Source organism: Vicugna pacos, unplaced genomic scaffold (genome assembly GCF_048564905.1).
Source record: "Vicugna pacos unplaced genomic scaffold, VicPac4 scaffold_20, whole genome shotgun sequence".
In the NCBI taxonomy this organism is placed as follows: Eukaryota; Metazoa; Chordata; class Mammalia; order Artiodactyla; family Camelidae; genus Vicugna; species Vicugna pacos.
Window position 1 is genome coordinate 101,665 of NW_027328741.1, and position 72,089 is coordinate 173,753.

Consider the following 72,089-nt stretch of genomic DNA (forward strand, 5'->3'; position numbering starts at 1 on the left):
GGTCTGCTTCTCGCTTGTATTGCAAACACGACAGGCCATGCATCTCTCCTTAAGCATGAAACAGAGAGTCAAATAAGCTGATTCACTTAACAGAGTGCTTCCAATCACCTATGATTTCCTGCTTCCCTCTCCCATCTTTAGGGTTTTGATGTCCTCCTTGCCTTCTTCTTGTTTCTTCTTTGCCACTCCTGCTCTTCTTGCATTTCCAATAATGGTTTCTTCTTTCCATTTCATCTTGCTGCTTTTCTATTCAGGGTAGATTTCTCAACCATTCTTGTAGGATAAGTTTTGAACTGCTGAATTCTTTTAAGATTGGCCGGTTTGTGGAATTTTCTAGCTCTGCCGTTATTAGGACTGGCGGTCATGTGGCATAGGCTCCCCTAGGTGGCAGCATTTGGCCATTCAGGATATGGTCTGTGTCCTGGCACTCCTCCCTCTCCTGCAATATTGCTGCCGAGATATCAGCTGAATCCCCTCTTGAGGTTCCCTTGTGACTATGTTGTTTCCTCCAGGTGCATTTTAAATCACTGTGATATTCGTGAGCTTTGTTGATTTGAATCATACAGCTGCTGGTAGGTCTATTGGGATTCCACCTCCTTTGGATGCTGTGTAATTCCTGAATTCGCATACATGATTCTTTCTTGGCTTTCAGGAAGTTTCAGTCTGATTTTTCTACAGATAAATTTTCAGACATTTTTTGTTTCCTTATCTCTTGCTTTTCCATCTGGGACCCTTATGAATTCTAGTCTTTCATGCCCTGTCTTAACCCAGGGTTCAACAGCAATGTTTACATTGCTTTGCACTTGCTTTCCTATGTCTGCTTCTGACCGAGGTTTTTCTGATCCCATGTCTTCACAGTCATTCACGCGTCCCTCTGCATTATCTAGTCTGCTTACGACTAAATTTTAGCCCTGATATTATCACATCCATTGAGTTTCCTGATATTTTTTGGCTCGTCTTTAGACTTTCTCTTCCCCTTTTCCGGTATTCTGCCTTATGTGATTCTGAGACACTGTTGTTTTTCAGTGATTTCCTGACCTCCATTTTCAACACATGGTCTGGATAGCGTTTTGCAGTCTAGTTGTTTGAAAGCTTATCTTTTGGGCCTTCAATATCTTTGGAACTGAAAATGGTACTTCCTGTTTCTTTTACTGTACTTCTTCACCTCTACTGCTCAGGTAATATCAGGTATGTAATGTGGACTTCTAGGGCTTTGTTAAGTGAAAATTTTAGACTTTTGGCTCTACGCAATTCCATGGGATTTCTGTGCGGACAATTTCTCCTAGACATTGATGCCATATCGTATTCCTGTGTGTGTAGTCTGGTATATCTCCAATTGCTGTTGTTGCATTAGTTTTGATGAAAAACCAATACTATTTCGATTTGCATAACTTCATTTTGATAATGCTTATCTCACAATTCTGAAAGTGCGCAGGACACTTCCTCTTGTGGAAATGAAGCTTTTAAAGGTTCTCAGCTCTGCATTCTGCTCTATGTCATTTTGGAGTGTTTCCAAAACAGCAAACTGAGAGTGCGCTTGTGCTTTGTAGTTTCACGGGAATGTCCCAATGAAAGCAGTTCTTCTCAGATCTTCTCTGTCTACAGAAACACCAGTGGAAGCATATCTATGGATGTCACATATCAGGGCCTGCTGGAATGATCCCGCAGACCTACCTTGGTGTCCTCGGTGCCGTACCGTGCTGGTGCCATCCAAAATGTAGCATCCGCTTTAGGGAGATAAGGCTGTAGGTAATGCTTCCTCTTCTAACGCTGTGGACTTGGACCACTCTTCCTTGTCCTCTCATCCTTGTGGCACGGGTGCACGAAGGCAACCACACAGCTGTTGCGCATCCTGTGCCTCAAACCAAACCATAATCCCAGCCCAGGTTATGAATGTAGCAGATCCTAAGGCTTTTCATTCTGATTTCAAAACCAAGGCCCCCTGGATCCCTCAGACCAGATGAACGATATCTCTGATTCAGCCCCACACGTGCTCTATTGGCAAAATGCCCAATTGGTCCCTGGTCCTGCAGATGCACTGGGTGTGGCCATGGGACATATTGGTAATCTCAACCACGTGACCAGTTTTGATGCTTTATCATTGGTACACATTTTGGTTTGCTCTCTTGATTCGACCCACCACATCCCACAATGCACTCCAGATCCCTGAGACTCAGCGTGTGCCATCATTCGTAGCCCTATCCCTCACAGAACGTTGCCTCTGCTACCTCAAATGTGGCAGCTGGGATCTTGGACTCCGAATCAACTGTGGGGATATTTTGCGCTGGTTTCTTTGAGTTCTGTCAGCCAAGCATCTGCTGTGCACTCTTGTAAATCTCAGCACATCACCTTCTATCCCATGTCTCCTGTCCGCTTGAGAGTGTGCGTCCAAGTTAAACAGAGTTTCACCCTTGTTGCTCCATCACCAGGGGTCAGACCCTCACTGGATTCCATTTCCTGCTTTGCCTTCTCCTGCTTCCAGGTGTCCTGAGGCCTCATCCTGTCTTTGGAAGTAACTGACCTCTCTTCGGCAAGTGTCCTGTGCCAAGGGCTGGGTGAGTGGATGTTTCCATTGCTCTGTTCATGGGAGCGAGTGAGTGCAGGTTGCACTTCTTCTCTGCCAACTGGGCATCGATGAATCAACACTATCCAGATACATTTCACAGAAATGTGATATTTGCTTAGCTCTTTGTTTCTATACAGCCGTGGTGGGAGGGATGGTCCGAATACACCTCTTTTGACATTGTGTTGATATCTCATTTGCAGTCTTTAAGAAGTTTAAAAGAATTCATTTACATGTTTTGGGAGTTATACGAAAATGAAGTTATTTTTTGAAACACACTCAATCGACCTAGAAGCCAGACTTGTCAATTTTGGTAACATTTTGTCAGCTCGACGGAAAACCTAGACAGATAGAATGCAAATTGGCAGTCCAAACTGTTAAAGGGTTCATGTCGGCTCTTTACGGTTGAAGCCTCCGAAACCAACAGGAACCATGAAATAACTATTGGAAACTTGAAATAACCCCCAAACTTGGATACACTTGTGCATTGGTGCCCTTTACTCCCAATGACACCTACTGGCCAATATTGGCATTTCAAGGGGTAACATCCCTCTCTAGGAAAATACAAGAGGAAAGAAACCAAATATATACATGTAGGTTTGAATCCAAAAGCACCTAGAGGCATTCTAGCTAGGAGAACCCTGCTGCAATTATGCTAGTCTATGGAGAACCAGGTGTTCTTCTATCAGTGATGAGAACGCTTAATCATCCGATCATGTTGGGTAAAGCCATTTAACGCAACCAAGTCTGCACCCGCATGATATAGTGCCCACGGGGGCTTGACTCAAGTGAAAGACGATCCACATAAGCTGTGTCTTTTATATCATTGGCGACTTTTACAGTACAGTTCTCTTTCTGACTTGTACTATTTACCTATACTGTCTTGAAAAATTGAGGCCTAATACAGATTCAAGTTCAGTCAGATTCCCCTCTCTTACCACACTCCCTTCACCCCAGGGAAGACATAAACACAACATTTGCTGAATCTAGCGGAAGGCCATCGTTTCTAGGTGTGAGCTAAGTATTCAATTCCTATCTATTTCAGCCAAGTTTATTGGACCTTTAAGGAGTTCACTGTTGTTCACAGAGTGTGAAGCTGGAGGAACTCTGATTCTAGGAGGGGCTTGTTTTACTCGTAATGGCTTCATTGCAGCTCAGCTACTGATCCTTCAAAATGGATGCCTGTGTGGAGGGGAGGGAAGGCAAGTGCTTGCTAGCTAGGCCCAAACCTGGGAAAAGGCTTACCTGGGCTTGGTGAATTCTGGTCTGAATGGCTTGGGAAGGCCCCTTGGGAAGTGTGGATTCCCATGACCTCTTCCAAGAACAGGAGCGTTTTGATCATCTCTGCCATCTCTTCTCTTGCAGACGTCAGGGACCTTGGACCCGTTCTTGGAGAAGAGAATTGAGGAACTTCCTCAAGTCCACGTTGGCACTCCGTATGTTTCTGCCAGTATCAGCGAGGTTCAATATGTCTCATGAATGTCTTTTGAGCCTGGTATCCTCTACAGCTGTCTCCACGCCAGTATTCTCCATTGTAGCAGAACATCTCTCATCCATGTGTTCGCATCTCTCCTCAATCCGTTCAGCCAGCTTTTCGGCCAGCTTCTCTTCGTGTCTCCCCTAAAGTTGACTTCACCAGGACTGGGCAAGTCTGAAAGTACCTCGGAGCCTCACCAGTAAGCTGATGACAGGCAGATCTTCCACTGTCTGCCCTTTCAGGTTCTGGAAACTGACCTGTGACCTCAGGTCTTTGGGCAGCAGCAGTATCTCGAACTTACACAGCTTCCCGGACCAAACACCTAAGCCAAGCTCCACAGAGGGCGGCAGCCCCTCCATCACACTGATCCACCCACAGAACTCTGCCCGGTTACCTAGGATCCAACAGCCACAACAAGCCTCGCGGTACACACCAACATTCCACCTGGAATCCAACCGCTAACTGCCATCCCCAATGGCTGCTGCATCTTGTCAGTGTTGGGGGAGGGGCTGCATCCGACGAGAAGTTCCTAAGGTAAATGTGATTCTACCCACTAGCGTCCCATGGGCCTTTCTTCTTCCCTCTTTCCTTTTGTTCAGATCTCTATGCACAGTACCAATGGAGGGAAGTGTGTCCCTTTTCAGTTGATGGTTTCACACGTCTTTAAACTTTCTAACAGTTCACAGTACACAGAGACCCACTAAAGGAGACTTATGTTCCTATAATATCCGTACACCCGGAACACATATGCGTCGCCTGATTTCTGCTGAAACACCCGCACTCTCAGGACATGGATCCATTGGTTTCATGGGGGCTGAAATTCCAAGAAATGAAACCAACCCCAATGTGCACTTTGCTGTCAGTCTCTTTTGCTCTTAGTACACTTTGGCAGAGCTACTTGCCTTTGTTATAGGCTTCTTACAATTCTTCTCTACGTAGCCTAGAATATGGCATTCCTTCATCCTGTTGGAAGACATACAAGTCTACATCACGGACTAGGAATCCATTTGATTCCAAATCGGCATTAGGGTTAGGTCACGATATGTTCTTATGAATCAAAATTTACGAATATGAATGCACGCCTCCGAATACAAGTGTGCTGAGTACATGCAAGCCGCGATAATGGGTCGATGCATGCTGAATGATCCTTGACATCACCTTAAGTATTTTCTTTTGAATAATCATGGTTCCCTTGGTAAATATCAGCCAACCGTACCATTTTGGTGTTTGCTTGTTGGTTTGATTCTTTGTTGGTCTGCTTCTCGCTTGTATTGCAAACACGACAGGCCATGCATCTCTCCTTAAGCATGAAACAGAGAGTCAAATAAGCTGATTCACTTAACAGAGTGCTTCCAATCACCTATGTTTTCCTGCTTCCCTCTCCCATCTTTAGGGTTTTGATGTCCTCCTTGCCTTCTTCTTGTTTCTTCTTTGCCACTCCTGCTCTTCTTGCATTTCCAATAATGGTTTCTTCTTTCCATTTCATCTTGCTGCTTTTCTATTCAGGGTAGATTTCTCAACCATTCTTGTAGGATAAGTTTTGAACTGCTGAATTCTTTTAAGATTTGCCCGTTTGTGGAATTTTCTAGCTCTGCCGTTATTAGGACTGGCGGTCATGTGGCATAGGCTCCCCTAGGTGGCAGCATTTGGCCATTCAGGATATGGTCTGTGTCCTGGCACTCCTCCCTCTCCTGCAATATTGCTGCCGAGATATCAGCTGAATCCCCTCTTGAGGTTCCCTTGTGACTATGTTGTTTCCTCCAGGTGCATTTTAAATCACTGTGATATTCGTGAGCTTTGTTGATTTGAATCATACAGCTGCTGGTAGGTCTATAGGGATTCCACCTCCTTTGGATGCTGTGTAATTCCTGAATTCGCATACATGATTCTTTCTTGGCTTTCAGGAAGTTTCAGTCTGATTTTTCTACAGATAAATTTTCAGACATTTTTTGTTTCCTTATCTCTTGCTTTTCCATCTGGGACCCTTATGAATTCTAGTCTTTCATGCCCTGTCTTAACCCAGGGTTCAACAGCAATGTTTACATTGCTTTGCACTTGCTTTCCTATGTCTGCTTCTGACCGAGGTTTTTCTGATCCCATGTCTTCACAGTCATTCACGCGTCCCTCTGCATTATCTAGTCTGCTTACGACTAAATTTTAGCCCTGATATTATCACATCCATTGAGTTTCCTGATATTTTTTGGCTCGTCTTTAGACTTTCTCTTCCCCTTTTCCGGTATTCTGCCTTATGTGATTCTGAGACACTGTTGTTTTTCAGTGATTTCCTGACCTCCATTTTCAACACATGGTCTGGATAGCGTTTTGCAGTCTAGTTGTTTGAAAGCTTATCTTTTGGGCCTTCAATATCTTTGGAACTGAAAATGGTACTTCCTGTTTCTTTTACTGTACTTCTTCACCTCTACTGCTCAGGTAATATCAGGTATGTAATGTGGACTTCTAGGGCTTTGTTAAGTGAAAATTTTAGACTTTTGGCTCTACGCAATTCCATGGGATTTCTGTGCGGACAATTTCTCCTAGACATTGATGCCATATCGTGTTCCTGTGTGTGTTGTCTGGTATATCTCCAATTGCTGTTGTTGCATTAGTTTTGATGAAAAACCAATACTATTTCGATTTGCATAACTTCATTTTGATAATGCTTATCTCACAAATCTGAAAGTGCGCAGGACACTTCCTCTTGTGGAAATGAAGCTTTTAAAGTTCTCAGCTCTGCATTCTGCTCTATGTCATTTTGGAGTGTTTCCAAAACAGCAAACTGAGAGTGCGCTTGTGCTTTGTAGTTCCACGGGAATGTGCCAATGAAAGCAGTTCTTCTCAGAGCTTCTCTGTCTACAGAAACACCAGTGGAAGCATATCTATGGATGTCACATATCAGGGCCTGCTGGAATGATCCCGCAGACCTACCTTGGTGTCCTCGGTGCCGTACACAGCTGGTGCCATCCAAAATGTAGCATCCGCTTTAGGGAGATAAGGCTGTAGGTAATGCTTCCTCTTCTAACACTGTGGACTAGGACCACTCTTCCTTGTCCTCTCATCCTTGTGGCACGGGTGCACGAAGGCAACCACACAGCTGTTGCGCATCCTGTGCCTCAAACCAAACCATAATCCCAGCCCAGGTTATGAATGTAGCAGATCCTAAGGCTTTTCATTCTGATTTCAAAACCAAGGCCCCCTGGATCCCTCAGACCAGATGAACGATATCTCTGATTCAGCCCCACACGTGCTCTATTGGCAAAATGCCCAATTGGTCCCTGGTCCTGCAGATGCACTGGGTGTGGCCATGGGACATATTGGTAATCTCAACCACGTGACCAGTTTTGATGCTTTATCATTGGTACACATTTTGGTTTGCTCTCTTGATTCGACCCACCACATCCCACAATGCACTCCAGATCCCTGAGACTCAGCGTGTGCCATCATTCGTAGCCCTATCCCTCACAGAACGTTGCCTCTGCTACCTCAAATGTGGCAGCTGGGATCTTGGACTCCGAATCAACTGTGGGGATATTTTGCGCTGGTTTCTTTGAGTTCTGTCAGCCAAGCATCTGCTGTGCACTCTTGTAAATCTCAGCACATCACCTTCTATCCCATGTCTCCTGTCCGCTTGAGAGTGTGCGTCCAAGTTAAACAGAGTTTCACCCTTGTTGCTCCATCACCAGGGGTCAGACCCTCACTGGATTCCATTTCCTGCTTTGCCTTCTCCTGCTTCCAGGTGTCCTGAGGCCTCATCCTGTCTTTGGAAGTAACAGACCTCTCTTCGGCAAGTGTCCTGTGCCAAGGGCTGGGTGAGTGGATGTTTCCATTGCTCTGTTCATGGGAGCGAGTGAGTGCAGGTTGCACTTCTTCTCTGCCAACTGGGCATCGATGAATCAACACTATCCAGATACATTTCACAGAAATGTGATATTTGCTTAGCTCTTTGTTTCTATACAGCCGTGGTGGGAGGGATGGTCCGAATACACCTCTTTTGACATTGTGTTGATATCTCATTTGCAGTCTTTAAGAAGTTTAAAAGAATTCATTTACATGTTTTGGGAGTTATACGAAAATGAAGTTATTTTTTGAAACACACTCAATCGACCTAGAAGCCAGACTTGTCAATTTTGGTAACATTTTGTCAGCTCGACGGAAAACCTAGACAGATAGAATGCAAATTGGCAGTCCAAACTGTTAAAGGGTTCATGTCGGCTCTTTACGGTTGAAGCCTCCGAAACCAACAGGAACCATGAAATAACTATTGGAAACTTGAAATAACCCCCAAACTTGGATACACTTGTGCATTGGTGCCCTTTACTCCCAATGACACCTACTGGCCAATATTGGCATTTCAAGGGGTAACATCCCTCTCTAGGAAAATACAAGAGGAAAGAAACCAAATATATACATGTAGGTTTGAATCCAAAAGCACCTAGAGGCATTCTAGCTAGGAGAACCCTGCTGCAATTATGCTAGTCTATGGAGAACCAGGTGTTCTTCTATCAGTGATGAGAACGCTTAATCATCCGATCATGTTGGGTAAAGCCATTTAACGCAACCAAGTCTGCACCCGCATGATATAGTGCCCACGGGGGCTTGACTCAAGTGAAAGACGATCCACATAAGCTGTGTCTTTTATATCATTGGCGACTTTTACAGTACAGTTCTCTTTCTGACTTGTACTATTTACCTATACTGTCTTGAAAAATTGAGGCCTAATACAGATTCAAGTTCAGTCAGATTCCCCTCTCTTACCACACTCCCTTCACCCCAGGGAAGACATAAACACAACATTTGCTGAATCTAGCGGAAGGCCATCGTTTCTAGGTGTGAGCTAAGTATTCAATTCCTATCTATTTCAGCCAAGTTTATTGGACCTTTAAGGAGTTCACTGTTGTTCACAGAGTGTGAAGCTGGAGGAACTCTGATTCTAGGAGGGGCTTGTTTTACTCGTAATGGCTTCATTGCAGCTCAGCTACTGATCCTTCAAAATGGATGCCTGTGTGGAGGGGAGGGAAGGCAAGTGCTTGCTAGCTAGGCCCAAACCTGGGAAAAGGCTTACCTGGGCTTGGTGAATTCTGGTCTGAATGGCTTGGGAAGGCCCCTTGGGAAGTGTGGATTCCCATGACCTCTTCCAAGAACAGGAGCGTTTTGATCATCTCTGCCATCTCTTCTCTTGCAGACGTCAGGGACCTTGGACCCGTTCTTGGAGAAGAGAATTGAGGAACTTCCTCAAGTCCACGTTGGCACTCCGTATGTTTCTGCCAGTATCAGCGAGGTTCAATATGTCTCATGAATGTCTTTTGAGCCTGGTATCCTCTACAGCTGTCTCCACGCCAGTATTCTCCATTGTAGCAGAACATCTCTCATCCATGTGTTCGCATCTCTCCTCAATCCGTTCAGCCAGCTTTTCGGCCAGCTTCTCTTCGTGTCTCCCCTAAAGTTGACTTCACCAGGACTGGGCAAGTCTGAAAGTACCTCGGAGCCTCACCAGTAAGCTGATGACAGGCAGATCTTCCACTGTCTGCCCTTTCAGGTTCTGGAAACTGACCTGTGACCTCAGGTCTTTGGGCAGCAGCAGTATCTCGAACTTACACAGCTTCCCGGACCAAACACCTAAGCCAAGCTCCACAGAGGGCGGCAGCCCCTCCATCACACTGATCCACCCACAGAACTCTGCCCGGTTACCTAGGATCCAACAGCCACAACAAGCCTCGCGGTACACACCAACATTCCACCTGGAATCCAACCGCTAACTGCCATCCCCAATGGCTGCTGCATCTTGTCAGTGTTGGGGGAGGGGCTGCATCCGACGAGAAGTTCCTAAGGTAAATGTGATTCTACCCACTAGCGTCCCATGGGCCTTTCTTCTTCCCTCTTTCCTTTTGTTCAGATCTCTATGCACAGTACCAATGGAGGGAAGTGTGTCCCTTTTCAGTTGATGGTTTCACACGTCTTTAAACTTTCTAACAGTTCACAGTACACAGAGACCCACTAAAGGAGACTTATGTTCCTATAATATCCGTACACCCGGAACACATATGCGTCGCCTGATTTCTGCTGAAACACCCGCACTCTCAGGACATGGATCCATTGGTTTCATGGGGGCTGAAATTCCAAGAAATGAAACCAACCCCAATGTGCACTTTGCTGTCAGTCTCTTTTGCTCTTAGTACACTTTGGCAGAGCTACTTGCCTTTGTTATAGGCTTCTTACAATTCTTCTCTACGTAGCCTAGAATATGGCATTCCTTCATCCTGTTGGAAGACATACAAGTCTACATCACGGACTAGGAATCCATTTGATTCCAAATCGGCATTAGGGTTAGGTCACGATATGTTCTTATGAATCAAAATTTACGAATATGAATGCACGCCTCCGAATACAAGTGTGCTGAGTACATGCAAGCCGCGATAATGGGTCGATGCATGCTGAATGATCCTTGACATCACCTTAAGTATTTTCTTTTGAATAATCATGGTTCCCTTGGTAAATATCAGCCAACCGTACCATTTTGGTGTTTGCTTGTTGGTTTGATTTTTGTTGGTCTGCTTCTCGCTTGTATTGCAAACACGACAGGCCATGCATCTCTCCTTAAGCATGAAACAGAGAGTCAAATAAGCTGATTCACTTAACAGAGTGCTTCCAATCACCTATGATTTCCTGCTTCCCTCTCCCATCTTCAGGGTTTTGATGTCCTCCTTGCCTTCTTCTTGTTTCTTCTTTGCCACTCCTGCTCTTCTTGCATTTCCAATAATGGTTTCTTCTTTCCATTTCATCTTGCTGCTTTTCTATTCAGGGTAGATTTCTCAACCATTCTTGTAGGATAAGTTTTGAACTGCTGAATTCTTTTAAGATTGGCCGGTTTGTGGAAATTTCTAGCTCTGCCGTTATTAGGAATGGCGGTCATGTGGCATAGGCTCCCCTAGGTGGCAGCATTTGGCCATTCAGGATATGGTCTGTGTCCTGGCACTCCTCCCTCTCCTGCAATATTGCTGCCGAGATATCAGCTGAATCCCCTCTTGAGGTTCCCTTGTGACTATGTTGTTTCCTCCAGGTGCATTTTAAATCACTGTGATATTCGTGAGCTTTGTTGATTTGAATCATACAGCTGCTGGTAGGTCTATTGGGATTCCACCTCCTTTGGATGCTGTGTAATTCCTGAATTCGCATACATGATTCTTTCTTGGCTTTCAGCAAGTTTCAGTCTGATTTTTCTACAGATAAATTTTCAGACATTTTTTGTTTCCTTATCTCTTGCTTTTCCATCTGGGACCCTTATGAATTCTAGTCTTTCATGCCCTGTCTTAACCCAGGGTTCAACAGCAATGTTTACATTGCTTTGCATTTGCTTTCCTATGTCTGCTTCTGACCGAGGTTTTTCTGATCCCATGTCTTCACAGTCATTCACGCGTCCCTCTGCATTATCTAGTCTGCTTACGACTAAATTTTAGCCCTGATATTATCACATCCATTGAGTTTCCTGATATTTTTTGGCTCGTCTTTAGACTTTCTCTTCCCCTATTCCGGTATTCTGCCTTATGTGATTCTGAGACACTGTTGTTTTTCAGTGATTTCCTGACCTCCATTTTCAACACATGGTCTGGATAGCGTTTTGCAGTCTAGTTGTTTGAAAGCTTATCTTTTGGGCCTTCAATATCTTTGGAACTGAAAATGGTACTTCCTGTTTCTTTTACTGTACTTCTTCACCTCTACTGCTCAGGTAATATCAGGTATGTAATGTGGACTTCTAGGGCTTTGTTAAGTGAAAATTTTAGACTTTTGGCTCTACGCAATTCCATGGGATTTCTGTGCGGACAATTTCTCCTAGACATTGATGCCATATCGTATTCCTGTGTGTGTAGTCTGGTATATCTCCAATTGCTGTTGTTGCATTAGTTTTGATGAAAAAACAATACTATTTCGATTTGCATAACTTCATTTTGATAATGCTTATCTCACAATTCTGAAAGTGCGCAGGACACTTCCTCTTGTGGAAATGAAGCTTTTAAAGGTTCTCAGCTCTGCATTCTGCTCTATGTCATTTTGGAGTGTTTCCAAAACAGCAAACTGAGAGTGCGCTTGTGCTTTGTAGTTCCACGGGAATGTGCCAATGAAAGCAGTTCTTCTCAGATCTTCTCTGTCTACAGAAACACCAGTGGAAGCATATCTATGGATGTCACATATCAGGGCCTGCTGGAATGATCCCGCAGACCTACCTTGGTGTCCTCGGTGCCGTACCGTGCTGGTGCCATCCAAAATGTAGCATCCGCTTTAGGGAGATAAGGCTGTAGGTAATGCTTCCTCTTCTAACGCTGTGGACTTGGACCACTCTTCCTTGTCCTCTCATCCTTGTGGCACGGGTGCACGAAGGCAACCACACAGCTGTTGCGCATCCTGTGCCTCAAACCAAACCATAATCCCAGCCCAGGTTATGAATGTAGCAGATCCTAAGGCTTTTCATTCTGATTTCAAAACCAAGGCCCCCTGGATCCCTCAGACCAGATGAACGATATCTCTGATTCAGCCCCACACGTGCTCTATTGGCAAAATGCCCAATTGGTCCCTGGTCCTGCAGATGCACTGGGTGTGGCCATGGGACATATTGGTAATCTCAACCACGTGACCAGTTTTGATGCTTTATCATTGGTACACATTTTGGTTTGCTCTCTTGATTCGACCCACCACATCCCACAATGCACTCCAGATCCCTGAGACTCAGCGTGTGCCATCATTCGTAGCCCTATCCCTCACAGAACGTTGCCTCTGCTACCTCAAATGTGGCAGCTGGGATCTTGGACTCCGAATCAACTGTGGGGATATTTTGCGCTGGTTTCTTTGAGTTCTGTCAGCCAAGCATCTGCTGTGCACTCTTGTAAATCTCAGCACATCACCTTCTATCCCATGTCTCCTGTCCGCTTGAGAGTGTGCGTCCAAGTTAAACAGAGTTTCACCCTTGTTGCTCCATCACCAGGGGTCAGACCCTCACTGGATTCCATTTCCTGCTTTGCCTTCTCCTGCTTCCAGGTGTCCTGAGGCCTCATCCTGTCTTTGGAAGTAACAGACCTCTCTTCGGCAAGTGTCCTGTGCCAAGGGCTGGGTGAGTGGATGTTTCCATTGCTCTGTTCATGGGAGCGAGTGAGTGCAGGTTGCACTTCTTCTCTGCCAACTGGGCATCGATGAATCAACACTATCCAGATACATTTCACAGAAATGTGATATTTGCTTAGCTCTTTGTTTCTATACAGCCGTGGTGGGAGGGATGGTCCGAATACACCTCTTTTGACATTGTGTTGATATCTCATTTGCAGTCTTTAAGAAGTTTAAAAGAATTCATTTACATGTTTTGGGAGTTATACGAAAATGAAGTTATTTTTTGAAACACACTCAATCGACCTAGAAGCCAGACTTGTCAATTTTGGTAACATTTTGTCAGCTCGACGGAAAACCTAGACAGATAGAATGCAAATTGGCAGTCCAAACTGTTAAAGGGTTCATGTCGGCTCTTTACGGTTGAAGCCTCCGAAACCAACAGGAACCATGAAATAACTATTGGAAACTTGAAATAACCCCCAAACTTGGATAAACTTGTGCATTGGTGCCCTTTACTCCCAATGACACCTACTGGCCAATATTGGCATTTCAAGGGGTAACATCCCTCTCTAGGAAAATACAAGAGGAAAGAAACCAAATATATACATGTAGGTTTGAATCCAAAAGCACCTAGAGGCATTCTAGCTAGGAGAACCCTGCTGCAATTATGCTAGTCTATGGAGAACCAGGTGTTCTTCTATCAGTGATGAGAACGCTTAATCATCCGATCATGTTGGGTAAAGCCATTTAACGCAACCAAGTCTGCACCCGCATGATATAGTGCCCACGGGGGCTTGACTCAAGTGAAAGACGATCCACATAAGCTGTGTCTTTTATATCATTGGCGACTTTTACAGTACAGTTCTCTTTCTGACTTGTACTATTTACCTATACTGTCTTGAAAAATTGAGGCCTAATACAGATTCAAGTTCAGTCAGATTCCCCTCTCTTACCACACTCCCTTCACCCCAGGGAAGACATAAACACAACATTTGCTGAATCTAGCGGAAGGCCATCGTTTCTAGGTGTGAGCTAAGTATTCAATTCCTATCTATTTCAGCCAAGTTTATTGGACCTTTAAGGAGTTCACTGTTGTTCACAGAGTGTGAAGCTGGAGGAACTCTGATTCTAGGAGGGGCTTGTTTTACTCGTAATGGCTTCATTGCAGCTCAGCTACTGATCCTTCAAAATGGATGCCTGTGTGGAGGGGAGGGAAGGCAAGTGCTTGCTAGCTAGGCCCAAACCTGGGAAAAGGCTTACCTGGGCTTGGTGAATTCTGGTCTGAATGGCTTGGGAAGGCCCCTTGGGAAGTGTGGATTCCCATGACCTCTTCCAAGAACAGGAGCGTTTTGATCATCTCTGCCATCTCTTCTCTTGCAGACGTCAGGGACCTTGGACCCGTTCTTGGAGAAGAGAATTGAGGAACTTCCTCAAGTCCACGTTGGCACTCCGTATGTTTCTGCCAGTATCAGCGAGGTTCAATATGTCTCATGAATGTCTTTTGAGCCTGGTATCCTCTACAGCTGTCTCCACGCCAGTATTCTCCATTGTAGCAGAACATCTCTCATCCATGTGTTCGCATCTCTCCTCAATCCGTTCAGCCAGCTTTTCGGCCAGCTTCTCTTCGTGTCTCCCCTAAAGTTGACTTCACCAGGACTGGGCAAGTCTGAAAGTACCTCGGAGCCTCACCAGTAAGCTGATGACAGGCAGATCTTCCACTGTCTGCCCTTTCAGGTTCTGGAAACTGACCTGTGACCTCAGGTCTTTGGGCAGCAGCAGTATCTCGAACTTACACAGCTTCCCGGACCAAACACCTAAGCCAAGCTCCACAGAGGGCGGCAGCCCCTCCATCACACTGATCCACCCACAGAACTCTGCCCGGTTACCTAGGATCCAACAGCCACAACAAGCCTCGCGGTACACACCAACATTCCACCTGGAATCCAACCGCTAACTGCCATCCCCAATGGCTGCTGCATCTTGTCAGTGTTGGGGGAGGGGCTGCATCCGACGAGAAGTTCCTAAGGTAAATGTGATTCTACCCACTAGCGTCCCATGGGCCTTTCTTCTTCCCTCTTTCCTTTTGTTCAGATCTCTATGCACAGTACCAATGGAGGGAAGTGTGTCCCTTTTCAGTTGATGGTTTCACACGTCTTTAAACTTTCTAACAGTTCACAGTACACAGAGACCCACTAAAGGAGACTTATGTTCCTATAATATCCGTACACCCGGAACACATATGCGTCGCCTGATTTCTGCTGAAACACCCGCACTCTCAGGACATGGATCCATTGGTTTCATGGGGGCTGAAATTCCAAGAAATGAAACCAACCCCAATGTGCACTTTGCTGTCAGTCTCTTTTGCTCTTAGTACACTTTGGCAGAGCTACTTGCCTTTGTTATAGGCTTCTTACAATTCTTCTCTACGTAGCCTAGAATATGGCATTCCTTCATCCTGTTGGAAGACATACAAGTCTACATCACGGACTAGGAATCCATTTGATTCCAAATCGGCATTAGGGTTAGGTCACGATATGTTCTTATGAATCAAAATTTACGAATATGAATGCACGCCTCCGAATACAAGTGTGCTGAGTACATGCAAGCCGCGATAATGGGTCGATGCATGCTGAATGATCCTTGACATCACCTTAAGTATTTTCTTTTGAATAATCATGGTTCCCTTGGTAAATATCAGCCAACCGTACCATTTTGGTGTTTGCTTGTTGGTTTGATTCTTTGTTGGTCTGCTTCTCGCTTGTATTGCAAACACGACAGGCCATGCATCTCTCCTTAAGCATGAAACAGAGAGTCAAATAAGCTGATTCACTTAACAGAGTGCTTCCAATCACCTATGTTTTCCTGCTTCCCTCTCCCATCTTTAGGGTTTTGATGTCCTCCTTGCCTTCTTCTTGTTTCTTCTTTGCCACTCCTGCTCTTCTTGCATTTCCAATAATGGTTTCTTCTTTCCATTTCATCTTGCTGCTTTTCTATTCAGGGTAGATTTCTCAACCATTCTTGTAGGATAAGTTTTGAACTGCTGAATTCTTTTAAGATTTGCCCGTTTGTGGAATTTTCTAGCTCTGCCGTTATTAGGACTGGCGGTCATGTGGCATAGGCTCCCCTAGGTGGCAGCATTTGGCCATTCAGGATATGGTCTGTGTCCTGGCACTCCTCCCTCTCCTGCAATATTGCTGCCGAGATATCAGCTGAATCCCCTCTTGAGGTTCCCTTGTGACTATGTTGTTTCCTCCAGGTGCATTTTAAATCACTGTGATATTCGTGAGCTTTGTTGATTTGAATCATACAGCTGCTGGTAGGTCTATAGGGATTCCACCTCCTTTGGATGCTGTGTAATTCCTGAATTCGCATACATGATTCTTTCTTGGCTTTCAGGAAGTTTCAGTCTGATTTTTCTACAGATAAATTTTCAGACATTTTTTGTTTCCTTATCTCTTGCTTTTCCATCTGGGACCCTTATGAATTCTAGTCTTTCATGCCCTGTCTTAACCCAGGGTTCAACAGCAATGTTTACATTGCTTTGCACTTGCTTTCCTATGTCTGCTTCTGACCGAGGTTTTTCTGATCCCATGTCTTCACAGTCATTCACGCGTCCCTCTGCATTATCTAGTCTGCTTACGACTAAATTTTAGCCCTGATATTATCACATCCATTGAGTTTCCTGATATTTTTTGGCTCGTCTTTAGACTTTCTCTTCCCCTTTTCCGGTATTCTGCCTTATGTGATTCTGAGACACTGTTGTTTTTCAGTGATTTCCTGACCTCCATTTTCAACACATGGTCTGGATAGCGTTTTGCAGTCTAGTTGTTTGAAAGCTTATCTTTTGGGCCTTCAATATCTTTGGAACTGAAAATGGTACTTCCTGTTTCTTTTACTGTACTTCTTCACCTCTACTGCTCAGGTAATATCAGGTATGTAATGTGGACTTCTAGGGCTTTGTTAAGTGAAAATTTTAGACTTTTGGCTCTACGCAATTCCATGGGATTTCTGTGCGGACAATTTCTCCTAGACATTGATGCCATATCGTGTTCCTGTGTGTGTTGTCTGGTATATCTCCAATTGCTGTTGTTGCATTAGTTTTGATGAAAAACCAATACTATTTCGATTTGCATAACTTCATTTTGATAATGCTTATCTCACAATTCTGAAAGTGCGCAGGACACTTCCTCTTGTGGAAATGAAGCTTTTAAAGGTTCTCAGCTCTGCATTCTGCTCTATGTCATTTTGGAGTGTTTCCAAAACAGCAAACTGAGAGTGCGCTTGTGCTTTGTAGTTCCACGGGAATGTGCCAATGAAAGCAGTTCTTCTCAGAGCTTCTCTGTCTACAGAAACACCAGTGGAAGCATATCTATGGATGTCACATATCAGGGCCTGCTGGAATGATCCCGCAGACCTACCTTGGTGTCCTCGGTGCCGTACACTGCTGGTGCCATCCAAAATGTAGCATCCGCTTTAGGGAGATAAGGCTGTAGGTAATGCTTCCTCTTCTAACACTGTGGACTAGGACCACTCTTCCTTGTCCTCTCATCCTTGTGGCACGGGTGCACGAAGGCAACCACACAGCTGTTGCGCATCCTGTGCCTCAAACCAAACCATAATCCCAGCCCAGGTTATGAATGTAGCAGATCCTAAGGCTTTTCATTCTGATTTCAAAACCAAGGCCCCCTGGATCCCTCAGACCAGATGAACGATATCTCTGATTCAGCCCCACACGTGCTCTATTGGCAAAATGCCCAATTGGTCCCTGGTCCTGCAGATGCACTGGGTGTGGCCATGGGACATATTGGTAATCTCAACCACGTGACCAGTTTTGATGCTTTATCATTGGTACACATTTTGGTTTGCTCTCTTGATTCGACCCACCACATCCCACAATGCACTCCAGATCCCTGAGACTCAGCGTGTGCCATCATTCGTAGCCCTATCCCTCACAGAACTTTGCCTCTGCTACCTCAAATGTGGCAGCTGGGATCTTGGACTCCGAATCAACTGTGGGGATATTTTGCGCTGGTTTCTTTGAGTTCTGTCAGCCAAGCATCTGCTGTGCACTCTTGTAAATCTCAGCACATCACCTTCTATCCCATGTCTCCTGTCCGCTTGAGAGTGTGCGTCCAAGTTAAACAGAGTTTCACCCTTGTTGCTCCATCACCAGGGGTCAGACCCTCACTGGATTCCATTTCCTGCTTTGCCTTCTCCTGCTTCCAGGTGTCCTGAGGCCTCATCCTGTCTTTGGAAGTAACTGACCTCTCTTCGGCAAGTGTCCTGTGCCAAGGGCTGGGTGAGTGGATGTTTCCATTGCTCTGTTCATGGGAGCGAGTGAGTGCAGGTTGCACTTCTTCTCTGCCAACTGGGCATCGATGAATCAACACTATCCAGATACATTTCACAGAAATGTGATATTTGCTTAGCTCTTTGTTTCTATACAGCCGTGGTGGGAGGGATGGTCCGAATACACCTGTTTTGACATTGTGTTGATATCTCATTTGCAGTCTTTAAGAAGTTTAAAAGAATTCATTTACATGTTTTGGGAGTTATACGGAAATGAAGTTATTTTTTGAAACACACTCAATCGACCTAGAAGCCAGACTTGTCAATTTTGGTAACATTTTGTCAGCTCGACGGAAAACCTAGACAGATAGAATGCAAATTGGCAGTCCAAACTGTTAAAGGGTTCATGTCGGCTCTTTACGGTTGAAGCCTCCGAAACCAACAGGAACCATGAAATAACTATTGGAAACTTGAAATAACCCCCAAACTTGGATACACTTGTGCATTGGTGCCCTTTACTCCCAATGACACCTACTGGCCAATATTGGCATTTCAAGGGGTAACATCCCTCTCTAGGAAAATACAAGAGGAAAGAAACCAAATATATACATGTAGGTTTGAATCCAAAAGCACCTAGAGGCATTCTAGCTAGGAGAACCCTGCTGCAATTATGCTAGTCTATGGAGAACCAGGTGTTCTTCTATCAGTGATGAGAACGCTTAATCATCCGATCATGTTGGGTAAAGCCATTTAACGCAACCAAGTCTGCACCCGCATGATATAGTGCCCACGGGGGCTTGACTCAAGTGAAAGACGATCCACATAAGCTGTGTCTTTTATATCATTGGCGACTTTTACAGTACAGTTCTCTTTCTGACTTGTACTATTTACCTATACTGTCTTGAAAAATTGAGGCCTAATACAGATTCAAGTTCAGTCAGATTCCCCTCTCTTACCACACTCCCTTCACCCCAGGGAAGACATAAACACAACATTTGCTGAATCTAGCGGAAGGCCATCGTTTCTAGGTGTGAGCTAAGTATTCAATTCCTATCTATTTCAGCCAAGTTTATTGGACCTTTAAGGAGTTCACTGTTGTTCACAGAGTGTGAAGCTGGAGGAACTCTGATTCTAGGAGGGGCTTGTTTTACTCGTAATGGCTTCATTGCAGCTCAGCTACTGATCCTTCAAAATGGATGCCTGTGTGGAGGGGAGGGAAGGCAAGTGCTTGCTAGCTAGGCCCAAACCTGGGAAAAGGCTTACCTGGGCTTGGTGAATTCTGGTCTGAATGGCTTGGGAAGGCCCCTTGGGAAGTGTGGATTCCCATGACCTCTTCCAAGAACAGGAGCGTTTTGATCATCTCTGCCATCTCTTCTCTTGCAGACGTCAGGGACCTTGGACCCGTTCTTGGAGAAGAGAATTGAGGAACTTCCTCAAGTCCACGTTGGCACTCCGTATGTTTCTGCCAGTATCAGCGAGGTTCAATATGTCTCATGAATGTCTTTTGAGCCTGGTATCCTCTACAGCTGTCTCCACGCCAGTATTCTCCATTGTAGCAGAACATCTCTCATCCATGTGTTCGCATCTCTCCTCAATCCGTTCAGCCAGCTTTTCGGCCAGCTTCTCTTCGTGTCTCCCCTAAAGTTGACTTCACCAGGACTGGGCAAGTCTGAAAGTACCTCGGAGCCTCACCAGTAAGCTGATGACAGGCAGATCTTCCACTGTCTGCCCTTTCAGGTTCTGGAAACTGACCTGTGACCTCAGGTCTTTGGGCAGCAGCAGTATCTCGAACTTACACAGCTTCCCGGACCAAACACCTAAGCCAAGCTCCACAGAGGGCGGCAGCCCCTCCATCACACTGATCCACCCACAGAACTCTGCCCGGTTACCTAGGATCCAACAGCCACAACAAGCCTCGCGGTACACACCAACATTCCACCTGGAATCCAACCGCTAACTGCCATCCCCAATGGCTGCTGCATCTTGTCAGTGTTGGGGGAGGGGCTGCATCCGACGAGAAGTTCCTAAGGTAAATGTGATTCTACCCACTAGCGTCCCATGGGCCTTTCTTCTTCCCTCTTTCCTTTTGTTCAGATCTCTATGCACAGTACCAATGGAGGGAAGTGTGTCCCTTTTCAGTTGATGGTTTCACACGTCTTTAAACTTTCTAACAGTTCACAGTACACAGAGACCCACTAAAGGAGACTTATGTTCCTATAATATCCGTACACCCGGAACACATATGCGTCGCCTGATTTCTGCTGAAACACCCGCACTCTCAGGACATGGATCCATTGGTTTCATGGGGGCTGAAATTCCAAGAAATGAAACCAACCCCAATGTGCACTTTGCTGTCAGTCTCTTTTGCTCTTAGTACACTTTGGCAGAGCTACTTGCCTTTGTTATAGGCTTCTTACAATTCTTCTCTACGTAGCCTAGAATATGGCATTCCTTCATCCTGTTGGAAGACATACAAGTCTACATCACGGACTAGGAATCCATTTGATTCCAAATCGGCATTAGGGTTAGGTCACGATATGTTCTTATGAATCAAAATTTACGAATATGAATGCACGCCTCCGAATACAAGTGTGCTGAGTACATGCAAGCCGCGATAATGGGTCGATGCATGCTGAATGATCCTTGACATCACCTTAAGTATTTTCTTTTGAATAATCATGGTTCCCTTGGTAAATATCAGCCAACCGTACCATTTTGGTGTTTGCTTGTTGGTTTGATTCTTTGTTGGTCTGCTTCTCGCTTGTATTGCAAACACGACAGGCCATGCATCTCTCCTTAAGCATGAAACAGAGAGTCAAATAAGCTGATTCACTTAACAGAGTGCTTCCAATCACCTATGATTTCCTGCTTCCCTCTCCCATCTTTAGGGTTTTGATGTCCTCCTTGCCTTCTTCTTGTTTCTTCTTTGACACTCCTGCTCTTCTTGCATTTCCAATAATGGTTTCTTCTTTCCATTTCATCTTGCTGCTTTTCTATTCAGGGTAGATTTCTCAACCATTCTTGTAGGATAAGTTTGAACTGCTGAATTCTTTTAAGATTTGCCGGTTTGTGGAATTTTCTAGCTCTGCCGTTATTAGGAATGGCGGTCATGTGGCATAGGCTCCCCTAGGTGGCAGCATTTGGCCATTCAGGATATGGTCTGTGTCCTGGCACTCCTCCCTCTCCTGCAATATTGCTGCCGAGATATCAGCTGAATCCCCTCTTGAGGTTCCCTTGTGACTATGTTGTTTCCTCCAGGTGCATTTTAAATCACTGTGATATTCGTGAGCTTTGTTGATTTGAATCATACAGCTGCTGGTAGGTCTATAGGGATTCCACCTCCTTTGGATGCTGTGTAATTCCTGAATTCGCATACATGATTCTTTCTTGGCTTTCAGGAAGTTTCAGTCTGATTTTTCTACAGATAAATTTTCAGACATTTTTTGTTTCCTTATCTCTTGCTTTTCCATCTGGGACCCTTATGAATTCTAGTCTTTCATGCCCTGTCTTAACCCAGGGTTCAACAGCAATGTTTACATTGCTTTGCACTTGCTTTCCTATGTCTGCTTCTGACCGAGGTTTTTCTGATCCCATGTCTTCACAGTCATTCACCCGTCCCTCTGCATTATCTAGTCTGCTTACGACTAAATTTTAGCCCTGATATTATCACATCCATTGAGTTTCCTGATATTTTTTGGCTCGTCTTTAGACTTTCTCTTCCCCTTTTCCGGTATTCTGCCTTATGTGATTCTGAGACACTGTTGTTTTTCAGTGATTTCCTGACCTCCATTTTCAACACATGGTCTGGATAGCGTTTTGCAGTCTAGTTGTTTGAAAGCTTATCTTTTGGGCCTTCAATATCTTTGGAACTGAAAATGGTACTTCCTGTTTCTTTTACTGTACTTCTTCACCTCTACTGCTCAGGTAATATCAGGTATGTAATGTGGACTTCTAGGGCTTTGTTAAGTGAAAATTTTAGACTTTTGGCTCTACGCAATTCCATGGGATTTCTGTGCGGACAATTTCTCCTAGACATTGATGCCATATCGTGTTCCTGTGTGTGTTGTCTGGTATATCTCCAATTGCTGTTGTTGCATTAGTTTTGATGAAAAACCAATACTATTTCGATTTGCATAACTTCATTTTGATAATGCTTATCTCACAATTCTGAAAGTGCGCAGGACACTTCCTCTTGTGGAAATGAAGCTTTTAAAGGTTCTCAGCTCTGCATTCTGCTCTATGTCATTTTGGAGTGTTTCCAAAACAGCAAACTGAGAGTGCGCTTGTGCTTTGTAGTTCCACGGGAATGTGCCAATGAAAGCAGTTCTTCTCAGAGCTTCTCTGTCTACAGAAACACCAGTGGAAGCATATCTATGGATGTCACATATCAGGGCCTGCTGGAATGATCCCGCAGACCTACCTTGGTGTCCTCGGTGCCGTACACTGCTGGTGCCATCCAAAATGTAGCATCCGCTTTAGGGAGATAAGGCTGTAGGTAATGCTTCCTCTTCTAACACTGTGGACTAGGACCACTCTTCCTTGACCTCTCATCCTTGTGGCACGGGTGCACGAAGTCAACCACACAGCTGTTGCGCATCCTGTGCCTCAAACCAAACCATAATCCCAGCCCAGGTTATGAATGTAGCAGATCCTAAGGCTTTTCATTCTGATTTCAAAACCAAGGCCCCCTGGATCCCTCAGACCAGATGAACGATATCTCTGATTCAGCCCCACACGTGCTCTATTGGCAAAATGCCCAATTGGTCCCTGGTCCTGCAGATGCACTGGGTGTGGCCATGGGACATATTGGTAATCTCAACCACGTGACCAGTTTTGATGCTTTATCATTGGTACACATTTTGGTTTGCTCTCTTGATTCGACCCACCACATCCCACAATGCACTCCAGATCCCTGAGACTCAGCGTGTGCCATCATTCGTAGCCCTATCCCTCACAGAACTTTGCCTCTGCTACCTCAAATGTGGCAGCTGGGATCTTGGACTCCGAATCAACTGTGGGGATATTTTGCGCTGGTTTCTTTGAGTTCTGTCAGCCAAGCATCTGCTGTGCACTCTTGTAAATCTCAGCACATCACCTTCTATCCCATGTCTCCTGTCCGCTTGAGAGTGTGCGTCCAAGTTAAACAGAGTTTCACCCTTGTTGCTCCATCACCAGGGGTCAGACCCTCACTGGATTCCATTTCCTGCTTTGCCTTCTCCTGCTTCCAGGTGTCCTGAGGCCTCATCCTGTCTTTGGAAGTAACTGACCTCTCTTCGGCAAGTGTCCTGTGCCAAGGGCTGGGTGAGTGGATGTTTCCATTGCTCTGTTCATGGGAGCGAGTGAGTGCAGGTTGCACTTCTTCTCTGCCAACTGGGCATCGATGAATCAACACTATCCAGATACATTTCACAGAAATGTGATATTTGCTTAGCTCTTTGTTTCTATACAGCCGTGGTGGGAGGGATGGTCCGAATACACCTGTTTTGACATTGTGTTGATATCTCATTTGCAGTCTTTAAGAAGTTTAAAAGAATTCATTTACATGTTTTGGGAGTTATACGGAAATGAAGTTATTTTTTGAAACACACTCAATCGACCTAGAAGCCAGACTTGTCAATTTTGGTAACATTTTGTCAGCTCGACGGAAAACCTAGACAGATAGAATGCAAATTGGCAGTCCAAACTGTTAAAGGGTTCATGTCGGCTCTTTACGGTTGAAGCCTCCGAAACCAACAGGAACCATGAAATAACTATTGGAAACTTGAAATAACCCCCAAACTTGGATACACTTGTGCATTGGTGCCCTTTACTCCCAATGACACCTACTGGCCAATATTGGCATTTCAAGGGGTAACATCCCTCTCTAGGAAAATACAAGAGGAAAGAAACCAAATATATACATGTAGGTTTGAATCCAAAAGCACCTAGAGGCATTCTAGCTAGGAGAACCCTGCTGCAATTATGCTAGTCTATGGAGAACCAGGTGTTCTTCTATCAGTGATGAGAACGCTTAATCATCCGATCATGTTGGGTAAAGCCATTTAACGCAACCAAGTCTGCACCCGCATGATATAGTGCCCACGGGGGCTTGACTCAAGTGAAAGACGATCCACATAAGCTGTGTCTTTTATATCATTGGCGACTTTTACAGTACAGTTCTCTTTCTGACTTGTACTATTTACCTATACTGTCTTGAAAAATTGAGGCCTAATACAGATTCAAGTTCAGTCAGATTCCCCTCTCTTACCACACTCCCTTCACCCCAGGGAAGACATAAACACAACATTTGCTGAATCTAGCGGAAGGCCATCGTTTCTAGGTGTGAGCTAAGTATTCAATTCCTATCTATTTCAGCCAAGTTTATTGGACCTTTAAGGAGTTCACTGTTGTTCACAGAGTGTGAAGCTGGAGGAACTCTGATTCTAGGAGGGGCTTGTTTTACTCGTAATGGCTTCATTGCAGCTCAGCTACTGATCCTTCAAAATGGATGCCTGTGTGGAGGGGAGGGAAGGCAAGTGCTTGCTAGCTAGGCCCAAACCTGGGAAAAGGCTTACCTGGGCTTGGTGAATTCTGGTCTGAATGGCTTGGGAAGGCCCCTTGGGAAGTGTGGATTCCCATGACCTCTTCCAAGAACAGGAGCGTTTTGATCATCTCTGCCATCTCTTCTCTTGCAGACGTCAGGGACCTTGGACCCGTTCTTGGAGAAGAGAATTGAGGAACTTCCTCAAGTCCACGTTGGCACTCCGTATGTTTCTGCCAGTATCAGCGAGGTTCAATATGTCTCATGAATGTCTTTTGAGCCTGGTATCCTCTACAGCTGTCTCCACGCCAGTATTCTCCATTGTAGCAGAACATCTCTCATCCATGTGTTCGCATCTCTCCTCAATCCGTTCAGCCAGCTTTTCGGCCAGCTTCTCTTCGTGTCTCCCCTAAAGTTGACTTCACCAGGACTGGGCAAGTCTGAAAGTACCTCGGAGCCTCACCAGTAAGCTGATGACAGGCAGATCTTCCACTGTCTGCCCTTTCAGGTTCTGGAAACTGACCTGTGACCTCAGGTCTTTGGGCAGCAGCAGTATCTCGAACTTACACAGCTTCCCGGACCAAACACCTAAGCCAAGCTCCACAGAGGGCGGCAGCCCCTCCATCACACTGATCCACCCACAGAACTCTGCCCGGTTACCTAGGATCCAACAGCCACAACAAGCCTCGCGGTACACACCAACATTCCACCTGGAATCCAACCGCTAACTGCCATCCCCAATGGCTGCTGCATCTTGTCAGTGTTGGGGGAGGGGCTGCATCCGACGAGAAGTTCCTAAGGTAAATGTGATTCTACCCACTAGCGTCCCATGGGCCTTTCTTCTTCCCTCTTTCCTTTTGTTCAGATCTCTATGCACAGTACCAATGGAGGGAAGTGTGTCCCTTTTCAGTTGATGGTTTCACACGTCTTTAAACTTTCTAACAGTTCACAGTACACAGAGACCCACTAAAGGAGACTTATGTTCCTATAATATCCGTACACCCGGAACACATATGCGTCGCCTGATTTCTGCTGAAACACCCGCACTCTCAGGACATGGATCCATTGGTTTCATGGGGGCTGAAATTCCAAGAAATGAAACCAACCCCAATGTGCACTTTGCTGTCAGTCTCTTTTGCTCTTAGTACACTTTGGCAGAGCTACTTGCCTTTGTTATAGGCTTCTTACAATTCTTCTCTACGTAGCCTAGAATATGGCATTCCTTCATCCTGTTGGAAGACATACAAGTCTACATCACGGACTAGGAATCCATTTGATTCCAAATCGGCATTAGGGTTAGGTCACGATATGTTCTTATGAATCAAAATTTACGAATATGAATGCACGCCTCCGAATACAAGTGTGCTGAGTACATGCAAGCCGCGATAATGGGTCGATGCATGCTGAATGATCCTTGACATCACCTTAAGTATTTTCTTTTGAATAATCATGGTTCCCTTGGTAAATATCAGCCAACCGTACCATTTTGGTGTTTGCTTGTTGGTTTGATTCTTTGTTGGTCTGCTTCTCGCTTGTATTGCAAACACGACAGGCCATGCATCTCTCCTTAAGCATGAAACAGAGAGTCAAATAAGCTGATTCACTTAACAGAGTGCTTCCAATCACCTATGATTTCCTGCTTCCCTCTCCCATCTTTAGGGTTTTGATGTCCTCCTTGCCTTCTTCTTGTTTCTTCTTTGACACTCCTGCTCTTCTTGCATTTCCAATAATGGTTTCTTCTTTCCATTTCATCTTGCTGCTTTTCTATTCAGGGTAGATTTCTCAACCATTCTTGTAGGATAAGTTTGAACTGCTGAATTCTTTTAAGATTTGCCGGTTTGTGGAATTTTCTAGCTCTGCCGTTATTAGGAATGGCGGTCATGTGGCATAGGCTCCCCTAGGTGGCAGCATTTGGCCATTCAGGATATGGTCTGTGTCCTGGCACTCCTCCCTCTCCTGCAATATTGCTGCCGAGATATCAGCTGAATCCCCTCTTGAGGTTCCCTTGTGACTATGTTGTTTCCTCCAGGTGCATTTTAAATCACTGTGATATTCGTGAGCTTTGTTGATTTGAATCATACAGCTGCTGGTAGGTCTATAGGGATTCCACCTCCTTTGGATGCTGTGTAATTCCTGAATTCGCATACATGATTCTTTCTTGGCTTTCAGGAAGTTTCAGTCTGATTTTTCTACAGATAAATTTTCAGACATTTTTTGTTTCCTTATCTCTTACTTTTCCATCTGGGACCCTTATGAATTCTAGTCTTTCATGCCCTGTCTTAACCCAGGGTTCAACAGCAATGTTTACATTGCTTTGCACTTGCTTTCCTATGTCTGCTTCTGACCGAGGTTTTTCTGATCCCATGTCTTCACAGTCATTCACGCGTCCCTCTGCATTATCTAGTCTGCTTACGACTAAATTTTAGCCCTGATATTATCACATCCATTGAGTTTCCTGATATTTTTTGGCTCGTCTTTAGACTTTCTCTTCCCCTTTTCCGGTATTCTGCCTTATGTGATTCTGAGACACTGTTGTTTTTCAGTGATTTCCTGACCTCCATTTTCAACACATGGTCTGGATAGCGTTTTGCAGTCTAGTTGTTTGAAAGCTTATCTTTTGGGCCTTCAATATCTTTGGAACTGAAAATGGTACTTCCTGTTTCTTTTACTGTACTTCTTCACCTCTACTGCTCAGGTAATATCAGGTATGTAATGTGGACTTCTAGGGCTTTGTTAAGTGAAAATTTTAGACTTTTGGCTCTACGCAATTCCATGGGATTTCTGTGCGGACAATTTCTCCTAGACATTGATGCCATATCGTGTTCCTGTGTGTGTTGTCTGGTATATCTCCAATTGCTGTTGTTGCATTAGTTTTGATGAAAAACCAATACTATTTCGATTTGCATAACTTCATTTTGATAATGCTTATCTCACAATTCTGAAAGTGCGCAGGACACTTCCTCTTGTGGAAATGAAGCTTTTAAAGGTTCTCAGCTCTGCATTCTGCTCTATGTCATTTTGGAGTGTTTCCAAAACAGCAAACTGAGAGTGCGCTTGTGCTTTGTAGTTCCACGGGAATGTGCCAATGAAAGCAGTTCTTCTCAGAGCTTCTCTGTCTACAGAAACACCAGTGGAAGCATATCTATGGATGTCACATATCAGGGCCTGCTGGAATGATCCCGCAGACCTACCTTGGTGTCCTCGGTGCCGTACAGTGCTGGTGCCATCCAAAATGTAGCATCCGCTTTAGGGAGATAAGGCTGTAGGTAATGCTTCCTCTTCTAACACTGTGGACTAGGACCACTCTTCCTTGTCCTCTCATCCTTGTGGCACGGGTGCACGAAGGCAACCACACAGCTGTTGCGCATCCTGTGCCTCAAACCAAGCCATAATCCCAGCCCAGGTTATGAATGTAGCAGATCCTAAGGCTTTTCATTCTGATTTCAAAACCAAGGCCCCCTGGATCCCTCAGACCAGATGAACGATATCTCTGATTCAGCCCCACACGTGCTCTATTGGCAAAATGCCCAATTGGTCCCTGGTCCTGCAGATGCACTGGGTGTGGCCATGGGACATATTGGTAATCTCAACCACGTGACCAGTTTTGATGCTTTATCATTGGTACACATTTTGGTTTGCTCTCTTGCTTCGACCCACCACATCCCACAATGCACTCCAGATCCCTGAGACTCAGCGTGTGCCATCATTCGTAGCCCTATCCCTCACAGAACGTTGCCTCTGCTACCTCAAATGTGGCAGCTGGGATCTTGGACTCCGAATCAACTGTGGGGATATTTTGCGCTGGTTTCTTTGAGTTCTGTCAGCCAAGCATCTGCTGTGCACTCTTGTAAATCTCAGCACATCACCTTCTATCCCATGTCTCCTGTCCGCTTGAGAGTGTGCGTCCAAGTTAAACAGAGTTTCACCCTTGTTGCTCCATCACCAGGGGTCAGACCCTCACTGGATTCCATTTCCTGCTTTGCCTTCTCCTGCTTCCAGGTGTCCTGAGGCCTCATCCTGTCTTTGGAAGTAACTGACCTCTCTTCGGCAAGTGTCCTGTGCCAAGGGCTGGGTGAGTGGATGTTTCCATTGCTCTGTTCATGGGAGCGAGTGAGTGCAGGTTGCACTTCTTCTCTGCCAACTGGGCATCGATGAATCAACACTATCCAGATACATTTCACAGAAATGTGATATTTGCTTAGCTCTTTGTTTCTATACAGCCATGGTGGGAGGGATGGTCCGAATACACCTGTTTTGACATTGTGTTGATATCTCATTTGCAGTCTTTAAGAAGTTTAAAAGAATTCATTTACATGTTTTGGGAGTTATACGAAAATGAAGTTATTTTTTGAAACACACTCAATCGACCTAGAAGCCAGACTTGTCAATTTTGGTAACATTTTGTCAGCTCGACGGAAAACCTAGACAGATAGAATGCAAATTGGCAGTCCAAACTGTTAAAGGGTTCATGTCGGCTCTTTACGGTTGAAGCCTCCGAAACCAACAGGAACCATGAAATAACTATTGGAAACTTGAAATAACCCCCAAACTTGGATACACTTGTGCATTGGTGCCCTTTACTCCCAATGACACCTACTGGCCAATATTGGCATTTCAAGGGGTAACATCCCTCTCTAGGAAAATACAAGAGGAAAGAAACCAAATATATACATGTAGGTTTGAATCCAAAAGCACCTAGAGGCATTCTAGCTAGGAGAACCCTGCTGCAATTATGCTAGTCTATGGAGAACCAGGTGTTCTTCTATCAGTGATGAGAACGCTTAATCATCCGATCATGTTGGGTAAAGCCATTTAACGCAACCAAGTCTGCACCCGCATGATATAGTGCCCACGGGGGCTTGACTCAAGTGAAAGACGATCCACATAAGCTGTGTCTTTTATATCATTGGCGACTTTTACAGTACAGTTCTCTTTCTGACTTGTACTATTTACCTATACTGTCTTGAAAAATTGAGGCCTAATACAGATTCAAGTTCAGTCAGATTCCCCTCTCTTACCACACTCCCTTCACCCCAGGGAAGACATAAACACAACATTTGCTGAATCTAGCGGAAGGCCATCGTTTCTAGGTGTGAGCTAAGTATTCAATTCCTATCTATTTCAGCCAAGTTTATTGGACCTTTAAGGAGTTCACTGTTGTTCACAGAGTGTGAAGCTGGAGGAACTCTGATTCTAGGAGGGGCTTGTTTTACTCGTAATGGCTTCATTGCAGCTCAGCTACTGATCCTTCAAAATGGATGCCTGTGTGGAGGGGAGGGAAGGCAAGTGCTTGCTAGCTAGGCCCAAACCTGGGAAAAGGCTTACCTGGGCTTGGTGAATTCTGGTCTGAATGGCTTGGGAAGGCCCCTTGGGAAGTGTGGATTCCCATGACCTCTTCCAAGAACAGGAGCGTTTTGATCATCTCTGCCATCTCTTCTCTTGCAGACGTCAGGGACCTTGGACCCGTTCTTGGAGAAGAGAATTGAGGAACTTCCTCAAGTCCACGTTGGCACTCCGTATGTTTCTGCCAGTATCAGCGAGGTTCAATATGTCTCATGAATGTCTTTTGAGCCTGGTATCCTCTACAGCTGTCTCCACGCCAGTATTCTCCATTGTAGCAGAACATCTCTCATCCATGTGTTCGCATCTCTCCTCAATCCGTTCAGCCAGCTTTTCGGCCAGCTTCTCTTCGTGTCTCCCCTAAAGTTGACTTCACCAGGACTGGGCAAGTCTGAAAGTACCTCGGAGCCTCACCAGTAAGCTGATGACAGGCAGATCTTCCACTGTCTGCCCTTTCAGGTTCTGGAAACTGACCTGTGACCTCAGGTCTTTGGGCAGCAGCAGTATCTCGAACTTACACAGCTTCCCGGACCAAACACCTAAGCCAAGCTCCACAGAGGGCGGCAGCCCCTCCATCACACTGATCCACCCACAGAACTCTGCCCGGTTACCTAGGATCCAACAGCCACAACAAGCCTCGCGGTACACACCAACATTCCACCTGGAATCCAACCGCTAACTGCCATCCCCAATGGCTGCTGCATCTTGTCAGTGTTGGGGGAGGGGCTGCATCCGACGAGAAGTTCCTAAGGTAAATGTGATTCTACCCACTAGCGTCCCATGGGCCTTTCTTCTTCCCTCTTTCCTTTTGTTCAGATCTCTATGCACAGTACCAATGGAGGGAAGTGTGTCCCTTTTCAGTTGATGGTTTCACACGTCTTTAAACTTTCTAACAGTTCACAGTACACAGAGACCCACTAAAGGAGACTTATGTTCCTATAATATCCGTACACCCGGAACACATATGCGTCGCCTGATTTCTGCTGAAACACCCGCACTCTCAGGACATGGATCCATTGGTTTCATGGGGGCTGAAATTCCAAGAAATGAAACCAACCCCAATGTGCACTTTGCTGTCAGTCTCTTTTGCTCTTAGTACACTTTGGCAGAGCTACTTGCCTTTGTTATAGGCTTCTTACAATTCTTCTCTACGTAGCCTAGAATATGGCATTCCTTCATCCTGTTGGAAGACATACAAGTCTACATCACGGACTAGGAATCCATTTGATTCCAAATCGGCATTAGGGTTAGGTCACGATATGTTCTTATGAATCAAAATTTACGAATATGAATGCACGCCTCCGAATACAAGTGTGCTGAGTACATGCAAGCCGCGATAATGGGTCGATGCATGCTGAATGATCCTTGACATCACCTTAAGTATTTTCTTTTGAATAATCATGGTTCCCTTGGTAAATATCAGCCAACCGTACCATTTTGGTGTTTGTTTGTTGGTTTGATTCTTTGTTGGTCTGCTTCTCGCTTGTATTGCAAACAGGACAGGCCATGCATCTCTCCTTAAGCTTGAAACAGAGAGTCAAATAAGCTGATTCACTTAAGAGAGTGCTTCCAATCACCTATGATTTCCTGCTTCCCTCTCCCATCTTTAGGGTTTTGATGTCCTCCTTGCCTTCTTCTTGTTTCTTCTTTGCCACTCCTGCTCTTCTTGCATTTCCAATAATGGTTTCTTCTTTCCATTTCATCTTGCTGCTTTTCTATTCAGGGTAGATTTCTCAACCATTCTTGTAGGATAAGTTTTGAACTGCTGAATTCTTTTAAGATTGGCCGGTTTGTGGAATTTTCTAGCTCTGCCGTTATTAGGACTGGCGGTCATGTGGCATAGGCTCCCCTAGGTGGCAGCATTTGGCCATTCAGGATATGGTCTGTGTCCTGGCACTCCTCCCTCTCCTGCAATATTGCTGCCGAGATATCAGCTGAATCCCCTCTTGAGGTTCCCTTGTGACTATGTTGTTTCCTCCAGGTGCATTTTAAATCACTGTGATATTCGTGAGCTTTGTTGATTTGAATCATACAGCTGCTGGTAGGTCTATTGGGATTCCACCTCCTTTGGATGCTGTGTAATTCCTGAATTCGCATACATGATTCTTTCTTGGCTTTCAGCAAGTTTCAGTCTGATTTTTCTACAGATAAATTTTCAGACATTTTTTGTTTCCTTATCTCTTGCTTTTCCATCTGGGACCCTTATGAATTCTAGTCTTTCATGCCCTGTCTTAACCCAGGGTTCAACAGCAATGTTTACATTGCTTTGCACTTGCTTTCCTATGTCTGCTTCTGACCGAGGTTTTTCTGATCCCATGTCTTCACAGTCATTCACGCGTCCCTCTGCATTATCTAGTCTGCTTACGACTAAATTTTAGAACTGATATTATCACATCCATTGAGTTTCCTGATATTTTTTGGCTCGTCTTTAGACTTTCTCTTCCCCTATTCCGGTATTCTGCCTTATGTGATTCTGAGACACTGTTGTTTTTCAGTGATTTCCTGACCTCCATTTTCAACACATGGTCTGGATAGCGTTTTGCAGTCTAGTTGTTTGAAAGCTTATCTTTTGGGCCTTCAATATCTTTGGAACTGAAAATGGTACTTCCTGTTTCTTTTACTGTACTTCTTCACCTCTACTGCTCAGGTAATATCAGGTATGTAATGTGGACTTCTAGGGCTTTGTTAAGTGAAAATTTTAGACTTTTGGCTCTACGCAATTCCATGGGATTTCTGTGCGGACAATTTCTCCTAGACATTGATGCCATATCGTGTTCCTGTGTGTGTTGTCTGGTATATCTCCAATTGCTGTTGTTGCATTAGTTTTGATGAAAAACCAATACTATTTCGATTTGCATAACTTCATTTTGATAATGCTTATCTCACAATTCTGAAAGTGCGCAGGACACTTCCTCTTGTGGAAATGAAGCTTTTAAAGGTTCTCAGCTCTGCATTCTGCTCTATGTCATTTTGGAGTGTTTCCAAAACAGCAAACTGAGAGTGCGCTTGTGCTTTGTAGTTCCACGGGAATGTGCCAATGAAAGCAGTTCTTCTCAGAGCTTCTCTGTCTACAGAAACACCAGTGGAAGCATATCTATGGATGTCACATATCAGGGCCTGCTGGAATGATCCCGCAGACCTACCTTGGTGTCCTCGGTGCCGTACCGTGCTGGTGCCATCCAAAATGTAGCATCCGCTTTAGGGAGATAAGGCTGTAGGTAATGCTTCCTCTTCTAACGCTGTGGACTTGGACCACTCTTCCTTGTCCTCTCATCCTTGTGGCACGGGTGCACGAAGGCAACCACACAGCTGTTGCGCATCCTGTGCCTCAAACCAAACCATAATCCCAGCCCAGGTTATGAATGTAGCAGATCCTAAGGCTTTTCATTCTGATTTCAAAACCAAGGCCCCCTGGATCCCTCAGACCAGATGAACGATATCTCTGATTCAGCCCCACACGTGCTCTATTGGCAAAATGCCCAATTGGTCCCTGGTCCTGCAGATGCACTGGGTGTGGCCATGGGACATATTGGTAATCTCAACCACGTGACCAGTTTTGATGCTTTATCATTGGTACACATTTTGGTTTGCTCTCTTGATTCGACCCACCACATCCCACAATGCACTCCAGATCCCTGAGACTCAGCGTGTGCCATCATTCGTAGCCCTATCCCTCACAGAACGTTGCCTCTGCTACCTCAAATGTGGCAGCTGGGATCTTGGACTCCGAATCAACTGTGGGGATATTTTGCGCTGGTTTCTTTGAGTTCTGTCAGCCAAGCATCTGCTGTGCACTCTTGTAAATCTCAGCACATCACCTTCTATCCCATGTCTCCTGTCCGCTTGAGAGTGTGCGTCCAAGTTAAACAGAGTTTCACCCTTGTTGCTCCATCACCAGGGGTCAGACCCTCACTGGATTCCATTTCCTGCTTTGCCTTCTCCTGCTTCCAGGTGTCCTGAGGCCTCATCCTGTCTTTGGAAGTAACAGACCTCTCTTCGGCAAGTGTCCTGTGCCAAGGGCTGGGTGAGTGGATGTTTCCATTGCTCTGTTCATGGGAGCGAGTGAGTGCAGGTTGCACTTCTTCTCTGCCAACTGGGCATCGATGAATCAACACTATCCAGATACATTTCACAGAAATGTGATATTTGCTTAGCTCTTTGTTTCTATACAGCCGTGGTGGGAGGGATGGTCCGAATACACCTGTTTTGACATTGTGTTGATATCTCATTTGCAGTCTTTAAGAAGTTTAAAAGAATTCATTTACATGTTTTGGGAGTTATACGAAAATGAAGTTATTTTTTGAAACACACTCAATCGACCTAGAAGCCAGACTTGTCAATTTTGGTAACATTTTGTCAGCTCGACGGAAAACCTAGACAGATAGAATGCAAATTGGCAGTCCAAACTGTTAAAGGGTTCATGTCGGCTCTTTACGGTTGAAGCCTCCGAAACCAACAGGAACCATGAAATAACTATTGGAAACTTGAAATAACCCCCAAACTTGGATACACTTGTGCATTGGTGCCCTTTACTCCCAATGACACCTACTGGCCAATATTGGCATTTCAAGGGGTAACATCCCTCTCTAGGAAAATACAAGAGGAAAGAAACCAAATATATACATGTAGGTTTGAATCCAAAAGCACCTAGAGGCATTCTAGCTAGGAGAACCCTGCTGCAATTATGCTAGTCTATGGAGAACCAGGTGTTCTTCTATCAGTGATGAGAACGCTTAATCATCCGATCATGTTGGGTAAAGCCATTTAACGCAACCAAGTCTGCACCCGCATGATATAGTGCCCACGGGGGCTTGACTCAAGTGAAAGACGATCCACATAAGCTGTGTCTTTTATATCATTGGCGACTTTTACAGTACAGTTCTCTTTCTGACTTGTACTATTTACCTATACTGTCTTGAAAAATTGAGGCCTAATACAGATTCAAGTTCAGTCAGATTCCCCTCTCTTACCACACTCCCTTCACCCCAGGGAAGACATAAACACAACATTTGCTGAATCTAGCGGAAGGCCATCGTTTCTAGGTGTGAGCTAAGTATTCAATTCCTATCTATTTCAGCCAAGTTTATTGGACCTTTAAGGAGTTCACTGTTGTTCACAGAGTGTGAAGCTGGAGGAACTCTGATTCTAGGAGGGGCTTGTTTTACTCGTAATGGCTTCATTGCAGCTCAGCTACTGATCCTTCAAAATGGATGCCTGTGTGGAGGGGAGGGAAGGCAAGTGCTTGCTAGCTAGGCCCAAACCTGGGAAAAGGCTTACCTGGGCTTGGTGAATTCTGGTCTGAATGGCTTGGGAAGGCCCCTTGGGAAGTGTGGATTCCCATGACCTCTTCCAAGAACAGGAGCGTTTTGATCATCTCTGCCATCTCTTCTCTTGCAGACGTCAGGGACCTTGGACCCGTTCTTGGAGAAGAGAATTGAGGAACTTCCTCAAGTCCACGTTGGCACTCCGTATGTTTCTGCCAGTATCAGCGAGGTTCAATATGTCTCATGAATGTCTTTTGAGCCTGGTATCCTCTACAGCTGTCTCCACGCCAGTATTCTCCATTGTAGCAGAACATCTCTCATCCATGTGTTCGCATCTCTCCTCAATCCGTTCAGCCAGCTTTTCGGCCAGCTTCTCTTCGTGTCTCCCCTAAAGTTGACTTCACCAGGACTGGGCAAGTCTGAAAGTACCTCGGAGCCTCACCAGTAAGCTGATGACAGGCAGATCTTCCACTGTCTGCCCTTTCAGGTTCTGGAAACTGACCTGTGACCTCAGGTCTTTGGGCAGCAGCAGTATCTCGAACTTACACAGCTTCCCGGACCAAACACCTAAGCCAAGCTCCACAGAGGGCGGCAGCCCCTCCATCACACTGATCCACCCACAGAACTCTGCCCGGTTACCTAGGATCCAACAGCCACAACAAGCCTCGCGGTACACACCAACATTCCACCTGGAATCCAACCGCTAACTGCCATCCCCAATGGCTGCTGCATCTTGTCAGTGTTGGGGGAGGGGCTGCATCCGACGAGAAGTTCCTAAGGTAAATGTGATTCTACCCACTAGCGTCCCATGGGCCTTTCTTCTTCCCTCTTTCCTTTTGTTCAGATCTCTATGCACAGTACCAATGGAGGGAAGTGTGTCCCTTTTCAGTTGATGGTTTCACACGTCTTTAAACTTTCTAACAGTTCACAGTACACAGAGACCCACTAAAGGAGACTTATGTTCCTATAATATCCGTACACCCGGAACACATATGCGTCGCCTGATTTCTGCTGAAACACCCGCACTCTCAGGACATGGATCCATTGGTTTCATGGGGGCTGAAATTCCAAGAAATGAAACCAACCCCAATGTGCACTTTGCTGTCAGTCTCTTTTGCTCTTAGTACACTTTGGCAGAGCTACTTGCCTTTGTTATAGGCTTCTTACAATTCTTCTCTACGTAGCCTAGAATATGGCATTCCTTCATCCTGTTGGAAGACATACAAGTCTACATCACGGACTAGGAATCCATTTGATTCCAAATCGGCATTAGGGTTAGGTCACGATATGTTCTTATGAATCAAAATTTACGAATATGAATGCACGCCTCCGAATACAAGTGTGCTGAGTACATGCAAGCCGCGATAATGGGTCGATGCATGCTGAATGATCCTTGACATCACCTTAAGTATTTTCTTTTGAATAATCATGGTTCCCTTGGTAAATATCAGCCAACCGTACCATTTTGGTGTTTGTTTGTTGGTTTGATTCTTTGTTGGTCTGCTTCTCGCTTGTATTGCAAACACGACAGGCCATGCATCTCTCCTTAAGCTTGAAACAGAGAGTCAAATAAGCTGATTCACTTAAGAGAGTGCTTCCAATCACCTATGATTTCCTGCTTCCCTCTCCCATCTTTAGGGTTTTGATGTCCTCCTTGCCTTCTTCTTGTTTCTTCTTTGCCACTCCTGCTCTTCTTGCATTTCCAATAATGGTTTCTTCTTTCCATTTCATCTTGCTGCTTTTCTATTCAGGGTAGATTTCTCAACCATTCTTGTAGGATAAGTTTTGAACTGCTGAATTCTTTTAAGATTTGCCGGTTTGTGGAAATTTCTAGCTCTGCCGTTATTAGGACTGGCGGTCATGTGGCATAGGCTCCCCTAGGTGGCAGCATTTGGCCATTCAGGATATGGTCTGTGTCCTGGCACTCCTCCCTCTCCTGCAATATTGCTGCCGAGATATCAGCTGAATCCCCTCTTGAGGTTCCCTTGTGACTATGTTGTTTCCTCCAGGTGCATTTTAAATCACTGTGATATTCGTGAGCTTTGTTGATTTGAATCATACAGCTGCTGGTAGGTCTATTGGGATTCCACCTCCTTTGGATGCTGTGTAATTCCTGAATTCGCATACATGATTCTTTCTTGGCTTTCAGGAAGTTTCAGTCTGATTTTTCTACAGATAAATTTTCAGACATTTTTTGTTTCCTTATCTCTGGCTTTTCCATCTGGGACCCTTATGAATTCTAGTCTTTCATGCCCTGTCTTAACCCAGTGTTCAACAGCAATGTTTACATTGCTTTGCACTTGCTTTCCTATGTCTGCTTCTGACCGAGGTTTTTCTGATCCCATGTCTTCACAGTCATTCACGCGTCCCTCTGCATTATCTAGTCTGCTTACGACTAAATTTTAGCCCTGATATTATCACATCCATTGAGTTTCCTGATATTTTTTGGCTCGTCTTTAGACTTTCTCTTCCCCTATTCCGGTATTCTGCCTTATGTGATTCTGAGACACTGTTGTTTTTCAGTGATTTCCTGACCTCCATTTTCAACACATGGTCTGGATAGCGTTTTGCAGTCTAGTTGTTTGAAAGCTTATCTTTTGGGCCTTCAATATCTTTGGAACTGAAAATGGTACTTCCTGTTTCTTTTACTGTACTTCTTCACCTCTACTGCTCAGGTAATATCAGGTATGTAATGTGGACTTCTAGGGCTTTGTTAAGTGAAAATTTTAGACTTTTGGCTCTACGCAATTCCATGGGATTTCTGTGCGGACAATTTCTCCTAGACATTGATGCCATATCGTGTTCCTGTGTGTGTTGTCTGGTATATCTCCAATTGCTGTTGTTGCATTAGTTTTGATGAAAAACCAATACTATTTCGATTTGCATAACTTCATTTTGATAATGCTTATCTCACAATTCTGAAAGTGCGCAGGACACTTCCTCTTGTGGAAATGAAGCTTTTAAAGGTTCTCAGCTCTGCATTCTGCTCTATGTCATTTTGGAGTGTTTCCAAAACAGCAAACTGAGAGTGCGCTTGTGCTTTGTAGTTCCACGGGAATGTCCCAATGAAAGCAGTTCTTCTCAGAGCTTCTCTGTCTACAGAAACACCAGTGGAAGCATATCTATGGATGTCACATATCAGGGCCTGCTGGAATGATCCCGCAGACCTACCTTGGTGTCCTCGGTGCCGTACCGTGCTGGTGCCATCCAAAATGTAGCATCCGCTTTAGGGAGATAAGGCTGTAGGTAATGCTTCCTCTTCTAACGCTGTGGACTTGGACCACTCTTCCTTGTCCTCTCATCCTTGTGGCACGGGTGCACGAAGGCAACCACACAGCTGTTGCGCATCCTGTGCCTCAAACCAAACCATAATCCCAGCCCAGGTTATGAATGTAGCAGATCCTAAGGCTTTTCATTCTGATTTCAAACCCAAGGCCCCCTGGATCCCTCAGACCAGATGAACGATATCTCTGATTCAGCCCCACACGTGCTCTATTGGCAAAATGCCCAATTGGTCCCTGGTCCTGCAGATGCACTGGGTGTGGCCATGGGACATATTGGTAATCTCAACCACGTGACCAGTTTTGATGCTTTATCATTGGTACACATTTTGGTTTGCTCTCTTGATTCGACCCACCACATCCCACAATGCACTCCAGATCCCTGAGACTCAGCGTGTGCCATCATTCGTAGCCCTATCCCTCACAGAACTTTGCCTCTGCTACCTCAAATGTGGCAGCTGGGATCTTGGACTCCGAATCAACTGTGGGGATATTTTGCGCTGGTTTCTTTGAGTTCTGTCAGCCAAGCATCTGCTGTGCACTCTTGTAAATCTCAGCACATCACCTTCTATCCCATGTCTCCTGTCCGCTTGAGAGTGTGCGTCCAAGTTAAACAGAGTTTCACCCTTGTTGCTCCATCACCAGGGGTCAGACCCTCACTGGATTCCATTTCCTGCTTTGCCTTCTCCTGCTTCCAGGTGTCCTGAGGCCTCATCCTGTCTTTGGAAGTAACAGACCTCTCTTCGGCAAGTGTCCTGTGCCAAGGGCTGGGTGAGTGGATGTTTCCATTGCTCTGTTCATGGGAGCGAGTGAGTGCAGGTTGCACTTCTTCTCTGCCAACTGGGCATCGATGAATCAACACTATCCAGATACATTTCACAGAAATGTGATATTTGCTTAGCTCTTTGTTTCTATACAGCCGTGGTGGGAGGGATGGTCCGAATACACCTGTTTTGACATTGTGTTGATATCTCATTTGCAGTCTTTAAGAAGTTTAAAAGAATTCATTTACATGTTTTGGGAGTTATACGAAAATGAAGTTATTTTTTGAAACACACTCAATCGACCTAGAAGCCAGACTTGTCAATTTTGGTAACATTTTGTCAGCTCGACGGAAAACCTAGACAGATAGAATGCAAATTGGCAGTCCAAACTGTTAAAGGGTTCATGTCGGCTCTTTACGGTTGAAGCCTCCGAAACCAACAGGAACCATGAAATAACTATTGGAAACTTGAAATAACCCCCAAACTTGGATACACTTGTGCATTGGTGCCCTTTACTCCCAATGACACCTACTGGCCAATATTGGCATTTCAAGGGGTAACATCCCTCTCTAGGAAAATACAAGAGGAAAGAAACCAAATATATACATGTAGGTTTGAATCCAAAAGCACCTAGAGGCATTCTAGCTAGGAGAACCCTGCTGCAATTATGCTAGTCTATGGAGAACCAGGTGTTCTTCTATCAGTGATGAGAACGCTTAATCATCCGATCATGTTGGGTAAAGCCATTTAACGCAACCAAGTCTGCACCCGCATGATATAGTGCCCACGGGGGCTTGACTCAAGTGAAAGACGATCCACATAAGCTGTGTCTTTTATATCATTGGCGACTTTTACAGTACAGTTCTCTTTCTGACTTGTACTATTTACCTATACTGTCTTGAAAAATTGAGGCCTAATACAGATTCAAGTTCAGTCAGATTCCCCTCTCTTACCACACTCCCTTCACCCCAGGGAAGACATAAACACAACATTTGCTGAATCTAGCGGAAGGCCATCGTTTCTAGGTGTGAGCTAAGTATTCAATTCCTATCTATTTCAGCCAAGTTTATTGGACCTTTAAGGAGTTCACTGTTGTTCACAGAGTGTGAAGCTGGAGGAACTCTGATTCTAGGAGGGGCTTGTTTTACTCGTAATGGCTTCATTGCAGCTCAGCTACTGATCCTTCAAAATGGATGCCTGTGTGGAGGGGAGGGAAGGCAAGTGCTTGCTAGCTAGGCCCAAACCTGGGAAAAGGCTTACCTGGGCTTGGTGAATTCTGGTCTGAATGGCTTGGGAAGGCCCCTTGGGAAGTGTGGATTCCCATGACCTCTTCCAAGAACAGGAGCGTTTTGATCATCTCTGCCATCTCTTCTCTTGCAGACGTCAGGGACCTTGGACCCGTTCTTGGAGAAGAGAATTGAGGAACTTCCTCAAGTCCACGTTGGCACTCCGTATGTTTCTGCCAGTATCAGCGAGGTTCAATATGTCTCATGAATGTCTTTTGAGCCTGGTATCCTCTACAGCTGTCTCCACGCCAGTATTCTCCATTGTAGCAGAACATCTCTCATCCATGTGTTCGCATCTCTCCTCAATCCGTTCAGCCAGCTTTTCGGCCAGCTTCTCTTCGTGTCTCCCCTAAAGTTGACTTCACCAGGACTGGGCAAGTCTGAAAGTACCTCGGAGCCTCACCAGTAAGCTGATGACAGGCAGATCTTCCACTGTCTGCCCTTTCAGGTTCTGGAAACTGACCTGTGACCTCAGGTCTTTGGGCAGCAGCAGTATCTCGAACTTACACAGCTTCCCGGACCAAACACCTAAGCCAAGCTCCACAGAGGGCGGCAGCCCCTCCATCACACTGATCCACCCACAGAACTCTGCCCGGTTACCTAGGATCCAACAGCCACAACAAGCCTCGCGGTACACACCAACATTCCACCTGGAATCCAACCGCTAACTGCCATCCCCAATGGCTGCTGCATCTTGTCAGTGTTGGGGGAGGGGCTGCATCCGACGAGAAGTTCCTAAGGTAAATGTGATTCTACCCACTAGCGTCCCATGGGCCTTTCTTCTTCCCTCTTTCCTTTTGTTCAGATCTCTATGCACAGTACCAATGGAGGGAAGTGTGTCCCTTTTCAGTTGATGGTTTCACACGTCTTTAAACTTTCTAACAGTTCACAGTACACAGAGACCCACTAAAGGAGACTTATGTTCCTATAATATCCGTACACCCGGAACACATATGCGTCGCCTGATTTCTGCTGAAACACCCGCACTCTCAGGACATGGATCCATTGGTTTCATGGGGGCTGAAATTCCAAGAAATGAAACCAACCCCAATGTGCACTTTGCTGTCAGTCTCTTTTGCTCTTAGTACACTTTGGCAGAGCTACTTGCCTTTGTTATAGGCTTCTTACAATTCTTCTCTACGTAGCCTAGAATATGGCATTCCTTCATCCTGTTGGAAGACATACAAGTCTACATCACGGACTAGGAATCCATTTGATTCCAAATCGGCATTAGGGTTAGGTCACGATATGTTCTTATGAATCAAAATTTACGAATATGAATGCACGCCTCCGAATACAAGTGTGCTGAGTACATGCAAGCCGCGATAATGGGTCGATGCATGCTGAATGATCCTTGACATCACCTTAAGTATTTTCTTTTGAATAATCATGGTTCCCTTGGTAAATATCAGCCAACCGTACCATTTTGGTGTTTGCTTGTTGGTTTGATTTTTGTTGGTCTGCTTCTCGCTTGTATTGCAAACACGACAGGCCATGCATCTCTCCTTAAGCATGAAACAGAGAGTCAAATAAGCTGATTCACTTAACAGAGTGCTTCCAATCACCTATGATTTCCTGCTTCCCTCTCCCATCTTTAGGGTTTTGATGTCCTCCTTGCCTTCTTCTTGTTTCTTCTTTGCCACTCCTGCTCTTCTTGCATTTCCAATAATGGTTTCTTCTTTCCATTTCATCTTGCTGCTTTTCTATTCAGGGTAGATTTCTCAACCATTCTTGTAGGATAAGTTTTGAACTGCTGAATTCTTTTAAGATTTGCCGGTTTGTGGAAATTTCTAGCTCTGCCGTTATTAGGAATGGCGGTCATGTGGCATAGGCTCCCCTAGGTGGCAGCATTTGGCCATTCAGGATATGGTCTGTGTCCTGGCACTCCTCCCTCTCCTGCAATATTGCTGCCGAGATATCAGCTGAATCCCCTCTTGAGGTTCCCTTGTGACTATGTTGTTTCCTCCAGGTGCATTTTAAATCACTGTGATATTCGTGAGCTTTGTTGATTTGAATCATACAGCTGCTGGTAGGTCTATTGGGATTCCACCTCCTTTGGATGCTGTGTAATTCCTGAATTCGCATACATGATTCTTTCTTGGCTTTCAGGAAGTTTCAGTCTGATTTTTCTACAGATAAATTTTCAGACATTTTTTGTTTCCTTATCTCTTGCTTTTCCATCTGGGACCCTTATGAATTCTAGTCTTTCATGCCCTGTCTTAACCCAGGGTTCAACAGCAATGTTTACATTGCTTTGCATTTGCTTTCCTATGTCTGCTTCTGACCGAGGTTTTTCTGATCCCATGTCTTCACAGTCATTCACGCGTCCCTCTGCATTATCTAGTCTGCTTACGACTAAATTTTAGCCCTGATATTATCACATCCATTGAGTTTCCTGATATTTTTTGGCTCGTCTTTAGACTTTCTCTTCCCCTATTCCGGTATTCTGCCTTATGTGATTCTGAGACACTGTTGTTTTTCAGTGATTTCCTGACCTCCATTTTCAACACATGGTCTGGATAGCGTTTTGCAGTCTAGTTGTTTGAAAGCTTATCTTTTGGGCCTTCAATATCTTTGGAACTGAAAATGGTACTTCCTGTTTCTTTTACTGTACTTCTTCACCTCTACTGCTCAGGTAATATCAGGTATGTAATGTGGACTTCTAGGGCTTTGTTAAGTGAAAATTTTAGACTTTTGGCTCTACGCAATTCCATGGGATTTCTGTGCGGACAATTTCTCCTAGACATTAATGCCATATCGTGTTCCTGTGTGTGTTGTCTGGTATATCTCCAATTGCTGTTGTTGCATTAGTTTTGATGAAAAACCAATACTATTTCGATTTGCATAACTTCATTTTGATAATGCTTATCTCACAATTCTGAAAGTGCGCAGGACACTTCCTCTTGTGGAAATGAAGCTTTTAAAGGTTCTCAGCTCTGCATTCTGCTCTATGTCATTTTGGAGTGTTTCCAAAACAGCAAACTGAGAGTGCGCTTGTGCTTTGTAGTTCCACGGGAATGTGCCAATGAAAGCAGTTCTTCTCAGAGCTTCTCTGTCTACAGAAACACCAGTGGAAGCATATCTATGGATGTCACATATCAGGGCCTGCTGGAATGATCCCGCAGACCTACCTTGGTGTCCTCGGTGCCGTACCGTGCTGGTGCCATCCAAAATGTAGCATCCGCTTAAGGGAGATAATGCTGTAGGTAATGCTTCCTCTTCTAACGCTGTGGACTTGGACCACTCTTCCTTGTCCTCTCATCCTTGTGGCACGGGTTCACGAAGGCAACCACACAGCTGTTGCGCATCCTGTGCCTCAAACCTAACCATAATCCCAGCCCAGGTTATGAATGTAGCAGATCCTAAGGCTTTTCATTCTGATTTCAAAACCAAGGCCCCCTGGATCCCTCAGACCAGATGAACGATATCTCTGATTCAGCCCCACACGTGCTCTATTGGCAAAATGCCCAATTGGTCCCTGGTCCTGCAGATGCACTGGGTGTGGCCATGGGACATATTGGTAATCTCAACCACGTGACCAGTTTTGATGCTTTATCATTGGTACACATTTTGGTTTGCTCTCTTGATTCGACCCACCACATCCCACAATGCACTCCAGATCCCTGAGACTCAGCGTGTGCCATCATTCGTAGCCCTATCCCTCACAGAACGTTGCCTCTGCTACCTCAAATGTGGCAGCTGGGATCTTGGACTCCGAATCAACTGTGGGGATATTTTGCGCTGGTTTCTTTGAGTTCTGTCAGCCAAGCATCTGCTGTGCACTCTTGTAAATCTCAGCACATCACCTTCTATCCCATGTCTCCTGTCCGCTTGAGAGTGTGCGTCCAAGTTAAACAGAGTTTCACCCTTGTTGCTCCATCACCAGGGGTCAGACCCTCACTGGATTCCATTTCCTGCTTTGCCTTCTCCTGCTTCCAGGTGTCCTGAGGCCTCATCCTGTCTTTGGAAGTAACAGACCTCTCTTCGGCAAGTGTCCTGTGCCAAGGGCTGGGTGAGTGGATGTTTCCATTGCTCTGTTCATGGGAGCGAGTGAGTGCAGGTTGCACTTCTTCTCTGCCAACTGGGCATCGATGAATCAACACTATCCAGATACATTTCACAGAAATGTGATATTTGCTTAGCTCTTTGTTTCTATACAGCCGTGGTGGGAGGGATGGTCCGAATACACCTGTTTTGACATTGTGTTGATATCTCATTTGCAGTCTTTAAGAAGTTTAAAAGAATTCATTTACATGTTTTGGGAGTTATACGAAAATGAAGTTATTTTTTGAAACACACTCAATCGACCTAGAAGCCAGACTTGTCAATTTTGGTAACATTTTGTCAGCTCGACGGAAAACCTAGACAGATAGAATGCAAATTGGCAGTCCAAACTGTTAAAGGGTTCATGTCGGCTCTTTACGGTTGAAGCCTCCGAAACCAACAGGAACCATGAAATAACTATTGGAAACTTGAAATAACCCCCAAACTTGGATACACTTGTGCATTGGTGCCCTTTACTCCCAATGACACCTACTGGCCAATATTGGCATTTCAAGGGGTAACATCCCTCTCTAGGAAAATACAAGAGGAAAGAAACCAAATATATACATGTAGGTTTGAATCCAAAAGCACCTAGAGGCATTCTAGCTAGGAGAACCCTGCTGCAATTATGCTAGTCTATGGAGAACCAGGTGTTCTTCTATCAGTGATGAGAACGCTTAATCATCCGATCATGTTGGGTAAAGCCATTTAACGCAACCAAGTCTGCACCCGCATGATATAGTGCCCACGGGGGCTTGACTCAAGTGAAAGACGATCCACATAAGCTGTGTCTTTTATATCATTGGCGACTTTTACAGTACAGTTCTCTTTCTGACTTGTACTATTTACCTATACTGTCTTGAAAAATTGAGGCCTAATACAGATTCAAGTTCAGTCAGATTCCCCTCTCTTACCACACTCCCTTCACCCCAGGGAAGACATAAACACAACATTTGCTGAATCTAGCGGAAGGCCATCGTTTCTAGGTGTGAGCTAAGTATTCAATTCCTATCTATTTCAGCCAAGTTTATTGGACCTTTAAGGAGTTCACTGTTGTTCACAGAGTGTGAAGCTGGAGGAACTCTGATTCTAGGAGGGGCTTGTTTTACTCGTAATGGCTTCATTGCAGCTCAGCTACTGATCCTTCAAAATGGATGCCTGTGTGGAGGGGAGGGAAGGCAAGTGCTTGCTAGCTAGGCCCAAACCTGGGAAAAGGCTTACCTGGGCTTGGTAAATTCTGGTCTGAATGGCTTGGGAAGGCCCCTTGGGAAGTGTGGATTCCCATGACCTCTTCCAAGAACAGGAGCGTTTTGATCATCTCTGCCATCTCTTCTCTTGCAGACGTCAGGGACCTTGGACCCGTTCTTGGAGAAGAGAATTGAGGAACTTCCTCAAGTCCACGTTGGCACTCCGTATGTTTCTGCCAGTATCAGCGAGGTTCAATATGTCTCATGAATGTCTTTTGAGCCTGGTATCCTCTACAGCTGTCTCCACGCCAGTATTCTCCATTGTAGCAGAACATCTCTCATCCATGTGTTCGCATCTCTCCTCAATCCGTTCAGCCAGCTTTTCGGCCAGCTTCTCTTCGTGTCTCCCCTAAAGTTGACTTCACCAGGACTGGGCAAGTCTGAAAGTACCTCGGAGCCTCACCAGTAAGCTGATGACAGGCAGATCTTCCACCGTCTGCCCTTTCAGGTTCTGGAAACTGACCTGTGACCTCAGGTCTTTGGGCAGCAGCAGTATCTCGAACTTACACAGCTTCCCGGACCAAACACCTAAGCCAAGCTCCACAGAGGGCGGCAGCCCCTCCATCACACTGATCCACCCACAGAACTCTGCCCGGTTACCTAGGATCCAACAGCCACAACAAGCCTCGCGGTACACACCAACATTCCACCTGGAATCCAACCGCTAACTGCCATCCCCAATGGCTGCTGCATCTTGTCAGTGTTGGGGGAGGGGCTGCATCCGACGAGAAGTTCCTAAGGTAAATGTGATTCTACCCACTAGCGTCCCATGGGCCTTTCTTCTTCCCTCTTTCCTTTTGTTCAGATCTCTATGCACAGTACCAATGGAGGGAAGTGTGTCCCTTTTCAGTTGATGGTTTCACACGTCTTTAAACTTTCTAACAGTTCACAGTACACAGAGACCCACTAAAGGAGACTTATGTTCCTATAATATCCGTACACCCGGAACACATATGCGTCGCCTGATTTCTGCTGAAACACCCGCACTCTCAGGACATGGATCCATTGGTTTCATGGGGGCTGAAATTCCAAGAAATGAAACCAACCCCAATGTGCACTTTGCTGTCAGTCTCTTTTGCTCTTAGTACACTTTGGCAGAGCTACTTGCCTTTGTTATAGGCTTCTTACAATTCTTCTCTACGTAGCCTAGAATATGGCATTCCTTCATCCTGTTGGAAGACATACAAGTCTACATCACGGACTAGGAATCCATTTGATTCCAAATCGGCATTAGGGTTAGGTCACGATATGTTCTTATGAATCAAAATTTACGAATATGAATGCACGCCTCCGAATACAAGTGTGCTGAGTACATGCAAGCCGCGATAATGGGTCGATGCATGCTGAATGATCCTTGACATCACCTTAAGTATTTTCTTTTGAATAATCATGGTTCCCTTGGTAAATATCAGCCAACCGTACCATTTTGGTGTTTGTTTGTTGGTTTGATTCTTTGTTGGTCTGCTTCTCGCATGTATTGCAAACACGACAGGCAATGCATCTCTCCTTAAGCTTGAAACAGAGAGTCAAATAAGCTGATTCACTTAAGAGAGTGCTTCCAATCACCTATGATTTCCTGCTTCCCTCTGCCATCTTTAGGTTTTTGATGTCCTCCTTGCCTTCTTCTTGTTTCTTCTTTGCCACTCCTGCTCTTCTTGCATTTCCAATAATGGTTTCTTCTTTCCATTTCATCTTGCTGCTTTTCTATTCAGGGTAGATTTCTCAACCATTCTTGTAGGATAAGTTTTGAACTGCTGAATTCTTTTAAGATTTGCCGGTTTGTGGAATTTTCTAGCTCTGCCGTTATTAGGAATGGCGGTCATGTTGCATAGGCTCCCCTATGTGGCAGCATTTGGCCATTCAGGATATGGTCTGTGTCCTGGCACTCCTCCCTCTCCTGCAATATTGCTGCCGAGATATCAGCTGAATCCCCTCTTGAGGTTCCCTTGTGACTATGTTGTTTCCTCCAGGTGCATTTTAAATCACTGTGATATTCGTGAGCTTTGTTGATTTGAATCATACAGCTGCTGGTAGGTCTATTGGGATTCCACCTCCTTTGGATGCTGTGTAATTCCTGAATTCGCATACATGATTCTTTCTTGGCTTTCAGGAAGTTTCAGTCTGATTTTTCTACAGATAAATTTTCAGACATTTTTTGTTTCCTTATCTCTTGCTTTTCCATCTGGGACCCTTATGAATTCTAGTCTTTCATGCCCTGTCTTAACCCAGGGTTCAACAGCAATGTTTACATTGCTTTGCACTTGCTTTCCTATGTCTGCTTCTGACCGAGGTTTTTCTGATCCCATGTCTTCACAGTCATTCACGCGTCCCTCTGCATTATCTAGTCTGCTTACGACTAAATTTTAGCCCTGATATTATCACATCCATTGAGTTTCCTGATATTTTTTGGCTCGTCTTTAGACTTTCTCTTCCCCTTTTCCGGTATTCTGCCTTATGTGATTCTGAGACACTGTTGTTTTTCAGTGATTTCCTGACCTCCATTTTCAACACATGGTCTGGATAGCGTTTTGCAGTCTAGTTGTTTGAAAGCTTATCTTTTGGGCCTTCAATATCTTTGGAACTGAAAATGGTACTTCCTGTTTCTTTTACTGTACTTCTTCACCTCTACTGCTCAGGTAATATCAGGTATGTAATGTGGACTTCTAGGGCTTTGTTAAGTGAAAATTTTAGACTTTTGGCTCTACGCAATTCCATGGGATTTCTGTGCGGACAATTTCTCCTAGACATTGATGCCATATCGTGTTCCTGTGTGTGTTGTCTGGTATATCTCCAATTGCTGTTGTTGCATTAGTTTTGATGAAAAACCAATACTATTTCGATTTGCATAACTTCACTTTGATAATGCTTATCTCACAATTCTGAAAGTGCGCAGGACACTTCCTCTTGTGGAAATGAAGCTTTTAAAGGTTCTCAGCTCTGCATTCTGCTCTATGTCATTTTGGAGTGTTTCCAAAACAGCAAACTGAGAGTGCGCTTGTGCTTTGTAGTTCCACGGGAATGTGCCAATGAAAGCAGTTCTTCTCAGAGCTTCTCTGTCTACAGAAACACCAGTGGAAGCATATCTATGGATGTCACATATCAGGGCCTGCTGGAATGATCCCGCAGACCTACCTTGGTGTCCTCGGTGCCGTACCGTGCTGGTGCCATCCAAAATGTAGCATCCGCTTTAGGGAGATAAGGCTGTAGGTAATGCTTCCTCTTCTAACGCTGTGGACTTGGACCACTCTTCCTTGTCCTCTCATCCTTGTGGCACGGGTGCACGAAGGCAACCACACAGCTGTTGCGCATCCTGTGCCTCAAACCAAACCATAATCCCAGCCCAGGTTATGAATGTAGCAGATCCTAAGGCTTTTCATTCTGATTTCAAAACCAAGGCCCCCTGGATCCCTCAGACCAGATGAACGATATCTCTGATTCAGCCCCACACGTGCTCTATTGGCAAAATGCCCAATTGGTCCCTGGTCCTGCAGATGCACTGGGTGTGGCCATGGGACATATTGGTAATCTCAACCACGTGACCAGTTTTGATGCTTTATCATTGGTACACATTTTGGTTTGCTCTCTTGATTCGACCCACCACATCCCACAATGCACTCCAGATCCCTGAGACTCAGCGTGTGCCATCATTCGTAGCCCTATCCCTCACAGAACGTTGCCTCTGCTACCTCAAATGTGGCAGCTGGGATCTTGGACTCCGAATCAACTGTGGGGATATTTTGCGCTGGTTTCTTTGAGTTCTGTCAGCCAAGCATCTGCTGTGCACTCTTGTAAATCTCAGCACATCACCTTCTATCCCATGTCTCCTGTCCGCTTGAGAGTGTGCGTCCAAGTTAAACAGAGTTTCACCCTTGTTGCTCCATCACCAGGGGTCAGACCCTCACTGGATTCCATTTCCTGCTTTGCCTTCTCCTGCTTCCAGGTGTCCTGAGGCCTCATCCTGTCTTTGGAAGTAACAGACCTCTCTTCGGCAAGTGTCCTGTGCCAAGGGCTGGGTGAGTGGATGTTTCCATTGCTCTGTTCATGGGAGCGAGTGAGTGCAGGTTGCACTTCTTCTCTGCCAACTGGGCATCGATGAATCAACACTATCCAGATACATTTCACAGAAATGTGATATTTGCTTAGCTCTTTGTTTCTATACAGCCGTGGTGGGAGGGATGGTCCGAATACACCTGTTTTGACATTGTGTTGATATCTCATTTGCAGTCTTTAAGAAGTTTAAAAGAATTCATTTACATGTTTTGGGAGTTATACGAAAATGAAGTTATTTTTTGAAACACACTCAATCGACCTAGAAGCCAGACTTGTCAATTTTGGTAACATTTTGTCAGCTCGACGGAAAACCTAGACAGATAGAATGCAAATTGGCAGTCCAAACTGTTAAAGGGTTCATGTCGGCTCTTTACGGTTGAAGCCTCCGAAACCAACAGGAACCATGAAATAACTATTGGAAACTTGAAATAACCCCCAAACTTGGATACACTTGTGCATTGGTGCCCTTTACTCCCAATGACACCTACTGGCCAATATTGGCATTTCAAGGGGTAACATCCCTCTCTAGGAAAATACAAGAGGAAAGAAACCAAATATATACATGTAGGTTTGAATCCAAAAGCACCTAGAGGCATTCTAGCTAGGAGAACCCTGCTGCAATTATGCTAGTCTATGGAGAACCAGGTGTTCTTCTATCAGTGATGAGAACGCTTAATCATCCGATCATGTTGGGTAAAGCCATTTAACGCAACCAAGTCTGCACCCGCATGATATAGTGCCCACGGGGGCTTGACTCAAGTGAAAGACGATCCACATAAGCTGTGTCTTTTATATCATTGGCGACTTTTACAGTACAGTTCTCTTTCTGACTTGTACTATTTACCTATACTGTCTTGAAAAATTGAGGCCTAATACAGATTCAAGTTCAGTCAGATTCCCCTCTCTTACCACACTCCCTTCACCCCAGGGAAGACATAAACACAACATTTGCTGAATCTAGCGGAAGGCCATCGTTTCTAGGTGTGAGCTAAGTATTCAATTCCTATCTATTTCAGCCAAGTTTATTGGACCTTTAAGGAGTTCACTGTTGTTCACAGAGTGTGAAGCTGGAGGAACTCTGATTCTAGGAGGGGCTTGTTTTACTCGTAATGGCTTCATTGCAGCTCAGCTACTGATCCTTCAAAATGGATGCCTGTGTGGAGGGGAGGGAAGGCAAGTGCTTGCTAGATAGGCCCAAACCTGGGAAAAGGCTTACCTGGGCTTGGTGAATTCTGGTCTGAATGGCTTGGGAAGGCCCCTTGGGAAGTGTGGATTCCCATGACCTCTTCCAAGAACAGGAGCGTTTTGATCATCTCTGCCATCTCTTCTCTTGCAGACGTCAGGGACCTTGGACCCGTTCTTGGAGAAGAGAATTGAGGAACTTCCTAAAGTCCACGTTGGCACTCCGTATGTTTCTGCCAGTATCAGCGAGGTTCAATATGTCTCATGAATGTCTTTTGAGCCTGGTATCCTCTACAGCTGTCTCCACGCCAGTATTCTCCATTGTAGCAGAACATCTCTCATCCATGTGTTCGCATCTCTCCTCAATCCGTGCAGCCAGCTTTTCGGCCAGCTTCTCTTCGTGTCTCCCCTAAAGTTGACTTCACCAGGACTGGGCAAGTCTGAAAGTACCTCGGAGCCTCACCAGTAAGCTGATGACAGGCAGATCTTCCACTGTCTGCCCTTTCAGGTTCTGGAAACTGACCTGTGACCTCAGGTCTTTGGGCAGCAGCAGTATCTCGAACTTACACAGCTTCCCGGACCAAACACCTAAGCCAAGCTCCACAGAGGGCGGCAGCCCCTCCATCACACTGATCCACCCACAGAACTCTGCCCGGTTACCTAGGATCCAACAGCCACAACAAGCCTCGCGGTACACACCAACATTCCACCTGGAATCCAACCGCTAACTGCCATCCCCAATGGCTGCTGCATCTTGTCAGTGTTGCGGGAGGGGCTGCATCCGACGAGAAGTTCCTAAGGTAAATGTGATTCTACCCACTAGCGTCCCATGGGCCTTTCTTCTCCCCTCTTTCCTTTTGTTCAGATCTCTATGCACAGTACCAATGGAGGGAAGTGTGTCCCTTTTCAGTTGATGGTTTCACACGTCTTTAAACTTTCTAACAGTTCACAGTACACAGAGACCCACTAAAGGAGACTTATGTTCCTATAATATCCGTACACCCGGAATACATATGCGTCGCCTGATTTCTGCTGAAACACCCGCACTCTCAGGACATGGATCCATTGGTTTCATGGGGGCTGAAATTCCAAGAAATGAAACCAACCCCAATGTGCACTTTGCTGTCAGTCTCTTTTGCTCTTAGTACACTTTGGCAGAGCTACTTGCCTTTGTTATAGGCTTCTTACAATTCTTCTCTACGTAGCCTAGAATATGGCATTCCTTCATCCTGTTGGAAGACATACAAGTCTACATCACGGACTAGGAATCCATTTGATTCCAAATCGGCATTAGGGTTAGGTCACGATATGTTCTTATGAATCAAAATTTACGAATATGAATGCACGCCTCCGAATACAAGTGTGCTGAGTACATGCAAGCCGCGATAATGGGTCGATGCATGCTGAATGATCCTTGACATCACCTTAAGTATTTTCTTTTGAATAATCATGGTTCCCTTGGTAAATATCAGCCAACCGTACCATTTTGGTGTTTGCTTGTTGGTTTGATTCTTTGTTGGTCTGCTTCTCGCTTGTATTGCAAACACGACAGGCCATGCATCTCTCCTTAAGCTTGAAACAGAGAGTCAAATAAGCTGATTCACTTAAGAGAGTGCTTCCAATCACCTATGATTTCCTGCTTCCCTCTCCCATCTTTAGGGTTTTGATGTCCTCCTTGCCTTCTTCTTGTTTCTTCTTTGCCACTCCTGCTCTTCTTGCATTTCCAATAATGGTTTCTTCTTTCCATTTCATCTTGCTGCTTTTCTATTCAGGGTAGATTTCTCAACCATTCTTGTAGGATAAGTTTTGAACTGCTGAATTCTTTTAGATTTGCCGTTTTGTGGAATTTTCTAGCTCTGTCGTTATTAGGACTGGCGGTCATGTGGCATAGGCTCCCCTAGGTGGCAGCATTTGGCCATTCAGGATATGGTCTGTGTCCTGGCACTCCTCCCTCTCCTGCAATGTTGCTGCCGAGATATCAGCTGAATCCCCTCTTGAGGTTCCCTTGTGACTATGTTGTTTCCTCCAGGTGCATTTTAAATCACTGTGATATTCGTGAGCTTTGTTGATTTGAATCATACAGCTGCTGGTAGGTCTATTGGGATTCCACCTCCTTTGGATGCTGTGTAATTCCTGAATTCGCATACATGATTCTTTCTTGGCTTTCAGGAAGTTTCAGTCTGATTTTTCTACAGATAAATTTTCAGACATTTTTTGTTTCCTTATCTCTGGCTTTTCCATCTGGGACCCTTATGAATTCTAGTCTTTCATGCCCTGTCTTAACCCAGGGTTCAACAGCAATGTTTACATTGCTTTGCACTTGCTTTCCTATGTCTGCTTCTGACCGAGGTTTTTCTGATCCCATGTCTTCACAGTCATTCACGCGTCCCTCTGCATTATCTAGTCTGCTTACGACTAAATTTTAGCCCTGATATTATCACATCCATTGAGTTTCCTGATATTTTTTGGCTCGTCTTTAGACTTTCTCTTCCCCTTTTCCGGTATTCTGCCTTATGTGATTCTGAGACACTGTTGTTTTTCAGTGATTTCCTGACCTCCATTTTCAACACATGGTCTGGATAGCGTTTTGCAGTCTAGTTGTTTGAAAGCTTATCTTTTGGGCCTTCAATATCTTTGGAACTGAAAATGGTACTTCCTGTTTCTTTTACTGTACTTCTTCACCTCTACTGCTCAGGTAATATCAGGTATGTAATGTGGACTTCTAGGGCTTTGTTAAGTGAAAATTTTAGACTTTTGGCTCTACGCAATTCCATGGGATTTCTGTGCGGACAATTTCTCCTAGACATTGATGCCATATCGTGTTCCTGTGTGTGTTGTCTGGTATATCTCCAATTGCTGTTGTTGCATTAGTTTTGATGAAAAACCAATACTATTTCGATTTGCATAACTTCATTTTGATAATGCTTATCTCACAATTCTGAAAGTGCGCAGGACACTTCCTCTTGTGGAAATGAAGCTTTTAAAGGTTCTCAGCTCTGCATTCTGCTCTATGTCATTTTGGAGTGTTTCCAAAACAGCAAACTGAGAGTGCGCTTGTGCTTTGTAGTTCCACGGGAATGTGCCAATGAAAGCAGTTCTTCTCAGAGCTTCTCTGTCTACAGAAACACCAGTGGAAGCATATCTATGGATGTCACATATCAGGGCCTGCTGGAATGATCCCGCAGACCTACCTTGGTGTCCTCGGTGCCGTACCGTGCTGGTGCCATCCAAAATGTAGCATCCGCTTTAGGGAGATAATGCTGTAGGTAATGCTTCCTCTTCTAACGCTGTGGACTTGGACCACTCTTCCTTGTCCTCTCATCCTTGTGGCACGGGTGCACGAAGGCAACCACACAGCTGTTGCGCATCCTGTGCCTCAAACCAAACCATAATCCCAGCCCAGGTTATGAATGTAGCAGATCCTAAGGCTTTTCATTCTGATTTCAAAACCAAGGCCCCCTGGATCCCTCAGACCAGATGAACGATATCTCTGATTCAGCCCCACACGTGCTCTATTGGCAAAATGCCCAATTGGTCCCTGGTCCTGCAGATGCACTGGGTGTGGCCATGGGACATATTGGTAATCTCAACCACGTGACCAGTTTTGATGCTTTATCATTGGTACACATTTTGGTTTGCTCTCTTGATTCGACCCACCACATCCCACAATGCACTCCAGATCCCTGAGACTCAGCGTGTGCCATCATTCGTAGCCCTATCCCTCACAGAACGTTGCCTCTGCTACCTCAAATGTGGCAGCTGGGATCTTGGACTCCGAATCAACTGTGGGGATATTTTGCGCTGGTTTCTTTGAGTTCTGTCAGCCAAGCATCTGCTGTGCACTCTTGTAAATCTCAGCACATCACCTTCTATCCCATGTCTCCTGTCCGCTTGAGAGTGTGCGTCCAAGTTAAACAGAGTTTCACCCTTGTTGCTCCATCACCAGGGGTCAGACCCTCACTGGATTCCATTTCCTGCTTTGCCTTCTCCTGCTTCCAGGTGTCCTGAGGCCTCATCCTGTCTTTGGAAGTAACAGACCTCTCTTCGGCAAGTGTCCTGTGCCAAGGGCTGGGTGAGTGGATGTTTCCATTGCTCTGTTCATGGGAGCGAGTGAGTGCAGGTTGCACTTCTTCTCTGCCAACTGGGCATCGATGAATCAACACTATCCAGATACATTTCACAGAAATGTGATATTTGCTTAGCTCTTTGTTTCTATACAGCCGTGGTGGGAGGGATGGTCCGAATACACCTGTTTTGACATTGTGTTGATATCTCATTTGCAGTCTTTAAGAAGTTTAAAAGAATTCATTTACATGTTTTGGGAGTTACACGGAAATGAAGTTATTTTTTGAAACACACTCAATCGACCTAGAAGCCAGACTTGTCAATTTTGGTAACATTTTGTCAGCTCGACGGAAAACCTAGACAGATAGAATGCAAATTGGCAGTCCAAACTGTTAAAGGGGTCATGTCAGCTCTTTACGGTTGAAGCCTCCGAGACCAACAGGAACCATGAAATAACTATTGGAAATATGAAATAACCCCCAACCTTGGATACACTTGGGCATGTGGTGCCCTTTAGTCCTATTTCTCACCTACTGGCCAATGTTGGCATTTCAATGGGTAACATCCCTCTCTAGGAAAATACAAGGGGAAACAAACCTAATATATACATTTAAGTTTCAATCCAAAAGCACCTAGAGGCATTATAGCTAGGAGAACCCTGCTGCAGTTATGCTTGTCTATGGAGAACCAGGTGTTCTTCTATCAGTGATGTGAACAGTTAATCTTCCGATCATGCTCGGTAAAGCCATTTAACGCAACCAATTCTGCACCCACATGATATAGTGCCCCTGGGGGCTTGACTCAAGTGAAAGACGATCCACATAAGCTGTGTCTTTAATGTCATTGGCGACTTTTACAGTACACTTCACTTTCTGACTTGTACTATTTACCTATACTGTCTTGAAAAACTGAGGCCTAATACAGATTCAAGTTCAGTCAAAGTTTCCCCTCACTTACCACACTCCCTTCACCCCAGGGAAGACATAAACACAACATTTGCTGAATCTAGTGGAAGGCCATCGTTTCTAGGTGTGAGCTAAGTATTCAATTCCTATCTATTTCAGCCGAGACTATTTGACCTTTAAGGATTTTACTGTTGTTCACAGAGTGTGAAGCATGAGGAACTCTGATTCTAGGAGGGACTTGCCCTTCTCCTAATGGCTTCATTGCCGCTCAGGTACTGAACCTTCAAAATGGATGCGTGAGTGGAGGGGAGGGAAGGGCAAGTGCTTGCTAGCTAGGCCCAAACCTGGGAAATGGCTTACCTGGGCTTGGTGAATTTTGGTCTGAATGGCTTGGGAAGGCCCCTTGGGACGTGTGGATTCTCACGACCTCTTCCAAGAACAGGAGCGTTTTGATCATCTCTGCCATCTCTTCTCTTGCACACGTCAGGGACCTTGGACCCGTTCTTGGAGAAGAGAATTGAGGAACTTCCTCAAGTCCACGTTGGCACTCCGTATGTTTCTGCCAGTATCAGCGAGGTTCAATATGTCTCCTGAATGTCTTTTGAGCCTGGTATCCTCTACAGCTGTCTCCACGCCAGTATTCTCCATTGTAGCAGAACATCTCTCATCCATGTGTTCGCATCTCTCCTCAATCCGTGCAGCCAGCTTTTCGGCCAGCTTCTCTTCGTGACTCCCCTAAAGTCGACTTCACCAGGACTGGGCAAGTCTGAAAGTACCTCGGAGCCTCACCAGTAAGCTGATGACAGGCAGATCTTCCACTGTCTGCCCTTTCAGGTTCTGGAAACTGACCTGTGAACTCAGGTCTTTGGGCAGCAGAAGTATCTCGAACTTACACAGCTTCCCGGACCAAACACCTAAGCCAAGCTCCACAGAGGCCTGCAGCCCCTCCATCACACTGATCCACCCACAGAACTCGGCCCGGTTACCTAGGATCCAACAGCCACAACAAGCCTCGTGGAACACACCAACATTCCACCTGGAATCCAACCGATAACTGCCATCCCCAATGGCTGCTGCATCTTGTCAGTGTTGGGGGAGGGGCTGCATCCGACGAGAGGTTCCTAAAGTAAATGTGGTTCTGCCCACTAGCGTCCCATGGGCCTTTCTTCTTCCCTCTTTCCTTTTGTTCAGATCTGTATGCACAGTACCAATGGAGAGAAGTGTGTCCCTTTTCAGTTGAAGGTTTCACACGTCTTTAAACTTTCTAAGAGTTCACAGTACACAGAGACCCAGTAAAGGAGACTTATGTTCCTATAATATCCGTACAACCGGAATACATATGCGTCGCATGATTTCTGCTGAAAAACCCACACTCTCAGGACATGGATCTATTGGTTTCATGGGGGCTGAATTTCCAAGAAATGAAACCAACCCCAATGTGCATTTTACTGTCTGTCTCTTTTGCTCTTAGTACACTTTGGCAGAGCTACTTGCCTTTGTTATAGGCTTCTTACAATTCTTCTCTACGTAGCGTAGAATATGGCATTCCTTCGTCCTGTTGGAAGACATACAAGACTACATCACGGACTAGGAATCCAGTGGATTCCAAATCGGCATTTGGGTGAGGACACGATATGCTCTTATGAATCTATATTTACGAATATGAATGCACGCCTCTGATTTCCGAATACAAGTGTGCTGAGTACATGCAAGCCGCAATACTGGGTCGATGCGTGCTGAATGATCCTTGACATCACCTTGAGTATTTTCTTTTGAATAATCATGTTTCCCATGGTATATGTCAGCCAACCGTACCATTTTGGTGCATGTATGTTGGTTTGATTCTTTGTTGGTCTGCTTCTCGCTTGTTTTGCAAACACGTCAGGACATGCATCTCTCCTTTCGCTTCAAACAGAGAGTCAAATAAGCTGATTCACTTAAGAGAGTGCTTCCAATCACCTATGATTTCCTGCTTCCCTCTCCAATATTTAAGGTATTGATGTCCTCCTTGCCTTCTTCTTGTTTCTTCTTTGCCACTCATGCTCTTCTTGCATTTCCAATAATGGTTTTCTTCTTTCCATTTCATCTTGCTGCTTTTCTATTCCGGGGAGTATTCTCAACCTTCCTTTTAGAAGAAGTTTTGAACTGCTGAATTCTTTTATGATTTGCCGGTCTGTGGATTGCTCTAGCTCTGCCGTTATTAGAAATGGTGGTCATGTGGCATAGGCTACCCTAGGTGGCAGCCTTTGGCCATTCAGGATATGGTCTGTGTCCTGGCACTCCTCCCTGTCCTGCAATATTGCTGTCGAGTTATAAGCTGAAACCCCTCTGGAGGTTCCCTTGTGACTATGTTGTTTCCTCCAGGTGCATTTTAAATCACTGTGATATTCGTGAACTTTGTTGATTGGAATCATACAGCTGCTTGTAGGTCTATTGGGATTCCACCTCCTTTGGATGCTGTGTAATTCCTGAATTCGCATAGATGATTTTTTCTTGGCTTTCAACAAGTTGCAGTCTGATATTTCTACAGATAAATTTTCAGACATATTTTATTTCTTTATCTCTTGCTTTTCCATCTGGGACTCTTATGAATTCTAGTCTTTCATGCCCTGTCTTAACCCAGGATACAACAGCAATATTTTCATTGTTTTGCACTTGCTTTCCTATGTCTGAATCTGACCGAGGGATTTCTGTTCCCCTGTCTTCACAGTCATTCACGCGTCCCTCTGCATTATCTAGTCTGCTAAGGTCTGAATTTTAGCCCTGATATTATCACATCCACTGAGTTTTCTGATATTTTTTGGCTCGTCTTTAGACTTTCTCTTCCCCTTTTCTGGTATTCTGCCTTTTGTGATTCTGAGACCCTTTGGTTCTTCAGTGTTTTCCTGACCTCCATTTTCAACACTTGTACTGCATAGCGTTTTGCAGTCTAGTTGTTTGAAAGCTTATCTTTTGGGCCTTCAATATCTTTGGAACTGAAAATGGTACTTCCTATTTCTTTTACTGTACTTCTTCATCTCTACTGGTCAGGTAATATCAGGTATCTAATGTAGATTTTTAGGGCTATGTTAATTGAAAATTTTAGACTCTTGTCTCTACGCAATTCCAAGGGATTTCTGTGAGGACAATTCCTCCTAGACATTGATGCCATATTCTGTTCCTGTGTGTGTTGTCTTGTATATCTCCAATTGCTGGTGTTGCATTTGTTGTGATGAACAACCCATACTATTTCGATTAGCATAACTTCATTTTGATTACGCTTATCTCACAATTCTGAAAGTGCGCAGGACACGGCCTCTTGTGGAAATGAGGATTGTAAAGGTTCTCAGCTCTGCATTCTGCTCTATGTCATTTTGGAGTGTTTCCAAAACAGCAAACTGAGAGTGCGCTTGTGCTTTGTAGTGCCACGGGAATGTCCCAATGAAAGCAGTTTTTCCCAGAGTTTCTCTGTCTACTGAAACACCAGTGGAAGCACATCCATGGATGTCACAAATCAGGGCCTGCTGGAATGATCCCGCAGACCGACCTTGGTGTTCTCGCTGCCGTACCGTGCCGGTGCCATCCAAAATGTAGCATCCGATTTTGGGAGATAGTGCTGAAAGAAATGCTTCCCCTTCTCACGCTGTGGACTTGGACCACTCTACCTTGTCCTATCATCCTTGTGGCACGGGTGCACGAAGGCCACCACAGAGCTGTTGCGCATCCTGCGCCTCAAACCAAACCATAATCCCAGCCCAGGTTATGAATGTAGCAGATCCTAAGGCTTTTCATTCTGATTTCAAACCCAAGGCCCTCTGGATCCCTCAGACCAGATGCACGAAAGCTCTGATTCAGCCCCACACGTGCTCTATTGGCAAAATGCCCAATTGGTCCCTGGTCCTGCAGATGCACTGGGTGTGGCCATGGGACATATCGGTAATCTCAACCACGCGAACAGTGTGGTTGATTTATCATTGGTACACTGTTCGGTTTGCTCTCTTGATTAGACCCACCACATCCCAGAACGCACTCCAGATCCCTGAGACTCAGCGTATGCCATCAACCGTAGCCCTATACCTCACTTACCGATGCCCCTGCTAACTGTAATTTGGCATCACGGATCTTGGTCTCAGAATCAACTGTGGGGATATTTTGCGCTGGTTTCTTTGAGTTCTGTCAGCCAAGCATCTGCTGTGCACTCTTGTAAATCTCAGCACATCACTTTCAATCTCATGTCTCCTGTCCGCTTGAGAGGGTGCGTCCAAGTTAAACAGGGTTTCACCCTTGTTGGTCAGACCCTGCCCTGGTTTCCATTCCCTGCTTTGCCTTCTCCTGCTTCCAGGTGTCCTGAGGCCTCATCCTGTCTTTGGAAGTAACAGACCTCTCTTCGGCAAGTGTCCTGTGCCAAAGGCTGGGTGAGTGGGGTTTTACATTTCTCTGTACAAGGGAGCGCGTGAGTGCAGGTTGCACTTCTTCTCTGCCAACTGGGCATCGATGAATCAACACTATCCAGATACATTTCACAGAAATGTGATATTTGCTTAGCTCTTGGTTTCTATACAGCCGTGGTGGGAGGGTTTGTCCAAAGAAACCTGTTTTGACATTGTGTTGATATCTCATTTGCAGTCTTTAAGAAGTTTAAAAGAATTCATTTCCATGTTTTGGGAGTTATACGAAAATGAAGTTATTATTTGAAACACACTAAATCGACCTAGAAGCCAGACTTGTCAATTTTGGTAAAATTTTGTCAGCTCTACGGAAAACCTAGACAGATAAAATGCAAACTAGCAGTCCAAACTGTTAAAGGGGTCATGTCAGCTCTTTATGGTTGAAGCCGCCGAGACCAACAGGAACCATGAAATAACTATTGGAAACATGAAATAACCCCCAACCTTGGATACACTTGGGCATGTGGTGCCCTTTAGTCCTATTTGTCACCTACTGGCCAATGTTGGCTTTTCAAGGGGTAACATCCCTCTCTAGGAAAATACAAGAGGAAACAAACCAAATATATACATTTAGGTTTGAATCCAAAAGCACCTAGAGGCATTATAGCTAGGAGAACCCTGCTGCAGTTATGCTTGTCTATGGAGAACCAGGTGTTCTTCTATCAGTGATGAGAACAGTTAATCTTCCGATCATGTTGGGTAAAGCCATTTAACGCAACCAAGTCTGCACCCACATGATATAGTGCCCCCGGGGGCTTGACTCAAGTGAAAGACGATCCACATAAGCTGTGTCTTTAATGTCATTGGCGACTTTTACAGTACACTTCACTTTCTGACTTGTACTATTTACCTATACTGTCTTGAAAAACTGAGGCCTAATACAGATTCAAGTTCAGTCAAAGATTCCCCTCACTTACCACACTCCCTTCACCCCAGGGAAGACATAAACACAACATTTGCTGAATCTAGCGGAAGGCCATCGTTTCTGGGTTTGAGCTAAGTATTCAATTCCTATCTATTTCAGCCGAGGCTATTTGACCTTTAAGGAGTTCACTGTTGTTCACAGAGTGTGAAGCTGGAGGAACTCTGATTCTAGGAGGGACTTGCCCTTCTCCTAATGGCTTCATTGCCGCTCAGGTACTGAACCTTCAAAATGGATGCGTGAGTGGAGGGGAGGGAAGGGCAAGTGCTTGCTAGCTAGGCCCAAACCTGGGAAAAGGCTTACCTGGGCTTGGTGAATTTTGGTCTGAATGGCTTGGGAAGGCCCCTTGGGACGTGTGGATTCTCACGACCTCTTCCAAGAACAGGAGCGTTTTGATCATCTCTGCCATCTCTTCTCTTGCACACGTCAGGGACCTTGGACCCGTTCTTGGAGAAGAGAATTGAGGAACTTCCTCAAGTCCACGTTGGCACTCCGTATGTTTCTGCCAGTATCAGCGACGTTCAATATGTCTCCTGAATGTCTTTTGAGCCTGGTATCCTCTACAGCTGTCTCCACGCCAGTATTCTCCATTGTAGCAGAACATCTCTCATCCATGTGTTCGCATCTCTCCTCAATCCGTGCAGCCAGCTTTTCGGCCAGCTTCTCTTCGTGACTCCCCTAAAGTCGACTTCACCAGGACTGGGCAAGTCTGAAAGTACCTCGGAGCCTCACCAGTAAGCTGATGACAGGCAGATCTTCCACTGTCTGCCCTTTCAGGTTCTGGAAACTGACCTGTGAACTCAGGTCTTTGGGCAGCAGAAGTATCTCGAACTTACACAGCTTCCCGGACCAAACACCTAAGCCAAGCTCCACAGAGGCCTGCAGCCCCTCCATCACACTGATCCACCCACAGAACTCGGCCCGGTTACCTAGGATCCAACAGCCACAACAAGCCTCGTGGAACACACCAACATTCCACCTGGAATCCAACCGGTAACTGACATCCCCAATGGCTGCTGCATCTTGTCAGTGTTGGGGGAGGGGCTGCATCCGACGAGAGGTTCCTAAAGTCAATGTGGTTCTGCCCAATAGCGTCCCATGGGCCTTTCTTCTTCCCTCTTTCCTTTTGTTCAGATCTGTATGCACAGTACCAATGGAGAGAAGTGTGTCCCTTTTCAGTTGAAGGTTTCACACGTCTTTAAACTTTCTAAGAGTTCACAGTACACAGAGACCCAGTAAAGGAGACTTATGTTCCTATAATATCCGTACAACCGGAATACATATGCGTCGCATGATTTCTGCTGAAAAACCCACACTCTCAGGACATGGATCTATTGGTTTCATGGGGGCTGAATTTCCAAGAAATGAAACCAACCCCAATGTGCACGTTAGTGTCTGTCTCTTTTGCTCTTAGTACACTTTGGCAGAGCTACTTGCCTTTGTTATAGGCTTCTTACAATTTTTCTCTATGTAGCGTAGAATATGGCATTCATTCTTTCTTTTGGAAGACATACAAGACTACATCACGGAATAGGAATCCATTGGATTCCAAATCGGCATTTGGGTGAGGTCACGATATGCTCTTATGAATCTATATTTACGAATATGAATGCACGCCTCTGATTTCCGAATACAAGTGTGCTGTGTACATGCAAACCGCAATACTGGGTCGATGCGTGCTGAATGATCCTTGACATCACCTTGAGTATTTTCTTTTGAATAATCATGTTTCCCATGGTATATGTCAGCCAACCGTACCATTTTGGTGCATGTTTGTTGGTTTGATTCTTTGTTGGTCTGCTTCTCGCTTGTTTTGCAAACATGTCAGGACATGCATCTCTCCTTTCGCTTCAAACAGAGAGTCAAATAAGCTGATTCACTTAAGAGAGTGCTTCCAATCACCTAAGATTTCCTGCTTCCCTCTCCAATCTTTAAGGTTTTGCTGTCCTCCTTGCCTTCTTCTTGTTTCTTCTTTGCCACTCATGCTCTTCTTGCATTTCCAATAATGGTTTTCTTCTTTCCATTTCATCTTGCTGCTTTTCTATTCCAGGGAGTATTCTCAACCTTCCTTTTAGAAGAAGTTTTGAACTGCTGAATTCTTTTATGTTTTGCAGGTCTGTGGATTGCTCTAGCTCTGCCGTTATTAGAAATGGTGGTCATGAGGCATAGGCTACACTAGGTGGCAGCATTTGGCCATTCAGGATATGGTCTGTGTCCTGGCACTCCTCCCTGTCCTGCAATATTGCTGCCGAGTTATAAGCTGAAACCCCTCTGGAGGTTCCCTTGTGACTATGTTGTTTCCTCCAGGTGCATTTTAAATCAATGTGATATTCGTGAACTTTGTTGAATGAAATCATACAGCTGCTGGTAGGTCTATTGGGATTCCACCTCCTTTGGATGCTGTGTAATTCCTGAATTCGCATAGATGATTTTTTCTTGGCTTTCAACAATTTTCAGACTGATATTTCTACAGATAAATTTTCAGACATATTTTATTTCTTTATCTCTTGCTTTTCCATCTGGGACTCTTATGATTTCTAGTCTTTCATGCCCTGTCTTAACCCAGGATACAACAGCAATATTTTCATTGTTTTGCACTTGCTTTCCTATGTCCGAATCTGACCGAGGGATTTCTGTTCCCCTGTCTTCACAGTCATTCACGCGTCCCTCTGCATTATCTAGTCTGCTGAGTACTGAATTTTAGCCCTGATATTATCACATCCACTGAGTTTTCTGATATGTTTTGGCTCGTCTTTAGACTTTCTCTTCCCCTTTTCTGGTATTCTTCCTTTTGTGATTCTGAGACTCTTTTGTTATTCAGTGTTTTCCTGACCTCCATTTTCAACACTTGGACTGCATAGCGTTTTGCATTCTAGTAGTTTGAAAGCTTATCTTTTAGGCCTTCAATATCTTTGGAACTGAAAATGGTACTTCCTATTTCTTTTACTGTACTTCTTCATCTCTACTGGTCAGGTAATATCAGGTATCTAATGTAGAATTTTAGGGCTATGTTAAGTGAAAATTTTAGACTCTTGTCTCTACGGAATTCCAAGGCATTTCTGTGAGGACAATTTCTCCTAGACATTGATGCCATATTCTGTTCCTGTGTGTGTTGTCTGGTATATCTCCAATTGCTGGTGTTGCATTTGTTGTGATGAACAACCCATAGTATTTCGATTAGCATAACTTCATATTGATTAGGCTTATCTCACAATTCTGAAAGTGCGCAGGACACGGCCTCTTGTGGAAATGAGGATTCTAAAGGTTCTCAGCTCTGCATTCTGCTCTGTGTCATTTTGGAGTGTTTGCAGAACAGCAAACTGAGAGTGCGCTTGTGCTTTGTAGTGCCACGGGGAAGTCCCAATGAAAGCAGTTCTTCCCAGAGCTTCTGTGTCTACTGAAACACCAGTGGAAGCACATCCATGGATGTCACAAATCAGGGCCTGCTGGAATGATCCCGCAGACCGACCTTGGTGTCCTCGCTGCCATACCGTGCCGGTGCCATCCAAAATGTAGCATCCGATTTTGGGAGATAGTGCTGAAGGAAATGCTTCCTCTTCTCACGCTGTGGACTTGGACCACTCTACCTTGTCCTATCATCCTTGTGGCACGGTTGCACGAAGGCCACCTCAGAGCTCTTGTGCATCCTGTGCCTCAAACCAAACCATAATCCCAGCCCAGGTTATGAATGTAGCAGATCCTAAGGCTTTTCATTCTGATTTCAAACCCAAGGCCCCCTGCATCCCTCAGACCAGATGCACGAGAGCTCTGATTCAGCCCCACACGTGCTCTATTGGCAAAATGCCCAATTGGTCCCTGGTCCTGCAGATGCACTGGGTGTGGCCATGGGACATATCGGTAATCTCAACCGCGCGACCAGTGTGGTTGATTTATCATTGGTACACTGTTCGGTTTGCTCTCTTGATTAGACCCACCACATCCCACAACGCACTCCAGATCCCTGAGACTCAGCGTATGCCATCAACCATAGCCCTATTCCTCACTTACCGATGCTCCTGCTAACTGTAATTTGGCATCACGTATCTTGGTCTCAGAATCAACTGTGGGGATATTTTGCGCTGGTTTCTTTGAGTTCTGTCAGCCAAGCATCTGCTGTGCTCTCTTGTAAATCTCAGCACATCACCTTCAATCTCATGTCTCCTGTCCGCTTGAGAGGGTGCGTCCAAGTTAAACAGGGTTTCACCCTTGTTGGTCAGACCCTGCACTGGTTTCCATTCCCTGCTTTGCCTTCTCCTGCTTCCAGGTGTCCTGAGGCCTCATCCTGTCTTTGGAAGTAACAGACCTCTCTTCGGCAAGTGTCCTGTGCCAAAGGCTGGGTGAGTGGAGTTTTACATTTCTCTGTACAAGGGAGCGCGTGAGTGCAGGTTGCACTTCTTCTCTGCCAACTGGGCATCGATGAATCAACACTATCCAGATACATTTCACAGAAATGTGATATTTGCTTAGCTCTTGGTTTCTATACAGCCGTGGTGGGAGGGGTTGTCCAAAGAAACCTGTTTTGACATTGTGTTGATATCTCATTTGCAGTCTTTAAGAATTTTAACAGAATTCATTTCCATGTTTTGGGAGTTATACGAAAATGAAGTTATTTTTTGAAACACACTAAATCGACCTAGAAGCCAGACTTGTCAATTTTGGTAACATTTGGTCAGCTCTACGGAAAACCTAGACAGATAGAATGCAAACTAGCAGTCCAAACTGTTAAAGGGGTCATGTCAGCTCTTTACGGTTGAAGCCTCCGAGACCAACAGGAACCATGAAATAACTATTGGAAACATGAAATAACCCCCAACCTTGGATACACTTGGGCATGTGGTGCCCTTTAGTCCTATTTGTCACTGACTGGCCAATGTTGGCATTTCAAGGGGTAACATCCCTCTCTAGGAAAATACAAGAGGAAACAAACCAAATATATACATTTAGGTTTGAATCCAAAAGCACCTAGAGGCATTATAGCTAGGAGAACCCTGCTGCAGTTATGCTTGTCTATGGAGAACCAGGTGTTCTTCTATCAGTGATGAGAACAGTTAATCTTCCGATCATGTTGGGTAAAGCCATTTAACGCAACCAAGTCTGCACCCACATGATATAGTGCCCCCGGGGGCTTGATTCAAGTGAAAGACGATCCACAAAAGCTGTGTCTTTAATGTCATTGGCGACTTTTACAGTACACTTCACTTTCTGACTTGTACTATTTACCTATACTGTCTTGAAAAACTGATGCCTAATACAGATTCAAGTTCAGTCAAAGATTCCCCTCACTTACCACACTCCCTTCACCCCAGGGAAGACATAAACACAACATTTGCTGAATCTAGCGGAAGGCCATCGTTTCTAGGTGTGAGCTAAGTATTCAATTCCTATCTATTTCAGCCGAGACTATTTGACCTTTAAGGAGATCACTGTTGTTCACAGAGTGTGAAGCTGGAGGAACTCTGATTCTAGGAGGGACTTGCCCTTCTCCTAATGGCTTCATTGCCGCTCAGGTACTGAACCTTCAAAATGGATGCGTGAGTGGAGGGGAGGGAAGGGCAAGTGCTTGTTGCTAGGCCCAAACCTGGGAAAAGGCTTACCTGGGCTTGGTGAATTTTGGTCTGAATGGCTTGGGAAGGCCCCTTGGGACGTGTGGATTCTCACGACCTCTTCCAAGAACAGGAGCGTTTTGATCATCTCTGCCATCTCTTCTCTTGCACACGTCAGGGACCTTGGACCCGTTCTTGGAGAAGAGAATTGAGGAACTTCCTCAAGTCCACGTTGGCACTCCGTATGTTTCTGCCAGTATCAGCGAGGTTCAATATGTCTCATGAATGTCTTTTGAGCCTGGTATCCTCTACAGCTGTCTCCACGCCAGTATTCTCCATTGTAGCAGAACATCTCTCATCCATGTGTTCGCATCTCTCCTCAATCCGTGCAGCCAGCTTTTCGGCCAGCTTCTCTTCGTGACTCCCCTAAAGTTGACTTCACCAGGACTGGGCAAGTCTGAAAGTACCTCGGAGCCTCACCAGTAAGCTGATGACAGGCAGATCTTCCACTGTCTGCCCTTTCAGGTTCTGGAAACTGACCTGTGAACTCAGGTCTTTGGGCAGCAGAAGTATCTCGAACTTACACAGCTTCCCGGACCAAACACCTAAGCCAAGCTCCACAGAGGCCTGCAGCCCCTCCATCACACTGATCCACCCACAGAACTCGGCCCGGTTACCTAGGATCCAACAGCCACAACAAGCCTCGTGGAACACACCAACATTCCACCTGGAATCCAACCGGTAACTGCCATCCCCAATGGCTGCTGCATCTTGTCAGTGTTGGGGGAGGGGCTGCATCCGACGAGAGGTTCCTAAAGTAAATGTGGTTCTGCCCACTAGCGTCCCATGGGCCTTTCTTCTTCCCTCTTTCCTTTTGTTCAGATCTGTATGCACAGTACCAATGGAGAGAAGTGTGTCCCTTTTCAGTTGAAGGTTTCACACGTCTTTAAACTTTCTAAGAGTTCACAGTACACAGAGACCCAGTAAAGGAGACTTATGTTCTTATAATATCCGTACAACCGGAATACATATGCGTCGCATGATTTCTGCTGAAAAACCCACACTCTCAGGACATGGATCTATTTGTTTCATGGGGGCTGAATTTCCAAGAAATTTAACCAACCCCAATGTGCACTTTACTGTCTGTCTCTTTTGCTCTTAGTACACTTTGGCAGAGCTACTTGCCTTTGTTATAGGCTTCTTACAATTCTTCTCTACGTAGCGTAGAATATGGCATTCCTTCATCCTGTTGGAAGTCATACAAGACTACATCACGGACTAGGAATCCAGTGGATTCCAAATCGGCATTTGGGTGAGGTCACGATATGCTCTTATGAATCTATATTTACGAATATGAATGCACGCCTCTGATTTCCGAATACAAGTGTGCTGAGTACATGCAAGCCGCAATACTGGGTCGATGCGTGCTGAATGATCCTTGACATCACCTTGAGTATTTTCTTTTGAATAATCATGTTTCCCATGGTATATGTCAGCCAACCGTACCATTTTGGTGCATGTTTGTTGGTTTGATTCTTTGTTGGTCTGCTTCTCGCTTGTTTTGCAAACACGTCAGGACATGCATCTCTCCTTTCGCTTCAAACAGAGAGTCAAATAAGCTGATTCACTTAAGAGAGTGCTTCCAATCACCTAAGATTTCCTGTTTCCCTCTACAATCTTTAAGGTTTTGATGTCCTCCTTGCCTTCTTCTTGTTTCTTCTTTGCCACTCATGCTCTTCTTGCATTTCCAATAATGGTTTTCTTCTTTCCATTTCATCTTGCTGCTTTTCTATTCCGGGGAGTGTTCTCAACCTTCCTTTTATAAGAAGTTTTGAACTGCTGAATTCTTTTATGATTTGCCGGTCTGTGGATTGCTCTAGCTCTGCCGTTATTAGAAATGGTGGTCATGTGGCATAGGCTACCCTAGGTGGCAGCCTTTGGCCATTCAGGATATGGTCTGTGTCCTGGCACTCCTCCCTGGCCTGCAATATTGCTGCCGAGTTATAAGCTGAAACCCCTCTGGAGGTTCCCTTGTGACTATGTTGTTTCCTCCAGGTGCATTTTAAATCACTGTGATATTCGTGAACTTTGTTGATTGGAATCATACAGCTGCTTGTAGGTCTATTGGGATTCCAACTCCTTTGGATGCTGTGTAATACCTGAATTCGCATAGATGAATTTTCTTGGCTTTCAACAAGTTTCAGTCTGATATTTCTACAGATAAATTTTCAGACATATTTTATTTCTTTATCTCTTGCTTTTCCATCTGGGACTCTTATGAATTCTAGTCTTTCATGCCCTGTCTTAACCCAGGATACAACAGCAATATTTTCATTGTTTTGCACTTGCTTTCCTATGTCCGAATCTGACCGAGGGATTTCTGTTCCCCTGTCTTCACAGTCATTCACGCGTCCCTCTGCATTATCTAGTCTGCTAAGGACTGAATTTTAGCCCTGATATTATCACATCCACTGAGTTTTCTGATATGTTTTGGCTCGTCTTTAGACTTTCTCTTCCCCTTTTCTGGTATTCTGCCTTTTGTGATTCTGAGATCCTTTTGTTCTTCAGTGATTTCCTGACCTCCATTTTCAACACTTGGACTGCATAGCGTTTTGCAGTCTAGTTGTTTGAAAGCTTATCTTTTGGGCCTTCAATATCTTTGGAACTGAAAATGGTACTTCCTATTTCTTTTACTGTACTTCTTCATCTCTACTGGTCAGGTAATATCAGGTATCTAATGTAGATTTTTAGGGCTATGTTAAGTGAAAATTTTAGACTCTTGTCTCTACGCAATTCCAAGGGATTTCTGTGAGGACAATTCCTCCTAGACATTGATGCCATATTCTGTTCCTGTGTGTGTTGTCTGGTATATCTCCAATTGCTGGTGTTGCATTTGTTGTGATGAACAACCGATACTATTTCGATTAGCATCAGTTCATTTTGATTACGCTTATCTCACAATTCTGAAAGTGCACAGGACACGGCCTCTTGTGGAAATGAGGATTCTAAAGGTTCTCAGCTCTGCATTCTGCTCTATGTCATTTTGGAGTGTTTCCAAAACAGCAAACTGAGAGTGCGCTTGTGCTTTGTAGTGCCACGGGAATGTCCCAATGAAAGCAGTTCTTCCCAGAGCTTCTCTGTCTACTAAAACACCATTGGAAGCACATCCATGGATGTCACACATCAGGGCCTGCTGGAATGATCCCGCAGACCGACCTTGGTGTCCTCGCTGCCGTACCGTGCCGGTGCCATCCAAAATGTAGCATCCGATTTTGGGAGATAGTGCTGAAGGAAATGCTTCCTCTTCTCACGCTGTGGACTTGGACCACTCTACCTTGTCCTATCATCCTTGTGGCACGGGTGCACGAAGGCCACCACAGAGCTGTTGCGCATCCTGTGCCTCAAACCAAACCATAATCCCAGCCCAGGTTATGAATGTAGCAGATCCTAAGGCTTTTCATTCTGATTTCAAACCCAAGGCCCCCTGGATCCCTCAGACCAGATGCACGATAGCTCTGATTCAGCCCCACACGTGCTCTATTGGCAAAATGCCCAATTGGTCCCTGGTCCTGCAGATGCACTGGGTGTGGCCATGGGACATATCGGTAATCTCAACCGCGCGACCAGTGTGGTTGATTTATCATTGGTACACTTTTCGGTTTGCTCTCTTGATTAGACCCACCACATCCCACAACGCACTCCAGATCCCTGAGACTCAGCGTATGCCATCAACCGTAGCCCTATACCTCACTTACCGATGTCCCTGCTAACTGTAAGTTGGCATCACGGATCTTGGTCTCAGAATCAACTGTGGGGTTATTTTGCGCTGGTTTCTTTGAGTTCTGTCAGCCAAGCATCTGCTGTGCACTCTTGTAAATCTCAGCACATCACCTTCAATCTCATGCCTCCTGTCCGCTTGAGAGGGTGCGTCCAAGTTAAACAGGGTTTCACCCTTTTTGGTCAGACCCTGCCCTGGTTTCCCTTCCCTGCTTTGCCTTCTCCTGCTTCCAGGTGTCCTGAGGCCTCATCCTGTCTTTGGAAGTAACAGACCTCTGTTCGGCAAGTGTCCTGTGCCAAAGGCTGGGTGAGTGGAATTTTACATTTCTCTGTACAAGGGAGCACGTGAGTGCAGGTTGCACTTCTTCTCTGCCAACTGGGCATCGATGAATCAACACTATCCAGATACATTTCACAGAAATGTGATATTTGCTTAGCTCTTGGTTTCTATACAGCCGTGGTGGGAGGGGTTGTCCAAAGAAACCTGTTTTGACATTGTGTTGATATCTCATTTGCAGTCTTTAAGAATTTTAACAGAATTCATTTCCATGTTTTGGGAGTTATACGAAAATGAAGTTATTTTTTGAAACACACTACATCGACCTAGAAGCCAGACTTGTCAATTTTGGTAACATTTTGTCAGCTCTACGGAAAACCTAGACAGATAGAATGCAAACTAGCAGTCCAAACTGTTAAAGGGGTCATGTCAGCTCTTTACGGTTGAAGCCTCCGAGACCAACAGGAACCATGAAATAACTATTGGAAACATGAAATAACCCCCAACCTTGGATACACTTGGGCATGTGGTGCCCTTTAGTCCTATTTGTCACCTACTGGCCAATGTTGGCATTTCAAGGGGTAACATCCCTCTCTAGGAAAATACAAGAGGAAACAAACCAAATATATACATTTAGGTTTGAATCCAAAAGCACCTAGAGGCATTATAGCTAGGAGAACCCTGCTGCAGTTATGCTTGTCTATGGAGAACCAGGTGTTCTTCTATCAGTGATGAGAACAGTTAATCTTCCGATCATGTTGGGTAAAGCCATTTAA

The 72,089-nt window shown here is 45.0% G+C and overlaps 1 long non-coding RNA gene across 2 annotated transcripts; it reads left to right on the forward strand.

Moving 5' to 3' along the window:
• Nucleotides 1–25,504: 25,504 nt before the first annotated feature.
• Nucleotides 25,505–51,695, forward strand: LOC140694087 (uncharacterized). 2 transcript variants are annotated; one of them, XR_012069842.1, is made up of 3 exons: nt 25,505–25,739; nt 28,939–29,011; nt 51,552–51,695. It is a non-coding gene; the product is annotated as an uncharacterized lncRNA (long non-coding RNA). The 2 variants fall into 2 exon arrangements; XR_012069843.1 differs by lacking the exon at nt 51,552–51,695 and adding an exon at nt 30,065–30,214.
• Nucleotides 51,696–72,089: the final 20,394 nt, after the last annotated feature.